This window comes from Nelumbo lutea, chromosome 1 (assembly GCF_056320005.1).
Source record: "Nelumbo lutea isolate HS-2025 chromosome 1, American lotus-T2T, whole genome shotgun sequence".
Lineage (NCBI taxonomy): Eukaryota > Viridiplantae > Streptophyta > Magnoliopsida > Proteales > Nelumbonaceae > Nelumbo > Nelumbo lutea.
In genome coordinates this window covers 58,662,830-58,734,918 of record NC_142684.1, presented here as the reverse complement: position 1 = coordinate 58,734,918, position 72,089 = coordinate 58,662,830, and the positions used below count along the sequence as shown (strand labels likewise).

At 37.7% G+C, this 72,089-nt stretch overlaps 1 protein-coding gene and 1 long non-coding RNA gene across 4 annotated transcripts; one reads left to right on the top strand and one right to left on the bottom strand.

Annotated features, from left to right (window-relative positions):
* Nucleotides 1–29,813: 29,813 nt before the first annotated feature.
* Nucleotides 29,814–46,490, bottom strand: LOC148874732 (uncharacterized). 2 transcript variants are annotated; one of them, XR_016104787.1, is made up of 2 exons: nucleotides 45,648–46,490; nucleotides 29,814–30,691 (listed from the first exon to the last, which is right to left on the bottom strand). It is a non-coding gene; the product is annotated as an uncharacterized LOC148874732 (long non-coding RNA). The 2 variants fall into 2 exon arrangements; XR_016104786.1 differs by lacking the exon at nucleotides 29,814–30,691 and adding an exon at nucleotides 31,852–32,207.
* A 2,548-nt stretch (nucleotides 46,491–49,038) lies between these two features.
* Nucleotides 49,039–51,837, top strand: LOC148874731 (small ribosomal subunit protein eS28). 2 transcript variants are annotated; one of them, XM_088963628.1, is made up of 2 exons: nucleotides 49,039–49,136; nucleotides 51,422–51,837. In XM_088963628.1, the coding sequence occupies exon 2, from the start codon at nucleotides 51,423–51,425 to the stop codon at nucleotides 51,618–51,620; it is 198 nt and encodes a 65-aa protein (XP_088819754.1). In that variant the 5' UTR covers nucleotides 49,039–49,136; nucleotide 51,422; the 3' UTR covers nucleotides 51,621–51,837. The 2 variants fall into 2 exon arrangements, with proteins under 2 accessions (XP_088819754.1, XP_088819753.1); XM_088963627.1 differs by having other exon boundaries at nucleotides 49,039–49,143.
* Nucleotides 51,838–72,089: the final 20,252 nt, after the last annotated feature.

Here is a 72,089-nt window from a genome sequence, read left to right as displayed (position 1 = left end):
TTATCAACCATAGATCTCCATCATCTCATCTTCATTTGACCAATTAGACCTTACAACGGTGTTCAAAAACCCAAAAAAAAACCCAATACATCAAATTTCATTACCTACTTCACTCGATTGATCATTAAAGTAGAAATATGCCATTTTAACACACCATATTAAATCACAATGTCATTTGTCCCACCTGAAACTTCCAAAGGTGTGATGTTTGATGTCAAATCATCCTTAACTTGTTCAAACACTTGGACCAATAGATTCAAAAAGCCCCAAAACCCAAAGATACTCCCACTTAAGACCAAGAAAAGACAAAATAGCATTTTTAAGTGAGTCAAATTTATATTTTATACCACTTACAACCCCAAATACGAGATTGTCATGACAAGCATGTCCTAAGTTCTCATTGGACGCACAAAACCTATGAAAGCCATCCCCAAATTAAAGAAACTTTTCATCAAGGAAGAAAGCTTGATTGGGGACCATTTTCTTTGACAAATCTTTTCCCAATGCAATCCCCATCTGTCCACCATGTTTCAAATCTGAAATTTGCACAAAATATCCAAACATTCAATCATTTCAAACCTCTATTGAGCCCATCCAACTACTCTTTTGATCAGTTTGATTGTTGGAATATCATTAACAGGGTTACATACGAGAGGTAAGTTTTTCATCCCATCTATAGTTCAAATTTGTATTTGATGGGTTGCTTGAAGTTCTAAAACCTTGGAAAACTTGCATTCTCAACTTTTTCTAAACTGAGAATAGTCAGAGAGGCGAGGGGCTTAGGGAAATTAGTACTTAAGGCCCAATAACATCACCTCAAAATCAGTCTCAAGAGAAGTTGAGAGCATGTTTCTCCATATTTCAAAAATTCCAATAACCATTTCTGTTGTCTTTTGTAAGAAGTAATTCCTAGATAACTCCTATATTGGGCTGCTATAGCAACTTGGAGAGAGGGTGCCTAATAAGCCCTCTCCCAATCATTAGGACCTAAATTCGCTCGATTGTGTGCCTTTTTTGGAGAACGGAGTCACTATCAAAGAAATAAATCAATTTTTTTAATCTGAAAATGAGTGCTCATTTCCTCTAAAAATGGGTGGTGACTCCATTTCTTTAGTTAGCCATGAGCTCCGTAAAGCTCAAAGTTGGCAACTCCACTAAGGACAGGTTGTTACCCCTATCGAGGGTCATCTAGGCTCAATTTCATGCCTTTTTGTGGCATGCTATTAAGACTAAGGTTGCTAGAATGTGATTTAAAATCGGATCTTAGAAAGGTTGGGCATGGTAGATTTGCCTTGGTCAATTTGAAATCGTGTTTTAGTGTTGCTTGGCTTGGTAGATCTCTCCCTCATACATTGAAATCGCACCTCTCTTTAGCTCCATCGCAACCTAAAACTTCAAAATTGCACCTCCATTCAACTTCATCGCAACCTAGAACGTCAAAATCGCACCTCCCTTAAACTCCATCACAACCCAAAATATCAAAATCACACCTCTCTATAGCTCCAACGCAACCCATAAGTCCAACACTGCACCTTAGAAAGCCTCCATCACACCTTAGAAAGCCTTGATTGCAACGTAGAAAGCTTTCATCACACCTTAGAATGCTTCCATCGCACCTTAGAAAACTTTCATTGCACCTCAGAACATGCTCGTTGCACCTTAAAAGCTCTCCATTCTAATTTGAAACCAATTATGAACAATAACATTTGAATTCAATTTGAAAACTGAGGGACATCAAATATTTAAGTTCGAATTCGATTTCGATTATCAAATCAAATATTCATTTCGATTCGAATTCGACCGATAACTTGACTTTTCGAATATGAATATGATTCAATTAACTGTTTTGCAACAAATAAATTTTACAATTTAGCTGGTTCTAAACTTCTAATTTTTCTCTAATACATGGTTCTAGTTTTCTTGTTTATTTATAAATATTAAAGAAAGATGTATGAATTTTGAAATTCGACCCCACTGACATATACATTACTTAATTAAACCCCACAAAATTCCTTAGAGCTTTCTCTCAACTTCCTGCTTATTTCTTATTTTCTATCAAAACAAACCCAACCATATAATCCTTTCTTTTCCTGTTTTTGAAAATATATACACCAAATCCTACTGAAAGAGAAATGATATCAAAAGCATTCAAGTTGTTTAGTTTTGCTAACTCTTGCTTTGCCTCAGTAGCAATATGACTTTTCTCAAAAGAATCAAAAGGTGCATCAGCATTTATAGGAGTTGATTCCTTGCTTGATGTTGATTTTGAGCTCAGCCCTTTCTTGAACCAAGAATTCTTCATAATCTTCATAATGGATATCCTAGTATATGGATTTGGGTCCAAGATCTTTGACAGCAGCCTTCGTATTTCAGATGAAAACCAAGATGGGCATTTGAACTCTTCTCTACCAATTTTCCTATACATCTCCATAAGCTTTGGATCATGGAATGGAAGATATCCGGCCAATAGAGCAAATAGGGTCACCCCACAAGACCAAATGTCAGCTTTTGGAAATGGGAATTTAGGAAAACCCGGAATTTTTCAAAAAAAAAAACAATTTTGCTTTCTTAGTGACTCATTTCCCAAAAGGGAGGAGATTCTTAGGGTTCAGGGATCAAGGTACGGTGTGGGAAGGTGTTAGGCACCCCGCACGCGCCCGATTAGACCGGCCTCTACTTGACCAATTTTCCGAGGAAAATTTTATAAGTTTTGAGCTTCAAGTAAAACACACAATGGGGCAAAGTAATGAAATTAAAATAACTAAACAATCAATTTCTTATGAAATGAACAAGAACTTTTATGGCTCCATTTGAAAGGAGTACAAATACAAATATGTAGAGCACAAAACCTTATATTCTTGTATGAATTTGTATTGTACATATTTGTATTTGTACTCTTTCCAAACTAAGTTTATGTGAAATTAATAAAAACATTAATAGAAAAAAACTAACCAGAGTTAAGCTAGATAATGAAATCACCTATTTATAATGACTACTATGCAATTTAATTAATGTATAACTTGATCACTCTTGGGATGAAATACTAGAAATTTCTAGTGTAGGAATTAAAGGAATAAAAGAAGATGTGCATAAAATTGGTAGTAGACAAAAGACCACGGGACAATGTCAAGAGGCCTTTTAAGAGACCTTTCAATTAAGAGGACTGAATCACCAATGAGAACCACCGAATTAATGAAGGTTGACCATTAAATGATGAAATTGGAAAGACAACATGGAACCACCGATCAACTAATTAAGTGGATGGCATATTTGAGAAATTGTGCTGTTAAATCACAAGATTTTGACATTCAAAGACTACGATGGAATCATGGAGCCCACTTCGAGGCTTAATTACTCTACTGCAATCTATCACAAAAACCTAACAAAACAAATTCAAAGCAACGATGATGCATGAAATAAAGAAATTTAAGACACCAATTGTTATATTTGTTGGGAAAGCAACTCATTGGAACGTTATGGAGAAATTCCTAATGAAATTCAGAAAAAATAAGAGCTAGATTTAAAAATTGACGACGAACTACAAAATAGCAATTCAATTAGCCAAATAAAAGAAACCTATCCACTAATTATACTCAATAAAAAAGAAAGAAAAATTCTGTAAAGAAATTTATCTTCGGATGGCAAGAAGGCCAATCCCACTCAACAACTTAAAAAGAAAAAAAAAATGAATAGAAATCATGCTCTATTGTTGCTAACGGGTGTATCTTTTGCAAGAATTTAGTATGTATTTGGTTATATTTACGTGGCACCATTAGGCATCACATCAGAAAAGGTGTCAATAAACGCTTATTGTTGGGGGAAGTTCCTAAATGAAGTTTCCTGAAATGGGAGAAGTGCACAGATACGTACGGATGCGCATAATAAGGCCTTTGCTGATGGAGTGCCTATGTGACAACATTTATTCAATAAACATAAACAGAACCAAAAACATACTTAACTAGCTGAAATTGCTGCTCCACTCATGACTGTAATTTTTCTTGATCATTCAAGGGCTGCTCTTGGGCTTGATATGTAACCCAAGTGTTGAGAAACATGTTGAATAATTGTAATTTTTCTGCTGCAACATATCGACTTCAAGAGTGCTTAATAACTTCTATATTGGATGAAAGAATGACCTAGGGGTTTCTTTGACTTCAGATTTATGTGGAAGGACTTTAAGGATGTGGGGAAGTGAATGTGAGAGCTATTGGATGTGAATGGGGTATTTCCAAGTTAATGGGGGTAGAGTTCTCTCCTTAGGTTAGATTTTCTTGAGTGTGAAAAGGAGGGTACTTATAGATTTTTTGAGAAGGGAATGGATGGCTGATAAAGGAGACAAGGGAAATCAATGGATGAGGTTTAAAGGATTTTTGGAGGAAAATTGATTGAGAGAATGGGCTGTCAAGACAGCTTTGGGAGATATCCTCTCAATCAATCAAGACAATGAGTGAAAATTTTCATTAATTTACCTAAATTGGATATTCCAAGTTTAGCTAATTGGATTGATTGGTCTGATGCTTCTATCTGGTCATATTTTGGATTTTAAGATGGGTCTAGAAGCTGTGGGAAGGTTTGTTCATAGAATGCCCTAAGTTTGAAGTTACTGTGAAAAGGATTCCAAAGGAAGGGCCCAAATTGAATCTAGCTCTAGGTCAAGATGGACAGGTAAACGGTGTCGGAATTGGATGATCTTCATATAGTTGGACTCATAATTTCAAGATATATCCATCTATAAGGTTGGATTTCAGATTTCATGTGTGATAGAGTTCAACATAAGAAATGATCTCGATCAGACGATCAAAATTGGTTCCAACTTTGGGTCTTGAGATGAATGAGTAAACAGTGTCAAATTTGGGTCATCTTGGTGTCATCGGATTTGGATTTTAGGTTTCTATGTACCTATGATTTTGGATTCCTGATTTGACATGAAATGATGTTCATGATCAAAATGACCCCGATCAGACGATCAGAATCGATTCCAGCTTTGGGTGTTAAGGTGAAGGGTAAACGGTGTCGGATTGGGGTGATCATGGTGTTGTTGGATTTGGATTTTGGGGCTCTACATATCTATGGTTTGGGATTTCTGATTTGACATAAAATGAGGTTTAGGATCAAACTGACCCCGATCGAAGGATCAAAATCGGTTTTGACTTCGGGTCCTAAGATAAAGGGGTAAATGGTGTTGGATTTTGGTGATCTTGGTGCCGTTGGATTTGGATTTTTGGACTCTATGTACCTATGGTATCAGATTTCTAATTTAATGTGAGATGAGGTTCAGGATCAAAATGACATCGATAAAACGATCGAAATCAATTTCGACTTCGGGTCTTAAGATGAAGGTGTAAATGATGTCAAATGTGGATGATCTTGGTGTCATCGGGTTTGGATTTTCGGTTTCTACGCACTTATGCTTTGGATTCCTGATTTGATGTGAAATGAGGTTCAGGATCAAAATAATTCCAATCAAAGGATCAGAATTGGTTCCGACTTTCGGCTTCAGGTGTCAAGATGAATGGATAAATGGATAAATGGATTCGGATTTTGGATGATCTTGGTGTCGCCAAATTCAGATTTTTTGGCTCTATGTACCTATGGTCCTGAATCCTTGAGGCCTCAACTTTTGTAAAATTCTAAAAATACCCTCAGGTCAGTTAAGAGATTAGCTTAAGCATGCTTGAAGCTTGGAGTGCTACTAAAAGATTATAAGACACAAAAGTGGGGTGTCTACAATAGGGAAGCGGTTTCATTGTGCATTCATATTACTTACATGCTTAAAGAAAATTTTGGTTTGTCCTTGGTGTAAAAGCTTTTCCCTCAATTTCAAACCAAAAGCCTACAAAAATTAAAACCTAATTAATAAAACTCCTACAAATCCATACTCTAAAAAAATAAACATAAAGATGTCAAAACTCAAAAGTATTACCTGTTCATCGCTTCCCTGTTAATCATAACATGAACTATTCAATGCTTCAACAAGAACAATCAATTAAACCACAAGACTTTGACATTCAAAGACTACGATGGAATCGTGGAACCCACTTCGAGGCTTAATTACTCTACTGCAATCTATCACAAAAACCTAAAAAAAAAACAAAACAAAAGCAACGATGATGCATGAAAAAAGAAAGTTAAAACACCAATTGTTATATTTGTTGGGAAAGCAACCCATTGGAACGTTATGGAGAAATTCCTAATGAAATTCCGAAAAAAAAAAAAAAGAAGAGCTAGATTTAAAAATTGACGACGAACTACAAAATAGCAATTCAATTGGCCAAATAAAAGAAACTAATTATACTCAATAAAAAAGAAAGAAATTTTCTGTAAAGAAATTTCATCTTCGGATGGCAAGAAGGCCAATCCCACTCAACTACTTAAAAAGAAAAAAAAAAATGAATAGAAATCATGCTCTAGTGTTGCTAACGGGTGTATCTTATGCAAGAATTTAGTATGTATTTGGTTCTGTTTACGTGCTACTAACCTGGCTGACACCTCCGAGGAGGCCTCCGAAGAGGCTCCGAGTAATGTTGACAAGCCTTAGGGTAGTTGCGTGCTCCTTGTATTCCGGGTTTGCGGGCTTAAATTTACTTTCTCTTTTTCTTGATTCTTTGTACTGGGGTTTCTGTAATGAAAGCACACTTATGTAATGAGAGTACATATTTTGTTAAGTGTCTGTGTAGTTCTCTTCTGCCGAAATGCCTGTCTTATCCGAGCTGTTGAGTTAGTGAATTTAGCTCTTGGGGTGGGTGACCCTTTACCACTATCACCTCAAACTGTTTTCTCGTACTTAGTAGGGGTGACCAAAAGTTTTTAGCAACGTACGCCGAGGTAGGCATAGTAAGGTGCGTGCCTGACCTGCCTACTTGGCCATTTAGGTTGGTGTTTACCCCTAGCAGCATATACTGAGGTAGGCTAAGAGTCGGAGAGTCCGTACTCTAGACTCCTTTAGTCCTTGGTATGCTAAGCCTATGCTGGTGAGGCGGTAAAGTTATGCACAGCGCCGAGGTCTTCAGTTAGCTTGGCGACTTGGTCCTTTGGCTCTAGGAGCGGCCCGTGGTCTACTCAATTTGGTACTTTATGGGTAATGTTGTCATAGTAAGACACAGTAAGGCAAAGTAAGGCATAGTAGTGCATATGCCCAAACCGTCTTTTGGTTGCATGCCGAGGTGAGCTAGTGCATAGCCCCTTAAATTTATCTGCGTCATAGAAGTGGTCCGCTCTTGGAGTTTTACTGTGTCGAGGGCTTTGTTAGCTCGACATTTTTGCCCTTTAGCTCTGAGAGTGACTCGTAGTCCATTTTCCTAAAGTTTGTCTCTACTGAGGGGGTGATTGGGGCTCGTGTTTCCGAGGTCATCGCTAGCTCGGCGAATTGACCCTTAGGCTCTAGGAGCGACTCGCAGTCTACCCAGTTCGGTGGTTTATGGGTAATATTGTCTTAGGTTGACAATATTCCATGCATGAGGTACTTGTTTCCCTTCTAGGGTTTTAAGTTCATAAGTTCCTTCCCCGAGTACTCGCTTTACTCGGTAGGGTCCTTCCCAGTTCGGACCGAGCTTGCCAATGACGGGCTCAGGCACCGTAATCTTGCGAAGAACCAGGTCACCGACGTGGAGAGTCCGCTTTTTTACCTTGGCGTTATAGTACCGAGCTATCCTTTGTTAGTAGGCCACGGTCCTGATGTATGTGAGGTCTCGTATTTCGTCTAGCAGGTCGAGTTTGGTACGTAGCTCGCCTTCATTTGCTCTGTCTTCATATGCTTCTAATCTCAGCGAGGGGACTTCAATCTCGACTGTGATGACTGCTTCTATGCCGTATGTAAAGTTAAAGGGGGTTTCTCCTGTGGTAGTCTTTTCCGTGGTACGGTAGGCCCATAGTACACTACGCAGCTCGTCTGTCCACAGTTCCTTAGCTCGGCCCAAGCGCGTTTTTAGTCCTCGAAGGATAACCCTGTTCGTAACTTCCATTTGGCCATTTGCTTGAGGGTGCACCACCGAGGGGAAGTTCTACTAAATTCCCATGTCTTGGCACCAGCTTTGGAACTTGATGTCTTCGAACTGCTTACCATTGCCAGAAATTAATACCCGAGGTAATCCGAAATGACACACTATGTTCTTCCAAAAGAAGTTTTGCACGTTCCAAGCCGTGATTGTTGTGAGAGATTCAGCTTCAACTCACGTTGTGAAATAGTCCACTGCCACCACTAGGAACCTTCTTTGTCCTGTTGCTGGCAGGAATGACCCGAGTAGGTCAATCCCCCATTGTGCAAATGGCCATGGGCTAGTGAGGTATTTCAGGTCGACGGCAGGCGGGTGGTGGATGTTAGCATGCTTCTAGCACTTGTCGCATTTTTTGACAAACTCGGCCGCATCTGCTTTCATTGTTTTCCAATAATACCCTTGTCGTAGTGCTTTCTGAGCGAGGGCCCTGCCCCTCAAGTGTCCACCGCACAGGCCTTCATGAGTGTCGCGGAGGATGAGCTCAGCTTCCAAGGGTCGCAGGCAGCGTAGGTAGGGGAGCGTGTAGGATCTTCGGTACAGCCGTCTATCTATCATGATGTACTTGGCTACCTAGCGCTCTACCCTCCTGGCGGCATTACAATCTGTGGGGAGGGCCCCGTGTGGCAAAAAGCTCGTAAGCGGATCAATCCAGCTCGGGTCTGCTTGAACGATGGGAGCGACCTCCTCTGCCCCCCTGAGAATGCAAGGCCGAGGTAAGTTTTCTATATACACAGTCCTCATGGTGTTATCTCCCGTGCTGGCTAACTGCGACAGGGCATCAGCCTCAGCATTCTCTGATCTCGGGATTTGCTGGATGAAGTGTGATCGGAAGTTGACCAGAGCCTCTCTTACTTTGGCTAAGTATGCTACCATAGTTGGTTCGCGAGCTTCGTACTCACCCAGAACCTGATTTACCACGAGTTGGGAGTCACTATAGACGACGATGTGCTTGGCTTTCACTTCCCTTGCGAGGTCCAGTCCGGCTAGCAATGCCTCATATTCTGCTTCGTTGTTGGATGTCGTGAACTCAAAGCGTAGCGCGTACTCCAGTTTCACACTGCTTGGTCCGTACAGAACGATCCCAGCTCCACTGCCCAGCCAATTTGACGAGCCATCAACGCAAAGGCTCTAGGGTTCTTCATCCCAGTTCGGGCTTGGCCTAACTAGGAGAGATGTCACGTTGGTTGCTACTTCACAGCGATCGAGTTCAACCAGCCCGGGAACTCCGAGCTCTCCCGTACTGGGGGCCTCGTGTTCTACCGACCTAGGGACTTCGGAGCTAAATGTGCATTTTGCAACGAAATCTACCAAGGCTTGGGCCTTGATAGCAGTTTGCGGTTTATATTGGAGTTCGTACTCGCTGAGCTCGATGGCCCACTTTGTCAACCTTCCCGAGACCTTGGGCTTAAGCAAAACTTGCCTCAGAGGTTTATTGGTAAGGGCAGCGATGGTGTGAGCTTGGAAGTATGGGCGGAGCTTTCGGGCTGCTATAACCAATGCATACGCTAACTTTTCTATCTCTAGGTACCTCGTCTCTGCTCCCTACAACACTTTACTAACATAATAAATGGGTCGTTGGACCCAATCTACTTCTCTTATTAGTACCGAGATGACCACCTCGTCACTTGCTGAGAGGTATAGCTCTAAAACATTTTCCACTTTGGGTCGGGTTAAGACTGTGATGTTGGCGAGGTGCTTTTTGATCTCGTCAAACGCGAGCAGGCACTCTTTGGTCCATTCAAAGCCTTTGCTTTTTATGGCCTTAAAGAAAGGCAGACAACGATCTGCTGACTTGGACAAAAAGCGACTTAAGGCGGCCAATCGGTTGTTCAGGTTCTGAACCTCCTTTAACTTTTGGGGTGGTCTCATTTCTAGGATGGCCTTGATTTTGTCCAGGTTGGCCTCAATGCCTTGCTGGTTAATGATGAACCCTAGGAATTTACCCGAGGTGACACCGAAGATGCACTTATTCGGATTTAACTTCATATTAAAACTACACAAGATTTCAAAGACTGAGTGTAAATCTTGTATTAGTTCATGTGAAAATTAGGTTTTGACGACCATGTCGTCTACATAACACTCTACTTTTGTGCTAACAAGTGGCTCAAACAATTTATTTACAAGTCTTCAAAAAGTAGCCCCAGCGTTCTTCAACCCGAAGGGCATGACCTTGTAGCAGTACAGGCCGAACTCGGTAATGAAGGCGGTTTTCTCCTCATCAGTTGGGTCCATTTAGATTTGGTTATAGCCCAAATAGGCATCCAAGAAGCTCAGCAACTTGTGCCCTAAGGTCGTGTCAACTAGACAGTCGATCCTGGGAAGTGGGAAGCAATCATTTGGGCAAGCTCGGTTCAGGTCGATGTAATCGACGCACATGCGCCACTTACCATTAGCCTTTTTCACCAGAACGGGGTTGGCCACCCAGCTCAGGTAATGGACTTCCCTGATAAAATTGGTTGCAAAGAGTTTCCCGACCTCCTCATCGACTACCCTCCATCGCTCTGGCTAGATTGCGTTTCTCCTATCTAATGGGCCTAACTATAGGATCAATATTAAGTCTGTGAGTGATAATGTTGGGGTCTATGTTGGGCATTTCTACCGTTGACCATGTAAAAACGTCTAAGTTTTTGAGTAAGAACCTTACCAGTTGAGATCGCAGGGGCTCCTCGATAGAAGCGATGATCTAAAGTACCCGAGTTGGATCATCTATCGAAGCCGGGATGGGGATAATCTCCTCAGTAGGCGTAGCTCGCTCCACGAGCTGCTCTGCAGGTCGTCCTAACTCGAGGTCGTCAGCTACTTTGGCCTTCCCTTTGAGGGCGGCAACGTAGCACTTGCAGGATTCGAGCTGATCACCTTGTGCCACTCCAACTCCAAAGTCTGTAGGGAACTTCATCGCCAGGTGGTAGGTGGAGACTACCGCTTGCAGGATGTGGGTGATGGGTCGTCCTACTATCGCATTGTATGGAGAGGGGGTCGCGACCACCAGGAACTCGTGATTGAATTTTACCACATTGGGCTAGGTACCTACCTCCACTGGCACAGTGACTTTCCCCAAAGGCATGACCTCCTCGCCGCTGAATCCCACCAGTGGAGTGCTTGCGGGCTTTATGTCACTTTCTAGGAGCTGAAGTTGATCGAAAGATGCCTTGAAGAGGATATCCGTCAAACTGCCCGAGTCTACTAGGACACGCTTGACTATAAAGTCGTCGGTCCTAATCTTGATGACGAGCACGTCATCGTGGGGGTAGTGGACCCCTCGTGCAACGTCTTCAGTGAAGAAGATTAGATCCTCCACCCTTGGCCGCTTTGGGGGGTTTAGTTCTTCTCTGGCAGCTTCGCGGGCCAATGACCGAGCTGCTGTCGATGTGCAGCCCGTGACAATCAATCCTCCGACGATTACGTGGATGGTTCCCCGGACTCGGGAGCTTCTCTGGAGGCTGCCTCTGCGGCTGCTCTACCTGTCTGCTGGACTCGGGGGCTTCTTTATTCTGCTCCCCGTGCCGACCTGCCTTATTATTATTATTGCTATGCTATACAAAATTCTTCAAATATCCGCGACGGATGAGCTCTTCTATCTCATCGTGGAGATTCTTACAACTTTCGGTACTATGATCATGATCTCTATGGAAACTACAATACAAGTTTTTGTTCCTAGCATTAGGATCGTCCTTGAGCCGAGGTGGCCACTTTACATACGGGGTGTCCTTGATCGCCATGAGGATCTCAGCCCGTTTTGTGTTGAGGGGCGTAAACGCCCTTTCTGCCGTTGGAGCTCGAAAAGGCTGGACTAGATTTGCCTCCCGACCTTGACTCTTCTTCTTCTTATAGTCACTTGGAGCCGGGGGTTTTGGCTCCCTTTCTCATTTTTCGGTGGCGTGCTTGCCCTTCTAGTTGATCTCCTCCTCTGTCCCTATGAACCGATCTGCGAGTTCGAGGAACTCGGTCACGGTTTTGGGTTGGTTGACCACGTGCCATTTAAACTCTTTGTGAGTGATGCCCCGTTTGGCCGCGGTGAGCCGAACTGCAGGGTCCAAGTCGGGTATCTGCAGTCAAACATCATTAAACCGTTTGATGTAGTTCCGGATGGACTCCCCGTCTCTCTGGACTATGCTGAGGAGGCTTTCTTGAGTCCTCGGGCATCTCTTACCGGTGACGAAGTGGAAGGTGAAGACCTTCACGAACTACGCCCATCTCCTTATTGAGCCCGGCGAGAGGTTTCGATACCAGGTGTGGGCCACTCCTTTGAATGTAGTGGAGAAGGCCACGCACATGCAAGATTCACTCGCCCTGGCTAGATGCATCTGGGATTGGAAGGCATCGACGTGGTCATTTGGGTCGAAGAACCCATTGTATTTGTCCAATGGTAAGAGCTTGAAGTCCCTGGACATGGGGACTAGGAGGAGCTCCGGAGACAGAGGAGAGGGGACTGAGAGAAGTGGTGTGGCTCTTACCTTTCCCGAGCTTATTTCTATTTTGCCCTTGAGCTCGGGTAGATTGTGGACGGTGGCAGTTCGGCGAGCCCGGCGGTGTTTCCGCTGCTTCTTGGTCGACTCGGCATTGGTGTTGCTGGCCTCATTGTTGCTGAGCTCGATGGGCCTAGGGGGAGGCAGGGATGGTTGTCAGTAGCTACAGACAGAAGGACCTTGCTCCAGGTCATCGGCTAGCACTTCAAACCTGTTCTCCGCAAGCAGAGGCTCGAACTACGAGTGCTGAGGTGACGCTGGCCTAATTGGCTGGGAAGCCCCCGACCTGACTGCAGGCCGTGTGGCGAGGGTAGGGAGTCTTCCCTTCCTTCCATGAGATGATGTTGAAGTCTCTCCCTGGTGGGAAGGGAGTTCACTACGGCGCTGAGGCTTAGTTGGCTATGCAACCAGATGCCGAGGAGGGAGTGAAGGGAATTGTTGCTAGTATTGGTAGTGGGATACTTGGTGTAGCACTTGCTGCTGGTGAAACTGGAGTTGTTGAAACTGCTGCATATGGGCCTGCATGGACCGCATGCACTGCATCAAGTCTTCAAGTTGGCATTGGCCGGCCATCGGAGGGAGAATGGTGGGTTCAGCGAAGGTCATCCAGACTACAGGGGCGGCGAAACAGATACGGGTGCCACCGTTGCAGGCGCGTTCAGGCTTGGATTCCCATCCGCAGAGGGGGCGATGGTGAATTGCCCAATGCAAATAGTGGGTAGTTGGAGTTACTCCTCTGGGGTGTTCCGGCGTTCAGAGTTGCTAGAAGAAGCCATGGATGTCAGTGGTGCTAGTGAGTAAAAGAGAGAGATGTTTCGTAGAGATCGGAGGGAGGCTTTTGGAAGCATTTTCCCACAGACGACGCCAAATGATGCTACACAATCTGGGCACTCCTAGCTGGCTATGACTTGGCTTCTGGCTGGAACCCACGGCACCTGAGAGGAAGGAGAAGGTGAAGGGTTCCCGGGGAGTTCTCCTGGTGGGAACACTCCGATGGCTAAGTTAGGACTGGAGAAATCTCAAAAAAATAATAGAGAGTAAGAGTGCAGAAAGTGCTTAAGCTTCAATACCTTTGCTTCGTGAGAGTTGGAGTTCTTTTATGTCGGAGCTCGGTCATACCTGGCATAACCGCCACTGCCCTGACCATTATTGCCAGGGTAGGAGTGACAGTCACAGGTTGCTGTTACAGAGTACTATCGCCAGGTAGGGACTTGACTAATGTGCCATGCTTTTTAGAGATGGCAAACAGAACGTTGCCTGGCAGGTGGAATGCCGCCTGGCAAGGGACTAGAGCCCTGCCACCGGGTCCGGTGGGTATGGATGTCAGGCAAGCCTCCCCACAGCCTTCCGAGCTACTGTACGCCGGACTACCTGGGGCAGGTTTGTCTTGGTACCGTGGTGCCGGGGTGCCTGCGTTGGAGGCAGTGCTACCCCGAGGTGCTTCTCCCTTAGGATACTTAGCCGAAAACCAGGGTGCTCCCTTCTTAGGAAGGGAGAGCTCAGAGCCCCTTAGGAAGAGCTCGGGCACTGGGAGGAGCTCGAGACCTCCCACACTTGATGAGAGTCAAGGTTAGTCAGGTGTTAGTCCTCGGTGAGTCGTTTAACCCGCCGAGTGGATAGCGTTGGACTCGGCGTGTCTCTCTCATCGAGTCGCGGTTATGCTGTCAGGATGAGTTGTTTATTGAGCCATGTCACGCACATGTGTCCCCGTGCTACGAGGTCGAGCCAAATCACCCTCCATCAATATCATTTAGGAATTAGGAAAAAAATTCAACATAACTGCTATCTACATGACTGTAAATCTGTAATCTAGCATCTCTAAAGTTGGAAAATCTAACTACAATATCATTTAGGGATTAGGATTAAGAAAAAAATCTGTAATCTAAGCATCTCTACAGCTGAAAAATCTAAGAGGTGCTTCTCATTTGTGACTAAGAATCAATAAACCAATAAACCATTTAGGAATGATATTATCTAGCTCATAACTAGAAACCAATAAACCATTATCTAGATCAAATGAAATTAGGATTAGGATAAAAAATATATAGCATGACCATAAACCAATAAACCCTTATCTAAATCAAATGATGTTAGGATTAGCATAAAAAAATCTGTAGCATACTAGCATAACCATAAACCATAAAATCACTATCTAAATCACTATCAATCTGTAATCTATTCTATAGGAAAATGAGCATTCTTCATCAGCATTCAAAAATCAATTTACCTTGAGAAAAGAGGTAGGGGATTGAGATGGAGATTGTAGACTCTATAGGCAGTGGGCCAAGTGTGGCAGTGGTTGTTGTGCACTCCACTGGTGCGAATGTTATGCCAGTGGTGGCCGGTGATGACGGATTATTGGCACAATGGCACTCTTGCAGTATTAGCTTTGGTAAAGGGCCTTAAGGCATTGAGCAGTGGCGAAGGAGATTAGTTAAAGTCTTAGAGATGAGAGAGAGAGAGAGAGAGAGAGAGAGGGATGAGATGAGAGGCAATAGTGGCCAATGACCACTGCTCGATCGTTGTCACTAATGTAGCCGTCAATGATGGTGGTTGCTTAGGCAGCGGTGACGCTGAGTCAAGACTCGAAACAGGAGGAATAGAGAAGATGAGAGACAAGAGAGAATTGAGGAGAGGTAGAGGATGAGGGGTAGTGGCCGGTGACCGGTACTTGATTACCGACTGTCGAGTCGTTGTGACCAATGATGTTGGTTGCTTAGGCAGTGACAACGAAGGGAGGGTTAGGGTTAGGGTTAGGGTTTGAAAGGAGATGAAGACTGGAGAGGATTGAATGTTCATATTGATTTGATTCAATGAGAATTGAGAAAGGAGATTTGAGAATCGAGAATCTCAATTTTTTATTTACTTTTATAACCTTCTATATATATATATATATATATATATATATATATATATATATATATATATATATATATATATATATATATATATATATATATCTGTTTGGATATTTACCGGATTGGATCAATGCATATCCGAATTCAATACAATAATTTAATTGGTAAAAAATTGATATTCAAGTTTGATCAAATATCTAATTCAAATTATCCGAATTTGATTTGATTATGTTGAATCTTGGATTTGAATTCAAATTTTAAAATACAGTTTATAGGCCTATCAACAACTCACCTCAAAATGCCTTCATAGCACCAAAAATCACACTCGTCTACCTTTCCCATACCCTATTATCAAATCACACTCTCCATCGTAGTGCATTGGGTCTTTATCACACTTAACCTTCAGTACCTCTTTTTTTTTTTGGCTTCTCCCCCTCTTTTCCTTTGGTGTCCTCTTGAAAAGAAAAATTGCAAATTTCTTTGTTTCTATATAATTGATTGTGCTTATCCTTATCTCTGAGTATTTGTAAGTGGTAGTTGTTTGTTTTTTGTTTTGTTTTCCTTCTGTGTTTAGTTTCCTTTGACAAGCATAAAAAGAACTCAGCTTCTCTTAGATCCCCCAAATGTGGCCACCGAGAAAATTGTAGGATTTCTTTAAAATTGAACACGTGGCTGCATTCTTCCCTTGTTCTTTGTTGCTTCTTATTTATCTCTATTGCATACTTGAACACTCACAACAACACACACTCTCATAAAAATAGAATTAGAATCATATTTTACCTATTAGAAAAAGAATAGTAAGTGTATACCTCTGGATTTTGGTCCTTAAAGGTTCCACCAAAATCTTAAATCTAGCCACAACCAAAGAAGCCCATTTGCCCATCGGTGGAGGTTTGAAGGCAAGCAACATTATGGGAACCTCTAAGTCTAGAACCCACCTAACAACCCCCTGCATTGCACCTAGAATGCCCATATATAGAAGCCTTAGAAGAAAATAAGATAAAGTAATTGTAGTGCATGTAATTAGAACTAGGACACTAAGAGTGTTGCACTATGTGATTGCCATCTCTAGAAGTAGGATAAAAAATAAATACAAACTCTCTTAACCCTTTAAAAAATTAGGACTTAATCTTCCATTAAAAGACATTAACACACCATAAAAATTGTCAAAGGTAACACCTAAGCTCAAATTTCCAATATCAAGCAAACTTTAGCATGTCAAAATCCTAAATGAAAGATAATAACAATAAGACAAGGTAAAAAAACTTTCAATTAAGAATAAAAAATCAAATTTATCCCCTTCATCTAAAATAAAACTCTAATAAAAGAAATCTCAATGTATGAATTAGGATCAAAATCAAACGTACAACTCTCAAAACTCGAAACCCCAACTAAAATGCTTGAAGAACCCATCTTCCTACTTAAGGCTATTGTTCCCCGCCTTGATTAAGTAGATTAATGACTATCAGTTCAGCTCTTTATAAGTAACATCAAAAGATTATTTTTTACCCCTTCTATTCCTTATCTTGTGTCTATCTCTTGGCTAAGTAGATGTGTGACTCTATGATCTTGCTCTTGAGAAGTAACATTAAAAGACCATTTTTGACCTTATTTATTCTTTATCTTATATCTGTCCCAAAGTTAAGCAAATGCATGACTTAATGAGTTCATCTCTTGAGAGAGAGCGTAAAAAAGGCCATCTTAACCCTCTTATTTTCCTAGAGTATCTAGTAGGTACATACATGGCAAGGGCCTAACCCTTCCCTTGATCAATATCGAAAGATACTTCATCCCCTGATTATTTAGTTAGATGCCCAAGGCCAAGTAGATGTCTGGCTTTATGAGTCATTCTTGAAAAACAGCTTGGACCTTAATACCTTCAAAGCCCTATGAAGTCCAATGGGTACACACATGGTGTAGGGATTAATACTCCCTTAGTATCACAAAGATATTCTCATGGCCCTTCCAACTCATATTTCTTTCTTGCTCTTCTCCAATCCAAACTGACTATATGCTTAACCCAATGGGTTTGCTCTTGGGGAGCAACATCAAAAGATTGTTGTTTTATCTATCTAAGGGTGTCTAGTAAATAGACATGGATAGGGGATTAGTCTTAACCTTTTTCTAAAACCTAAAAGCTTTTTTTCTCTAAAACTCAAAAGTCTTTTCTAAATCTGAACTTGATCCAAACTACACCACTAGTTGCTCAAGTCCCAAAATTAATAATAAAAAGGAAAGGAAGAGAAGAAAGGTACCAAATAACATCACATCCTAACACCTAACCCATAATAAAAATCTAATTCCAGAATGGTCCAATATGTAAATCTATCAAATCAACAAAAGCACAATAAAGATAAAGCACATCAAATGAAGTCAAATAAAATTGTCAAAGTCTAAGGTAGTAATAATTTCAAGTCATATATAGTCATTCGCAAAAATCAACCTTCCGTAAACTTTATTAAAAATCAAAATCTAGGAATACTCTTTCAAAACTGACAAAGTTAATAAATTTTGCTCAAACCACAATTTTGCAGGATAACCTTGGTTTCCAACTTCAAGTTCAACCTTGCTTTTCAATTTCTAAATGTTTTGCCCAATTTTTGTCAAAGGTGCACTAATTTAAGACATTCCCCTTGCTTAACTTAGTCTAGTTTCCCATAGATCTCTGCACATCCTTGCTTGGTTTTCTTGATCCACTCCAAGGAAAACCTATCCAATCACCTAAAAAGCTAGTCATTTTAGGACCCTTTCAATCAGTAGCCACATCCACCATAGGATCAGCACCTCCCTTTCGACCAACACCTATGTAGTCACTTCAACTCTAGCACTTTACCCCAAGTCCATTACCTCAACCTCATCCATGGCATCCTAAACCCTTGCCAACTCAAGTTTAATCTCAACACTCTCTTACCCAAAATCCAAGATCAAGTTCACCAATCCATAGTAACCTCGATAGCTCTAGGTACATACTAGGGCAAGCTGATTTTATCATGGTTTTTTTTTGTTTTTGCCTGAACTTCATCATTTGCATGATTATATTGCATGCCATCACATGTTTCATCACTAGAATCAATCCTTAGTCCACACTAATCTATTCCCATATGGTAGATGCCTACAACCTAGATTGATACCCTCATAGAACCATCAACATAGACCCTTGAGACAACTAACTTTTAGGCTAGCCTAACTCTGATAGAATAAAACAAAGCAGCATAACACCAATGAAATGTATTTAATGTAATAATAGTTCAAACTACTCTTAACTCAAAAGAACCCTTTCGGGATTGTAAAGGAACAAATCTCTCATCAACCTCCCACCGAGCAAGACTTGTCAATTATTCTCTACCAAGAAGAGTTATCCAAGATGAGGGAGGACATGAAGGATGTACAAGCATTCCAACCATGAGAGACAATTGAGTTTAGTACTTTGTGCCCAAATCCCAACCATTACCTTTCTAAAAAGTTATTTTACCAAGAACATAAAATAAGCCGCTTTGGATTGGTATACCCAACTCAACCTAGACGCCAGAAGGACGTTGAGCAATTTGGCAGAGCAATTTATCAGGAGCTTTATTTTTCACCCATCATCAACATGGGGTGATCTAGAACACCTTACTCAAGGATTGGATGAAAATTTCACCAAGTATTTGAAACAATGGAAGATTGTGTCTATAAAAGTGAAGAGGATGTTGTGATTAGGTTTTCATCAAGTCACTCAATGAACCTTTCTATTCATTAATGATAGGACGAGCTTTCCAAGACTTTCATCCATTGTAAGAGATTGGTGCATGCATCAAATGGGGAATTAAGCACAAAAAAATCCACCAACCATCCAAAAATCCACTAGTTGAGATCAAAGAACCTATCGTAGTTGCCACCATACATGAACATTCCTCTTCAACATAGAACGTCGAACTATAATTGATCCTTTCAAAAGAAGAGTCAAGAGAAGACTCACTCACTCCCTCTATAATCTCAATTGCTTCCTCAACTAATCAAGAGTGGATATCTAACATCTTTGTCACCAAAACTAATTCCTAATCCCCTACTGAAAAACTTCAAATTAGACGAGTAGTATGCTTATCTTCAAGGACTGGGGCACTCAATGAACAATTGTATAATTCTCAAAGTAAGCATCCAAAATCTCATCGACACTAGACAGAATTGCTAAAATATGTAGTTAAATCTGTAACTTTTTCAAGAGCTACAACTAGTCTGATTCCTCGCAAAGGGTACGTAAGCAGCCTCAACAATGGCATTTGGGTGTGAATCGAGTAATCAAATAAAAGTAAAACCTTAGGACTCTCAAACAAACACATTTTAGCATCATCTCCTAAAACCCTAGTGTTTCTACCCAGACACTCTCTAGGTACCAACCCATATAGTTTATCATTGCTTGCATCATCTTTACATTATATGCACACACATTATATATAAACATCACCAATATTCATTCCATGCATGTTTGCATCTCATTTGAAGTCCAATGCTCTTAACAGGAAAGATGACCACACCTACCAAAATTCATTTCAAAATCCAACAAGAGATCGAAGAACTTCGAAGAGTAGTGAACTTGTTAAGTTTTAAGGTTGATTGGATAATCTCTCGCATAGGGGCAACACAACTAGTTTTTGTCTCAAATCCTATGCCACCGCCTCAACTGTCCAAGAAAGAAATGAAGTTCAGCCCGTTACCTTACCAACCTTCTCAATTTTTTTCCATCTTGGTCGAAAAAAGATACCTTCATTTATTGTCTTGGAAACCTCTTATGGACCCAAATAATTTCAACCAGAAGGCTTATTAGGCTTACCATCAAGGACCAGGACATGCGACCAATGAATGTTGGCAATTGAAGTATGCTATCCAACGCCTCATTGATGATGTCTAATACAACCCTGAGCTCGAGCTTGTGGACATGTTGCCACCTAAAGCACCTTTGCGTTGAACCTTGTTTTGTTAGTTTTTTACTCCCAATAAAACAACAAACTCAACTGGGTCCAATTTATCCTTCTAGTAAATCTAAATTTGATGATCAAAAACTTACAACAAGTCTCATCGATATGTTCTTAAGAAAAGTTGGTTATCAAGTGGAAATTCAAAGAAATAAATATTCAAAAAATGGGATAGAGGTCAGGTAGCACAAACACTAAAGGCATAAGGGCAATTGAGTCAACTTTGTAATAACTACTCCTAAGTTAGCATAAATTAAAGGTATTGAAACCAATATCAATTATTGATCGATCAAAGAAAGAACCGGAGGCCATCAATGGCCAATTAATCCCTTTTGTCCCTTATCATTCATTCAGATGATAGTTAGCTCATTTGAGCCTTTCATCAAAACATTTCTTTAACAAAACCCACAAGTTTCCAAAGATGCATAAATTAGAAGCAAGAACTAGGGGCAAACTCACTAAAGGGCCCCAACATTTTTCAAAGAATAATAATTCTCCCTTTAGCAGTCAATTGGACACAAGCTTAACACATAATTCATTTCATGAGTCATGCATACAATCAAGAGGTGACAAGATGCCATATATTGTTCATTTTAGCCTGGTTTTGATCTACTAACCAACCCTTTGAGCCTCTTCTTTGACTAAATCCTTATCTAAAGAGACAAATGTCAAATGTTTGAATGACCTTATACCAAGTCAAAAAAAAAAGGAAATAATGCCAAAAGGAAAAACTAGGTCAACAAAATGCGATTTTGAAAAAAAGAAAGAAAAAAAAAACAAACAAACTAAGGTTGTTAAACTAGTAAGGCTAAACATCAATTCTCTTATTTCATTTTGCCCCCACCTCATTCTTCACCACAACATAAATTCCTCATGGATCAAGAAAAATGTATGACTCATGGCATTGAAAGAAATGGAAAGCATTTCTCATTCAAAGGGATTAAAAAACACAAAATGTGCTAAGTGCCCTCTTTGCCATCTGAAATCCAAGTCAAAAGAATATTTGTCTCTTATCTTTTGATTCTGAACCTTGTCATAAACCACGTTTTGTCCCATCTCATAAGACCTCCTTGATCTTTGAGAGATTAGCAAATTGACTTGGATAAACCTATTTTCTACTAACAATGAAGGAATCAATTACATGCACCCCAAAGGTTAAAAAAAATAGAAAAGAGAAAAAAGAAGAAAGAAGAAAAAATGAGGAAAAAAGAAGCCAAACTTGGAAACACTAAACTAGGGGTAAAAGATGCAAATAAAAAATAATAAAATAATAAAAAATAGATACATTCCAAATTTGGGGTGAGCATGTCATAACACATGAATTTCATTTCAACATTCAAACCATTTGCTTGGAGCAAGGAAAGGGAATACTTTTTTTAGGAAGTCATTAGGATTCAATCTTTACGTAGAAGGGGTAGCTACCTCTTGCTCGAATATTTCCTAAAATGACTTTCCAGATAGCATCCAATATTTCTAAGAAATATATCTCTAAAACCAACATTGCTTTTGTTGTCAAATCCCACACCCCATTAAGGGTAGGCAAGGGCTTTTGATTTTGAGTGTCATTGTTTATTCGGAAGTAAGCTCTAACCACCGAACTAATCCAAAATTCATCGAATTCTCTCACTTCGTGTGAGCATAATCCAAAATTCCTCAAAATCACTCGCTTTGTGAGATCTGCCTTCAAGCATAATCCAAAATTCATCGAATTCTCTTGCTACTTTTGGGCATAATACAAAATTCATCAAAATTCGTCAATTCTCTCGCTTCATGCGAGAATAATCCAAAATTAATTCTCTTGCTTCATGTGGGCATAATACAAAGTTCATCAGATTCTCTTGCTTCGTGCGAGTATAATCCAAAATTCATCGATTTTTCTCGCCTTGTACAGGAATAATCTAAAAATCATCGAATTCTCTCGCTTTATACAGGCATAATCCAAAATTGATTGAATTCTCTTGCTTCAAATGAACATAATACAAAATTCATTGAAATTCATCAAATTCTCTTGTTTCGTGCGAGCATAATCCAAAATTCATCAAATCCTCTTGCTTCATGTGGGCATAATCCAAAATTCATTGGCTTCTATCGTTTCGTGTGAGCATGATCCAAATTTCATCAAATTCTCTTGCTTCGTATGAGCATAATCCAAAATTCATTGAATTCTCTTGCTTCGTGTGGGCATAGTCCAAAATTCATCCAATTCTCTCGCTTTGTGCAGGCATAATCCAAAATTCATCAAATTCTCTCGCTTCGTGTGAGCATAGTCTAAAATTCATCAAAATATCTCACTTTATGCGATCTGCCTTCGGGCATAATCCAAAATTCATCGAATTCTCTCACTTTATGCGGGCATAATCCAAAATTCATCAAAATCTCACTTTTTGTAATCTACCTTCGGGCAAAATTCAAAATTCATCGAATTCTCTCGCTTCGTGCAGGCATAATCCAAACTTTATCGAAATTTCATCAAAATCTTTCACTTTATGCGATCTACCTTCGGGCATCATCCAAAATTCATTGAAATTAATAGAATTCTCTTTATTCGTTTAATCTACCTTCAGGCATAATAAAAAATCTACCGAAATTAATCAAAATATTTTGCTCCATGTGATCCACCTTCGGGCATAATCCAAAATTCATCAAAATATCTTACTTCATGCGACTCGCCTTTGGGCATAATCTTGAGATCAATCAAAAGTATTATCCTGCATGATACTAAAAAGCAAAGAAAAAGAAGAAGAAATGTAAAAATCAAAATTTAGAAAAATGTAAAAATCTTTTCACCCCGTGTAACCTACCTTCAGGTAAACCAACCAATAGCTTTCCCCCTAGTACATAATCATAAATAAGAAAAAATCTTTCAGTTCAGGAACATTTCTCAAATCAATTATAAAGTTCAAAAATCATTTCTTCTTAATGTGTGATAGTATGTCTAGAAGTTTACAAAGTTTGATAACTTGTAATCAGACCACCCCGTACTCAAACCACGCTCATGTAGTCCAAACCATTACTTGGGGCATTACACTTACTTCAACACCATACACTTTGCAACATACAGCTCTCATCGTCTGATTTATTGAAGTTTTAACGTGTAGGCTACTCTCATCTAAAGGACTTTGGAAATTATTAGAAAGACAATATGCGCTATAGCAATCATATGACATCTATTAAGTTTTCAAAATGGTTTTCTAAAATGTTTTCAAAATCAAGCATTAAAAATCAAAACCCGTAAAAACTCAAATCAAAAAATAAAAATCCATATTAACTTAGTAAACTTCCATCAAATAGTGAAATCAAATAACTAATTTGAACTTCAAAATGTCACCATCAAAATCTATAAACTTTCATTAAATAACAAATTCAAGTTTCAACATCAACTATCAAAATTGAAAATCCATATAAACTTAACAATCTTAGAGATCAAAATCAACAAGCCAAAAAAATCAAAACCCATATAAACTCAATAAGCTTAGTCAAAATCAAAATCCATAGGCTTTCATCAAATAACAAATTTGAGCATCATAACATCAACTATCAAAAATCAAAATCCATAAAAACTTATCACCAAATAACAAATTTGTAAATTCTATCAAATCCTTCAAATTGATAAATCAATCACTAATGCAAGTATTAATTAAAAATCAAAATAAAACACCCATAATACTAGCTATTTCTATGATGGAACCACTGTGTTTTTCTCATGTTTGTATGAATATCTGCATTTGCCTCCCAGGGCTTGGGATGGTACTACACCTTCCAAGCAAAGGCTTTGTTCAGCAACTTGCTACCTCCAACAAAGATGGACAGCTGTCAATACCCAATTTTTGCTCTATTCCTTTACCCTACCTCTTTGTACCCTACTTTTAAGCCCCAAAACTTGGGAACATGACTAAATCAAATTAAGAGTTTACAAAGTCAAAATTCCCTCCTTTGACACAATACACAAGACAAATGAAAACATTGAGATCAACTTCAATGTCTAATCAAATATGGCCTACAAATTTAGGAAACTATAAAGCACACATTCACCATTTATCATGTCGACTTCCTTTCTAACGGTCCCAATTTATCCAAATTCTAACTCCCCAAATCAAATTCAACACATTCACTGCCTCAAGATCACTAGGATACAATCAAGTAACAAATCCCATCATAAATTTATGATAATCAACCATAAAAACACTAAGGTCCCATTTTGATGGCCCTAAACAATTACCAAGATCAACCATTTCTTTATCAAATCAGAACCATCCACTTGACTCCTCACCTTAACTTGTTTCTACCCACAAATTTTCAGCTCAAAATTCGCATGTTTGACCCGCCGTCAAGCCTAGATCCTATTTCAGCAAATCTCATTGATTAGAGCATATCATCCATCATCCCAACTTCATTTTACCAATCAAACCTCACTACTTTGTTTAGAAACCAAAAAAACCCAAGCACATCAAATTTTACAATCAAATTCCTCCATTTGATTGTTGAAAAAGTGATATTCCATTTTGGGCCCTCTTGTTGATCTAAATCTATTAATCCACTCCTCTAGTCGAAGATCCATTGCTTCCACCAAATTTAGGACGTCCAAAAGTACAAATTGGGGTTGAAAAAGTGATATCCCATTTTTTTGGCACAATCCCAACCCATACAAAATCTTGGATTGGATCAGGTTGGACTTGAATTGGACCCGCCCAAGTTACCCCTAGGTCTACTCAATAGGAATTTGTCAATTTGTGAAATCAACTACATAGGTCTTCACCAACCAAGCAATAATAATAATAATAATAATAATAATAATAATAATAATAATAATAATAATAATAATAATCATAATCATAACCATAATCATAATCATAATCATAATAATAATAATCATAATCATAATCATAATCATAATCATAATCATAACCATAATGAGAAGAAGAAGAATAAGTGTTGGGCAACTCAATTTGAATTGGATTGTTGAAATGTTTATATTGAAAATTAACAAATATTGGGATGCTCAACAATGTAAATGGTAAATCGAACACAAGTACCACATTAATAAAATACATTCTTTCTAAGTTAGGTTGGTTTGAGGTCAATCCTAATCCAAACTCTCAATCCTAGCTAAACATAACATTGGGTTGAGTTCAAATTGGCCCTGTTTTTTTTTTTTTTCAAATGTTCCCATCTATTTGGGATTATCCAATTTTGTTAAACTTAAACTTATTAATACATATATAATAATATTTATATATACAATTTTGTTAAACCAATTTTTAAGGGTCATTTATTAAGACAACCACTTTAGTTTGCACCATCTTAGTTAATACTATTTTTCTTTAATGGAAAACTAGTGGGTAGCCCGTGCAAGCATGGGCTTTTGATAGAAAGGAATCATATAACAATTTTAAGAGAGTTATCCACTTGTATCGTGCCCAACTATGACACTGCCATGATTGGCAAAACCACAAAAAAAAAAAGTAATAGTGAGAAACAATTCACCTCATTTTGAATTAACTTCAAATCGCTTCAAGGGTTTTTGCCATAGTGGTTTTTTAGTGTTGCTGCTTCTCTCTGGTTTTGGGGCATTGTGGTTTCTCTCTTTACGATTTGTTTTGGGTTTTCTCTAGCTTCAAATCGCCTCAAGGATTTTGCATGGGCTATTTCTGATTTGTGGTGTGCAGAGACTGGTGGTGGTATTTCTTTTCTTAGTTGTATTTGTGATTTTGTAGAGAATATCTTTACCTTTGATCGGAGTTCTTTACAATGGTTGATCATCATTTGTTGGGAATGGAGATGGAAGGCTGGTTTGTGGTTTTTCTTTCAGGTCGGGTTTGATTGGATATCTATTGTACCCAGCCAAGATGGGTGTTTGCACATGCAGTTTGGTGTTTCTGTTTTTTTTTTTTTTTTTTTTTTTTTTCCGATAAGGATTGGAAACTATGAAGGCAAGAAATGAAAAGAGAACAAAATGCCCTATTTCCGCCTCTAGTATGCATGCCAAGGAAAACATGAAGAAGCTACCGAAGTAACAAATGGAAAACCCAACTGAGGGGTGGTTACCCAACTGAGGGGTGATTAACCATTTGTGTCTATCGAATCCAATGAACCACTCCCCTACTTTTGACTGTCTCCTTAACCCCTTTGGCAATGCTGCCTCCACCATCATAAACATAAAATAGTGACGTCAAGGGAAGCCAAAAATGGCAACCCATTAACTCCAAGTATCCAACCATAAAATTAGTTCCTGGAACAAATCATTCATAGAGGCATACTCACTTTCCATTGAGTAATAACAATAGAGTTGCCTTAAATCTATTGAGAACTTTTCCTACCACTCGTTTACTAGAGAAGTGGAAGGCTTAGGTAGAACTATGGTCCTATTAATAGTCGCAACTTGTTATACTAAATTGCTAAAAGGTCTAAGCAAGGATCCCCCATTGCACTCCCTCAAAGTGGCCATCAGTATTCAAGACTTCTTAAAACATCTCATTAACCATCGATAGAGTAGTGAAAGCCATGCCAATGCGAATCTCATAGAGTTGGAGCTATAATGACATTAGTGGAAATCCAAGTTGTCACGAGGATAGTCGACGAGGCATTATGTATTACTTGAAAGAGTCGAGTAAGCCTGTGGAAGAAAGAAATAACACATGAAAGGCAGCAAAGAAGATACATAAATTAGTAAAAAATAAACTTTATATTGCATTGAAAATATAATTATAGATACACAGTTTATGTGTTAGGGGCCCTCAAAAAGAGGATGTTAAGCTTTTCGGGTGCTGATAGAAGAATACATCAAAATGATGAAAAATCATACTGATGATTACAATAATACAATTAACAATCCCCAACATACAAAATACATACATTGCCCCTCTCAAGACACATAAGATGGCACAAAGATGGCATGCTAGTAGTGTGGTCAATGATTTTAATTGTGATAGTCTCCCCCATTCAATTTGATCTCGTCTTCGAAGATTTGACTTTGACTTGATCACTAGTTCTACTAATGAGAGAGGAGGATTCTTCAGTTGCTCCACAAACAAGCACTTTCCCAAGGCTTGGGTTGAGGCATAGGTGGCTGGTTTGAAAGTTCTTAATATGTTGGGGTTCCCTATGGCTATGGTTTGAATTAAATCCTTTGCTAGTAGCTTCAAGGTAGTTCATGTGTGGCCCAAGTTGGTTCGAGGTGCCAGCTAGGGTAGTTTTGGCATCAGTAGGCAAGTTTGGATTTTGAGGGCTTAAGTTCTTGTTTAATGTTCCCCAAGGTTGACTCCTCACAAGTCTACTATAGGTGTTGGGTTGAGGACATGTAGGGGTGTGATCCGTAATTGGAGTGGGTGGTACTCACTCTTCTCAAATAACATGGTAGTAGGTTGGGTTGCTGTTGGAAACAACCTTAGGTTTTCTCTTCTGCTCTTTAGTCGATGATAGGCAAGTCTTCTACTGCTTTTGTGATAGCGGTGGGGATGGCTTCTTATAAATGGCATCTTGATCACTCTTGGATGTTGTTATCACTCCTACAAGAGCGGTCTTCAAAACTATGTCCCAAATTGGCCTTGGACTTGTTGTTGTGGCAATGTAAGTAGGGGTCTTCTCTACTACACACTTGTTATAGTCTTCAAACATGGATTCACCTTCATAGAGTTACAATGCTCATATTTGCTTTCCATTAACCTTAGCGGAGGTCATAATTGGTACCACAAAAGGGGAACACTTGTACAAAATGCCTAGTGAGTGAATGTATGGCATGAGGGCTGCTTTTGTCTGCATTAAGAAATCCATCCCCTAGACAACTTGGAAATCGTCTAAGGTATAACATATAGGTAAATCTTTATTGTCCAAAGCCCAACTTGGAGATTTACCTCAATGGTCATGCCTTCAATAGTTTTAACACCAAAGTTTATGGCCTTGGGACACCCTATTCCATTAGAAATGGGTATATTGAGTTACCTTGCCTCAGTAACCAAAATGAAGTTGTGCAAGGTAACCTATGGTCAAATGCATATTTCAGCCCCCTATGGGCTTTATTGGGTCGTCTAGGTGTGGCCTCTTTCTTTACCATTGCATTAAACAATTGTAGGGCACCCACTCTTGGCATCTATGTAGGTTTCTCCTCATTATTTTCTTCATCATCATTCATCATTAAGCCCAGAAATGAAGGCATTCAATTTCTTTCTTGCAAGGCAATCTATGGTCATATGCATCTCCCTACATCTGAAGCAAGGTTGTGGAGGGGCATTGGGCCTCTTGTTATACTTGTAGTTGTAGGAGCTCGTATTTCCTTGTGGCTTCTTTCTTCTTTGATATTTAGCTAGCTTGTTGTGGTAAGGTTGTTTTCCCCACTCAAGCATGAAGCATGCGAGCTTGAAGGTTTGCTTGCCTCATCACCCAACAATCTCATCTCGGTGAGCTATTTGACGGCAACCATGGTCATAGTGAGATCTTGATGAATACCTCATTGTTTGAAAAGTAAATCTTTTTTAACATGTTAGAGATTTCAAGAGTTCGGATAAAAAACTCCATCACATACTTATGGAGTGAACTGCTGTGTCAAATCCATTTTCATTGGATGGAATTGTTTTTTTTTTTTTTGTCCAATGATTGAACTCAGCTTAGGTGTTGATAACACACATACCCCGTTCAATGTCTAAGGATCACATATGCTACCACAAAACAAACATTAGTTAAATACATGGTTGTAGTACATATTTGGGTCTTTTCATTGTCAAGGTTCACTACAAAAAAGTATCGTTCCATTTGCCACAAGAAATTATCAAGCTCTTTGTCATCATGAATGCCTGAAAATGGAGTAGGTTCACAAATCTTGATGCACGGAAGTGGCAAAGTGGCGGAGGTACCAGTAAGGCTAGCCATTGTTTTCTTCACGAGTGCCATTTCCCCTCTCATGTCATCAAGTTGTGTTTGGATGTTGTAGGTAGTCACTATGGTAGCCTTCATGGCCAACCACTCCTCTTTGATCTCATATAGTTATGCTTGAGTGGTAACAATGATGTTAATTGGATTGGATTTGGTCCAACCTGATCCAATCCAATGTGAGTCCACTTACAAATGGACTAGACCCAATCCAATACAAACCAAATCCAATCCAATCTATTAAAATGTAAATGGATTGGATTTGATCTCATTCAAACTGAATGAAATATCAAAAATTATATAAAAAATAAACACATAAAAAATCACAAAAATATATTAAATTTGAAAATTACAAAAATATACCCTCTCAACATTGAAAAAGTGCTTTTGTAAAAGTACTTTCGTAGAAGTGCTTTTGTAAAAGTTCTTTTGTAGAAGTGCTTTCATAAAAGTGCTTTTATAAAAGTACTTCCATAAAAGTGCTTTTATAAAAGTACTCTCATAAAAGTGCTTTCATGTAAAAGTACTTTTGTAAAAGTGTTTTTATAAAAGAACTTTTGTAAAAGTGTTTTTATAAAAATACTTTTGTAAAAGTGCTTTCGTAAAAGTGCTTTGATAAAACTACTTCTATAAAAGTGCTTTCATAAAAGTACTTTTATAAAAGTGCTTTTGTAAAAGTGATTTTATGCTAACTCCAATTCTAATCAGTTTCAAATTGGACAAGAGTTTGGCCTCATGATTGGATTATTAGAAATTTGATTTAGGTCCGATTCAAACCAATAAGAATATGGACCAATTTATTTTGGATTGGCCCAATCCAATAATTATAACGAACCATCCAAATCTGATTTGATAATGTTTGGATCGGATTGGATCCAATCACCAAAACTGGTCAATTGACACCCCTAAATGGTAGTGGATGTGGGCATGGCTCTACTCCATGTTGCCTACTCAGCTTTCAGTTTATCAACTTGGTCTTGCATGGTAGATTGTGAGAAGCTCCCTTCTTACCAAGAAACAACCCCAAGAACTTCCTTGAAGGTGTCATTCAAGATGTCTTGGACCTTATTTATGACTCCATTAAAGCGGTTTTCCATTTCCACTATCACACTTTCAATGGATTCGATGTTGAGGTGGATTTCTTCTACTCGATCATGAGTTTTACTAATTGTGACCTCACATTGGAGGATGTGAGCATTGAAGGCTACTAGCTTGTCAACTGTTTTGTTGCACCTGCTAGATTTAGATATTCGGCCTTTGGGGCTTTGTCTTTAAGGGTTTCATCGTCAAGTGCCTCATCAATCTCATGGCCATGGAAAAGCTTAAGTTGTATCTCTTTGGCGATATTTCGATTACTCTTCATTATGCTACAAGCATTGTTACTACTTGAGGGTCGGAATGTGTCAATGAGCTCTTGGCTCCGATACCAGCTATAATAGTAGTTGGCTAATGTGCTTTGATACCAACTTATGAAACTAGTTGGCTAATGGGCTTTGATACCAACTATCACAAGACTAGTCATTGATGCCTCATGTGGCACTTGGAAGGGTTGAGTAAGCCTACAAAAGAAAGCAACAACATACGAAAGACAATAAAGAAGGCACACAAATTAGTAAAAAGGCACTTTATGTTGCATTAACAAGGTAAGTATAGGCACACAATTTATATGTCAAGGGGATCTCTTGTTTAACCTTTACACCTTAGTTCCCTTCTAACTACTCACCTCCCCCCTAAAGAGGATGCTAAGATTTTGGGTTTTTAACAAATGGATACATCAAAATGGTGAAAAAATCAAATTATAATTACAATAATACCATTGACAATCCCCAACATACAAAATATATGCATTGCCCCACCCAACACATATAAGACGGCATGCTAGCGGTGTAGCCTATTAATTCAATTGTGACAAAGTAGCAGGTGCATCATTTTTAGTGTTAATGAATTGTTAATTATCATGTGGGTGATAAATGCTTAGACAAATATCAATTCCACAATCCATGTGACATTGATAGTACCATGCAACAACCAAGGGAGTTGATGATGAGAGATTTTCTAAAGCTAGAATCCAATGAACAACATTTAAAAAATGAAGTTGGGAGGCCAAGTTTGGGATTGCTTATTCAATAAGTGCTTGTTTTGGGATTGCTCAAATAAGCACTTATTTTGGGTCGTGCCCACACCAATAAGTGCTTATAGGTGTTTGGAAAATAAGCTTGAATAAGTGCTTAATCGAGTAGCCCAAAATTTAGGCGTATTTAATAAGTGCATATTTGATTTTTGGGTTCCAAAATAGCCCCTAAAGTTTTTTAAAAGTCAAGATTACTCTCTATTCCTAGAAGATAAGGCTTTCTTATATTCGGGGATGTGTCTTCTATTCTCTTCTTCTCACTTCATAAACTCCATAGCAGCGGTGACACCACTCTAGAATCAAACTAAAAGCTCGTGCATTCCTGGTTTGTTTTCTTCGCCCTTCCTCTTTTTTCTTTGTTTTCTCATCTTCAACTTCTCTATATTGACCTTATATGTTTTAACAACTCATTGAGAGTGCTAGTAGTGTAATTAAGTGTGCAATCTTTAATAAGCCTTTCTATGCCAAGAACGTATTAAAGTTAAAATGCTACCAAAGATGAAGTGAAAACTTTGTTAAGTTGGTTATTGCTTATGCTTTAAACATGTCTACCCATCACAACATCTCTCCAAATGAGAAACCTCCAAGTAATTCAAGGATATTGAAGAATTTAAATATTTTTAGAGTTGTTCTAAGGAAACTACTACAACATCTCACTGAGGAGAATACAACATCAAACTATACTCAAATTGTATTTATCATTTAGGATATTGATATAATTAGTTGCATGATGTACTCTCAAGATGCTCAATAAGACTGAACCTAATATAATCATTCTTAGAAACCATCAACTAGAATAGATGTGGTTCTAAGGCTTTCTTGAGCTTAAACAAGAGATTATAAGCAAAAAATACATTATGAAAGCCAATAGAAAGGATCTCAAACCTTTGGATTAGAATTTCCATTGTTTCCAAGTGTTGGGATGTTTGTTAAGCAACATTAGCCTAATCATGAAACATAGTTAGCTACCTCAAATAGCATAGTCGATTAACCGTAATAGCCAAGGCATAAAATGCTAGGACTGTGAATTATAATCGACTACCTCTAAAAGTTTAGTTGACTAATTGAGGCATGAAATACAACTTGCGTGAGAAGACTATTAGATAGTGTATGCCCTTAGCTCCAATCAAATTGATGTACAGATCCATTTATTGTAAATGAGTGAAAGTACATAATTGGTTCATGTTATATTTGGTATGTTTCTATTAATTACCATTAAATTGGACATTTATGAAACTCTTGTTAGTTTAGAATGTTCACAGTCGTTGGATAAACCTGTGGAGGTTTATCCTACCAAGGCTGACACTGATGTGCTGCCAAGTCGGTTGGGGTATCTTGTCTCAGCTGCCTGGGTGGGACTTGAAGCACATATAGTGTGTGTTTACTTGAAACACTAAACCCGGACAATTTTCCAGTTATGCCCTAGACCTTGGAGACTAGTAAGCAAAACTGGAAAATTACACCTAACCCCTAGACTCGATTATGGTGTTGTACTAAGTGTTGGATTGGGTTATCTTTGTAATGCCAATTAGTGAGATCCTTAGTAGGGGTCAAAACTTGAGTATGTTGGGGCAATCTGAGAATTCACTCGAGTGGGTGATCATAGTGACAGGATCAGCCCCTTTATCGAACAAATTGAATGATCAGGGGTTGCACTCTCTCTGATGGAAACCAAAACTGTCGGCAGTCAATTTCAACTGTGTTTGATATTTGTTTTTGTAAAATATATTTATATGAATATATATATATATATATATATATATATATATATATATATATATATATATATATTATATTGTGTTTTATGAAAAGGTTTGCAAAAGGTTTTAATTCTCGAGATCCATCCGAGCAAAGAGTGCAACATTGTACCTTGCAACCGAGGGAGAGGTCCTCTCTTGTCAAACAGTGTTTGATCATTATGGGCTGAGAGGTTAAGTGTAAGATCATTTAGGGATTTTATACCTGATGGGTTAATCTTACTTAAGAACCATAATCCTTGGGCCTTCATAAGGTGGGTGGACTCAAGAATCATTTAGTGTAAATGTTGGGCCCATTAAGAGCCAATATTGATGGACTCAGGGGTTCACTGTGCACAATAGTGAATTCGAACAAACCTTATAACAGAGGCTAGGCTGAACCCATATGGATTTTGTGAGATCAATGTTAGGATCCCATGCCATACAAAGAGAGCCAAGTTAGCCAGCAAATATAAAGGGACGTGAGCTACCTCCTTAATGGGCCTAAAGCGCAAAGATTAATTGGATTGATATGGATATGGGTTTGGATAAGCAGATAAGGATAAGATGATAAGTCTTATCCACTTAAAGAGTCCAGATCCAAATAAAGATTTGGATTAGGAAACTCCTAATCAGATTAGAAGATCAGTTCTTTAAGCTATTTAAGTAGGAGAGGGCGAACTGGTCCAAGTTTACACACTGATCTTAGTTCTCCCTCTCCTTCTACTCTCGCCACCATATACCCTATTCAATCTCCATTCTTGAACTGATAAAGATCAATTCTTGATTCAGATTTTGCAAGAATAATCAGATCTGAATTCGTGCTCACCTCCCTTGCCTGATCCAAGTCGTTGTATTGTAGTTCCTGTTGAAGGACTACATTGTTGAACCTGCTTCATCTCAAGCTACGCCATTTTTAGTGGAAGCGGGTTTTGGTACTCTCTTTTTGGAAGCTACACATGTGGATTTCGTACCAGGTATTGCTCTCACTTTCTTTTGGTTTCAGATCTGATCCTGTTTGGATCAAGAACAATCTTTAAAAAATGCAATTTTTCTAAAACTGAGAATACGATTCCCGAAAGGGAAAAATGACATTTTTGAAATTTTACCCAGCCACCTTGCATGGTTCGGCCATCTATATGATGGATCTCCCTTCCATTCAAAGACTAGTTAACTACTTAGAAAAGCAAAGTCAACTAACCTAGACAAATTGAGTTCAAGTGATACTAGTTGATTGATATGGAGGAACCAGTTAATCAAGAAAGAAAAAAGATTCCTCCCTTATTCAAGTAGCCGACTGACAAAATTGGCAATCGACTACTTTGAAGTTGAAGGCTCTAATGACTAATACCTTATGTGGAAACTCTTTTAATATGATGGGGAAATTTTAATCATTTCTAAAGAAGGAAAATCCCTTCAATGGCTAAAAAATGATCAATTGATCTCAAATCCTCTATAAATGGAGGAGTTCCACTTGGTTCAAAATAAGAAGCAATAAGTTGAATCAAGGCTTGTGAAAAACATGAATTTTCTTTGTGCATAATATATCTAGTTGTTTTTTTAGAGAGCAAACTAGCTATATTTATTTTTGTAGAAGAGATCCTTAAACTTCAATAGTGTTAAATGTAAGCAAAGCTAAGAAATTTTGAGCTTATACAGTCTCACCCTTCTATTGGGAGTCTCTTCACTAAGGTGAGCATATGAGAAACTCTAAAAATTAAGTTAGTTTGAGCTTGTATTGACATATTTAGCTACCGAGAGGCTGCTCTTGCTTGTAAATCTACTCCTGAGCTAAAGAAAGAGACGTCCTTGAGTAGGTGGGTGTTCAATCATCAAGGTCTTGTTGGCACTTCTATTAAGCTTAACTATAAGGTTTTGTAGGCACTTGTAAAGTCCCAATTGGTTTTAGGTATTGCAGGTACCCATGAAGTCTTGTTGGTTGTAAAGGCTTGGCTAGCGTCCGGAAAATCCAGCCTATTAGCGAAAATCCTTAGTGGTGATCTGAGGTAGAAGGCGTAGGTAGGGTTAGATAAGCTTCTATAAAAATCTTGTGTCTTTTGTCTGTTTATTTATTTCCTCTCAAGTTGTGCAATTTTCTTTATTTGCTAAGTTTATCTCATAACTATACCAACTTGAGCTCTTAAGATCTTGCAAACATTTGTTTTGTTTTTTCTTCATTTGAACATACAAGATACGAGACAATTTAGTTCCTCCTTAATCAGGAGGAAATCGTCGCCACTCACTGGTTTCGTTCGAACAAGGGAGAGAAGAGGAATTGTCGAAGGAAGGAAAACAATGAAGAGTGTCTCCTCCTGAATTAGGAAGTCAACTCTCTATTTATGTTAGGGCTAATGGCAATTTCATAATTTTAGGGACTCTAAATGGTATCTTTAAAATTTTAGAAAAGCCTAGTCAAACCGGGTCAAAGGTGATCAAACCGGGGTTCTAGATGGAGAGATGAAATTTGGGGTCAAAAATGGAGGGTTGAAATGGGTCTGACCACAGAGGGGGGGTTTGCAAGTGTGGACCAGTAGGATTGATTGAAATGGAATCTTTTTCATATGAAAGGGTAAATGTGGATATTTTTTGTTAAAATTTGGAAAGGTGGGGTTTTCGGGGTTTCTGGGTTAGTTAGTGTGGTTAGATTGGCCCAAATGGGCTCGGATCAAGTAGATCTAAAAAAGGCTTGGTACGGTTAATCTAGAACCTCAGAATGAAATCTATATTCGATGAAGGGGTAAACAAAGGTAGTTTCGAGTGAAATTTCACAAGGTAGAGTTTTGGTAGTCTGATGTGATTAGTAAGGTTAAATTAGGTCAACTAGGCTCGAATCGGGCGGATTTGAATTCGTTCAATTTAGAGCCTTATAATAGAATCTTGGTGCGATGGAGAGATAAGCAAAGGTGTTTTGGGGTGAAATTTTACAGGTGGGAATTTGGAGGTGTTTGGGATCTGATGATGAGGTTTGATCAATCTTAGAGGGTCAAGATCGTAGGAATTTGGGTCAATGGGATGTTTCAGAGTGGAATCTTGGTTTGATGAAGGGATCTAGGACTGAAACTTCATGGGCATGTGTTTTAGTGTGTCCAAAGTCTAAAGGTGTGGTCTGATCAGTTCGGGTGTGTCAAGATCAAGGTAATCTGGGTTTGGAGTGTTTAGGCTAATGAGGGAGATCGAAATGGAATCTTTTCTTGATGTGGGGGTAAACAGGGGAATCTTGAGTTGAAATTTTACGGGTACGTGTTTTGAGAGATACTGGGTCTGATTGTTGTGTCAGATCTAGTGGTTAAGGTGTAAGTAGGGGTTGATTGGGACCATTGGATTGGTATCGGATAGGTTTAACAGTGGATCGGAAGGCTATCAGGGTGAATTTTGGGTTTTTGGGTGTTTTAGAGAGGTCAAAAGGGTCTAATCGGGTGTTTGGGGTGAATTAGAGGTTCAGGCGGTGAACCGAGCAAAAATCGGGTGTTGACAGCTTCCCATCTTTGTTGTGAGGTAGGAAACTACGAAACAACGAAGACCAAAAGAAGCACACTGAGATTTTTGCGAAGGGCAGCTTGGAAAATGGGCAAAACAAGGAAGGAAGAATGAGACAAAAAGGAATTCCCATGCAGTATCGTTTCATCAAGTTCAGGACATTTTATTCTTAGCAAAGTGACACTTCCTAGGTATTAAGAACCTTTGGAATCAAGGTACATTTGCTTAAAGAAAAGCATTAAAAACAAGTAGAAAATAGTGATATAAGAAACTCAATGTATGAAATCTATTTAATTTTGGTAGTAGCTAACTTTCCAACAAGTGATGGATGATCTTGTGGAGTGAGGTTAATTATTTGCCGTGAGGTAAGAAACATAAAATTAAAAACCATAATGTGCCATGTAGCGATGAAAACAATGATAAAGCCTTGATCAAAATTGTGGTATGCTAGTGTAGTAGAAAAAATTTGTGCTATAAAGTGAAGAAATCGGTGATTTATGATGTGCCAAGGTGTTGATAAGATAATTGTGCTATGCAACGGAACTTGTGTGCTATGAAGTAAGAAAATCGGTGATTTATGATGTGCTAGAGGGCGGAAAATCTGATTTACGATGTCCTAGAAGCAAAACTTATGTGCTATGTAGTGAAAAAATTCTAATTCATGATGTGCTAGATGCGAAAAACTCATATGCTATGTAGCGGAAAATTCTCATACGTAATGTGCCAAAGGTGGAAAACTCGTGTTATGCAGCGGAAAATCTGATTTATAATGTGCTAAATGGCAAAAAAACTAAAGTGGAAATGTACCAAAAGACAAAAATTCATGTGCTGTTTAGCAAAAAACTTGATTTATGATGTGCCAAAGTGGCAGAAAATACATGTGCGATAAAGCGAAAAATTAATGGTTTATGATGTGCCAAAGTGGCAAAAATGCTCATATGCTATAAAGCAGTAAAGCATATGCCATAGTGCAGAGAAACATGTGCTATAAAACGGAAAATATGATTTAGGATGTGCCAGATGGCGGAAAATCTATGTGCTATAAAGCGGAAAATCAGTAATTTATAATGTGCCAAAGTGGCAGAAAAACTTATGTGCTATGTAGCAGAAAATCTATGTGCTATGCAATGGAAATCATTATGTGCCAGAGGGGTGGATACCCTATGTGCTATGTAATAAGAAACTTGGATTTCTAATGTGTCAAATGGTGGAATGTTCATGTGTTGTTCTACAAAAAAACTCATGTGCTATGAAGCAAAGAAACATGTGCTAAAAAGTAAAAACACCTTATATGTGATGTGCCAAAGGTGAAAAACTCATGTGCTATAAAGTGGAGAAACTTGTGGTAAAAAACGGAAGAACATGTGTTAAAAAGCAGAAATTTCTTATTTATTTTGTGCTAGAGGCAGAATACTCATGTGCAATAGCGGAAAGCTTATGTGCTATAAAGCGAAGAAACATGTGCTAAAAAGTGAAAAATTCTGATTTGTAATGTACAAAAGGGCGGAATGTTCATGTGCTATGCAGTAGAAAATCTGATTTATTCTATGTTGGAGGCGGAAAACTCATGTGCAATAGTGAAAATTCTTGATTTGAAATGCGCCAAAAGGCAAAAAGTCTGTGTGTTATGTGCTATGCAGCGGAAAAACCTCATTTGTTATGTGCTAAAGGCGGAAAACTCATGTGCTATGCAACGGAAAAACTCTTGTACAATGGCAGAAAATTTATTGTTCAATTGTGTAAAAGTGTGCAATGGTGGAAAAACTCCTATGCAATGGCGGAAAATTTATTGTGCTATGGCAGAAAAATTCATGTGCAAAATGATGAAAATGATGACAAGACTAAAAATTCAAAAATGCCAATAACATACCAGATGCAAAGTGCAATAAAAATTCAAGAAGTGTCATCTCAACAGATTCGATTTAGCTTAATTGTCATTTCTTACTTGATCATTCTCCTTGTTGGGAATCATTTCTCTTTACATTTTTACCACACTTTGCATTTTTCTTTTTCTTACTTATGTTTTATTTTATTTTATTATTTTTATTTTTCTGATTTTGTTTTGTGCACAATGAACAACTGAGTTCCTTTTTAAAAGACTTTCGCAATGATGTGGCCTAAGCTTCTTTGAAACATATCTGTGCTCAATTTGGGTGTCAAAAGCCATTGATGCCCTCATTTTATCTCTCTTCTTTTCTTTTTCTTCTTTCTTTTTTTTTTTTTTTACTTTTCCTTTGTAACTTCCAAAGTAGAAAGATAATGCATCTCAAACATAAAGGAGAAGGGAATTTTTATCTTCTTTTTTACTGTACACTTTTTTTGGGAGTTATGAAACTGAAACAGGAGATGACAGAACAACTATGTCCAAAGGGACCCATGTCATGACCTAGCAAGAGATTAAAATTTTTGCCCCTCTTCAAAAGAACTGATCGAAACCTTAATAATTATAAAGTCATGTGCATAAAAAATGCAAAGGAGACAATCATGTATTCGCTTTGAAAAACACCCAAGTTTTATGGGAAACTGCCCCAGTTCTTGATTAACAGGAAGATTTGTGATGAGAAATGATGGATTGAAGAATGTTCAAAACAAAGTCCTTTATCGCTAGCCAACTAGGTCTATCCTGTGTTAAATTACCAATTTTTAAAAGATCAAGGAGGACTTAGTGAATGGGACAAAACGTGGTCTAGGACAAGGGATCTGAAATGAAGGGTGAAAGGCTCAAAAACTTATTTACAATGGAAAACCACATGCTTGACCCTTATGCAGGGCTGCTATTTCTCTTCACCCTCATTTTTGTTCATCTTTTCTTCTTACTTTTTCTCCTTTTTTCCTTTTTTTCCTTTTTTTTTTACATACTCTTCACATCATCAACTATGAATCATGTTACTTCATCGATCATGGTCGACTTCAAATGTCAAAGAATTGACAGACAAATACTCAAGCCAACTGATTCTAAAATGATTGAAACATATACCCCTTCATCATTCCTTTTCACTTTCATTTGCCTTAGATTCCCTACTTTGAATTTCTTTGTCTTTTATTTCCTCAAAGCTTTCCAATTTTTCAAACTTCCTTGATCAATCCTCCACTCTAAGTTAAACCGATTTCTTCTTCATTGCTCATTCCTCTTTCTTCTCTTTTTTTTCCTTTTTTATTTCTTTTCTCTCTCTTTTTTTTTGGCTCTGCAAAGGTGCATCGGAAATTTAACAAGTTCACCAAGGAAAAGGCATTTATGCATTGGATCAATCGAGCTGACTAACGGATTTTAAGAAAGAATATGGTCATATGAGAATAAAAAAATGGCCAAAGGCGGCCTCCAGTCCTTTCTTTTATCAATTGGTGAAGCGCTAGGTCATAATGATATCCTTACTTTGTGTTGGCTTTGGAGAAATTGGTAGAGGATACAATTTTAAATTGTCAAAAATGCCCCAGTTTAAGATATTTGGGCGCTCATGGAAAAAGATTGGGATATAAGCTTAGGGTTATTTGGAATGTTCAATGAGGTGGGTAGGGGTAGGATCAGTACTTTTATTCATTGGAGATTCATTGTAAATCCTCGATTTTTTTAGGCTTTAATTAGGCAACTTTCTTAGAAAGGGGAATTTCCATATTTTCCTAAAGGTAATAGGACCCAATGGGGTTTATTGTTTCATCATGAATAAGTGATTCAGGAAAAAGCAAATGATAGAAAATGATTGGGGAAAACTGGTAATTTATTGAAGGAAGAGGTCGGACCCATGAGATGGGCTGCCCTACGAAAAGATGCTCTTGATAAATGTGGAAGTAAGGTAGAGAGCATTGTCTCCCTACTCAAAAGTTACATCCAAATTGACAAAAGTGCCCCAGTATCAAAGACAACATTTGAAATAGCAAAGCAAATAGAAAAATTATTCTCAGCTCTTAGAAAAACATTCGAATCGATCACAGAAATGTCTTTCTTAGGTAAGCTCTCCATTGCACAATCTACAGTCTGCCCAAAGGTCAAGTCCTCGATTATCGATGATGGCTCAAAATTAGAATTAGTGACTTTGCTCAATTGAGGCTGCAACGACATCAAAATTTTCTCCTTATAGTGACTACTTCCTCTGAAAGTTGGTAGAGAATTTATAGCATGCTTGGGTCGAAGCCAAGAGGTCCTACTAGATGATGACTTGACTCTAAAAGAATGGGCCATTGGTAAGGGATTCTAACGGGAGTGATAAGAATGCTAGGATCTGAAAAAGCCTTTCCTTCACCCAAGAAATTGACAAAAGTGTCAAATTTTTTCCCTGAATCGAGTAGTAGGTTCTGGAGAACTTCTGTAAAATGTTGCATTTGCACGAGGTCCTGGTAAGTGAGAATGTTTCCATCAATCAAATCTTGAATTGCAAACTTCAACCGCCAACAATGATCGGTGATGTAACCAGGTCCTTGATGATAATCACAATGAGCATTCTCGTCATAATTTCTAGGTTTGGGCTCTCGTGGAGGCCTCCATGTAAGCAACCGCAAAAATCCACCTTGCACTAAAGCAGGGAGCAGTTGAGAATGAGCACATGGCAAAGGGGAAAGTTTTCTTCTTTCTTTTTGAGGAGATTGATGAGTAATTGGGGTTATAGGAGGCAGATAATATGTTTGTGCTTGTGCAAGTGAGGGATAATATGTCTGCTCAAGTACAATCCAACTGGTCTGAAAAGATCTGAAATAAGTTGCAACTTTGAAACTCTTGGGATAATGGGCTTGAGGTACCTGAGACTCAAAAGCAGAAATAGCTTGAACTTTATTCCCTTCATTATATTTTAGAGAGGACTTCCCAACTGATGGCAAATTTTTGGGGATCATCACCGGGTTGATTCGACCCTGCCTAAGAGCCTCTTCAATTTTGACAGCTCCCTTCACATCACTAAAATCCTCCAAAGGTTATGCAATCAACAATGTATGATATGGATCCTCCAATGTCTTGATAAATAATCATATCATCTCTTCCTTCAGCATTGTGTGTCGTAATTTAGCTGCCATTTCACACCATCAATATGCATAATCCAAGAAACTTTCTCCTGACTTCTAAGACATAAACTCAAGTTCAGCTCGATCAGGTGCTAACTCCATGTAGTAAGGAAACTGGTCCAAGAATGCTTCTGAAACACCTTTCCAAGTCCTCTTCTTTTCATCTACCAAATTTGCAAACCAAGTTCTAGCACTCCCTGTAAGGCTCTTCTAAAACATCTGAATGAATAACTTCTCGTTTGAGCCATATTGAAACATGTCATCGCAAAAGATCTTCAGATGGGTTTGTGGGCATCCCTTTAGGCAGTGTTTGGTTTGAAGGAAAAGGTAGGGAAATTGCCTTTCCCTTCCTTTCCTTACCTTTTCCTTCAAACCAAACATAGCCTTAGCCTCTTTTGCTCATCTTTCATCTGCTCTATTTCAATCTTGAGGGAATCTTGGAATGGTAATTGGTTGGCAATAATATTCAAATTCTTTTCCCCTAAGAATGCAGCAATGGGTGGAAGCATGGTTGAATTCTCAAAGTTGTGGGTGGGAAATGTCCTTGACTGATGAGTTGGTTCTAGGATGAAGACGATGCAAAGGCATGGGAGATGACCAATATGTTGCTTTTGGCATGGGACCATGGTTCTAGGATGAAGATGATGCAAAGGCATAGGATGTGGGAGGGAGAGATGGTTGTGTTTCCATTGCGGGAGTAGATTGAGCAGTTTAAGATTTATCGGCTTCCAATTTGGTCAACTTGATAGACATCTCATTCAATGTTTCTTGGAGATGGAGGTAGTCACCTTAACAGACATGAGTCGGCACAGTTGTCTCTATTTTTTGTGGGACTGCCACTTGAGGGATGCAATCAGTCTTAGGAGGAACTTCAGACATGGTAAAGATTTTGGGTTGAACCGCACTGCTTTTTGAATTTGGGATCTTCGAGAATAACCTCTTCTAAAAAAAGACATCAATTAGATCATAGTGCACCATTATCTCATATTTTGCTTACTCACCTTTGTATATATCTTCTTCTTTTCCTTTTTTTTTCTTCTTTTTTTCTGTGATTGTCTCGTCATTTGTATCATTTTTTGTTTTTTTTTGTTTGGTAATACATTTATTACATTTCCCAAAACTTTGGTTAATTAAAACAAATTCAAAGAAATTTGGATCATCCTCATCCTCTTTTTTTCTTTTTTGGATTTTACATTTTTTCCTTTTTTGCATTTTTTTATTTTGGAGTTTTCGTTTTTTTTTGGTATTTTGTGTTTTGGATTTTTTTTTTACTTTTAATATGTTCTCATTTTTTTTATTATTTTGAACTTTTATCTTATTTTTATTTTATTTAGTTTTTTGAATTTTGATACTATTATAACTTTTTTATTTTTTTCTTTCTTTTATTTTTAATTTCATGTTATTGCTTTGCACAAATCCCACATTTTACCATCTATTTATCTATTATTATTTTTTTGTGGCTCCTTTATAGATCCAAGGTGATTTTTTTGTATTTTTTTAATTTCTAGTTTTGAATTTTTATTTTTTTTGTTTTTGAAAATCTTTGTTTTTGTTTTTTATTTTTTTTCTTCTCTTTAGATCTTTAATTCTTGTTTTTTTATTTTTTTTTATTTTTTTTATATATTTGTGCTATAATTAACTTTCTTAATTGTCCTAAAGAAATATTCAGGATTTCACTTATTTAAATGGTCTTGCTTTTTTTTGTTTTTTTCCTTATTTCTTTTTCTTCCTTCATTTTTACATTTTTTCTTTTTTTTTTGTTCCTTATTCCTTTTTTGTATTTCTATTTTTACTAATTTTTTAAATTTTTATTTGATTTTTTTTGTTTTTCCATTTATTTTTAATATTTTATTTCTTTTTTTGACACATCACTTTAATTTTGTATTATTCAGAAATTTATTTTTCTATGTTTTTTTTTTCTTTACATTTTTTCTGTTTCTTTTTCATTTTTTTTTTAAGATTTCACCTTTAATTTTTCTATTTTTTATTTTTTGGATTTATTATTATCTTTTTATGTTTTTCAATTTTTTAATAGGAAGATTTTTTTATTTAATTTTTTCTCTTTTACCCCTCTTTTATTTTGATTGTATTTTTATTTTTTTCTGAATTTTTGAATTCGTTATTTCATTATTATCTTGATTTTTCATATATTCATATGTTCAAAAAGTTTTCATTTTTAATTATTTATTTTTTTAATAGTTTATTTTGGATTTCAAGAAGTTTGTTATTTTACTCCTTTTTTTATTTTTTTTTATATTATCTCTTTTTCTTTTTTTTTTTCTTTTTCCTCCTAAAAAAATCTTGCCCTTTAATTTTTCTCTCTTTCAATTTTTTTATTTGATTTATTGTTATATATTTCTTTACTCTTTTATTATTTGATTTTTTAATGGGAATCTTGTTTATTTTAATAATTTTCTTTTTATTTTACCTCTTTTTCTTTTTTTCTATTTCAATTTTTTTGAAGATTTTGGATTTTTTTAATTTGTTTGCTTGTTTTTTTTTCTTTTATGTGTGCTTGGGCTTAACTAAACCTTACTCCCCCTTTTTTATTTCAATCAATTTTTCTTTTACTTTTTTTTTGCTTTACCCTTTTTTTATCCTCTCTTCTCTTTTTTTTTCTTTTTCTACTTTTCTTTATTTTCTTCTTTTTCTTTAAACTTGCCCTTTATGCTTATTTTTTATATTTTTTTTCTCTGTTGTTTTTTTATTTATGGTTTTATATTGTTTTTTGACTTTTATTTATTATTATATTTTTTGGATATTTTGATTGTTTTACATAATTTATGTTTAATTTTTTCTTTCTTTTTTCTTTTTCTTTTCTCTTTTTTATTTTTTTAATTTTCTTATAGGTATACTTGTATCTAACCTTTCTACTCTTTTTGAATTTTTTCTTATATAATTTTTTTAACTTTTGATTTTATTATTTATTTTTTCAGTTTTTTATCTGCATATATTTTATCCTATTATTCTATTCCTATTTTACTTTTATTGGACTCTTGACATTTTATCTATTTTTTGTTTTCTGTTTATATATTTTTTTTTATTTTGATGTGGACCCCACAAGGGGTATGCAAGCAAACAAACTAGGTGACTAACATCCTAAATGACTAGGTTGACACATGGAGTATGGTGCATGAGGGAAGGGTTGACACCTAGACTCAAGGCTCCAACAAAGTTGTCGGTCTTCAAATCTCCACCCATTGGACAAATGGGCTTCTTTGGTTAGTAACCGGTTTGGGCATTCGGTGCGACTATTGGGACCAAGGCCCCAATGACCTACCAAGTAGGACCCATCTGAATAGGACATGGGATGCTAAAACTAATGCAAAATGGTGTGTGCAGAGTGTAAATAAGCATATAAGCAATAATAGACATAAAGCAGTAAACAAATATTTAATAATATCAGAAAAATGAACAGTTATTACTAAAATAAAAAGAGATGGCACATAAGCACACATGTATACAAGAAAAGGCAATCAAGCCAAATGGGCCCCATGTGGGCCCCACCTATGGTCCAAGAAGTCCCCAACGGAGTCGTCAATATGTGATGACCGAAAATGGCTCACTTACCATTTGGGCTGAAAATGGAATCGCCACCCATCAAATTAAGGAAATGGAGGTGAGGGGACCTCCAAGAATGGCATCAAAATCATTTTGGTTCAGTAGCGACTCCAATAGCCTGAGGCACTGACTAACCAACCTGGATAAGACTTGGATGGGAGTGGAAAGGGAGTAGACACCCCTCTCCCAAGTCCAATAGGTAGGGCCCATATGGTGATCTTAAACAGGTACAATTAATTATTTACTAAAACTAACACCAACAAAGCATACTATAAAAACGTACCATAACAGAAGTAGAAAGCGTTTTCAAATGAAAAAACAAAATCATCAGCCCTAACTCCTAAGTGTCTAAATTAATAACATGCATTCTTCGTAATAAATATTCAAAATATCCATAGAGAATCAAGAAATAAGTGAGCTAATTACAGGAACAGAAAAAACGGGAGAACACACCCTCTAATCCTAAGGAAAACGCAAATATTATGAAGGAAGGAAATAAAGAAAAAACATTGCAAATCCGGGATGATACCTAGAGGTACTAGAGCTGGAACAACCCATTCCCCCACTACGGACCAAGTCAATTATTCAAGTTCGTACATACAGAATGGGGGAGAGCGTTACCTGAGAGGAATATTGCCTGAGAATGATCTCGGCACAGAGTAATCAGACGGTCTTCGCAATCTGAAGAGCTTCGGTTCTATTCGAGATTTCGGCCGGTGACAGGAACTCCGATGATGACTAGGGAGACCATGCTCTGATAATACTTATCTGGAATACAGATTGAATGGGATTTTAGTCCCCTAGCCACCGATGGAGTACAAACGATGACTGCTACGGCCAGATCTGTTCCGCCAGGCGAATGAGAACCAGGGAGGAATCCAACGCTGCAACTCCCGAGTCAGATTGGGATTTCGGCCTGGCAATGATCGATGAATAGGGGGGAGCCAACCTGCTACGGTTTTGGATTGTTCGTCCTTCAATAGTGATGTCCTAGGCTGAAGTTTAGCCTGAGATTTTGGATGCTGCAAGGGATTGAACAAACGATCCAGAATGATAGTAAAGGCGATGAAGTGAGGGGAGAGAAAGAGAACGATGGACTGAAACGATGGTCTATCAGATTTGACTGGAGATACAGGGGATCTCTGCCGTTGGAAAACAAGCGAAACAGAATACGGTGGGAAGAAGAAGAGGAAAGGGAGAGGGATTTCGAAAAGTGTAAGAAGAAGAAGGAAGGGAAGGAGAGAGAGAGAGAGAAAGAGTGATGGAGATGACGGAACAGAAGGAAAGAGAAAAATGGCATGAAGGAGAAGAAGAAGAAGAGGGAAGAAAGAAGAAGGAAGAGAGAGAGAGAGGGAGAGAGAGAAAGGCAGGAGGTTTGGTAGGAGATCGCCGCTTGCTGGTTTCGTTCGAACAGGGGAGAGAAGAGGAATCGTCGATGGGAGGAAGAGAGTGAATAGTGTCTCCTCCTTAATTAGGAAGTTAAGTCTATTTATGTTAGGGATAATGGCATTTTCGTAATTTTAGGGACTCCGAATGGCATTTTTGTAATTTTGGAAAAGCTTGGTCAAACCGGGTCAAAGAGTGGTCAAACTGGGGCTCTGTATAGAGGGATGAAATTTTGGGTAAAAAATGGAGGGTTGAGATGGGTTTGAACACAGAGGGGGTTTGCTAGTGTGGACCAATCGGATTAATCGAAATGGAATCTTTTCATATGAAAGGATAAATGCAGGTATTTTTGGTTAAAATTTGGCAAGGTGGGGTTTTGGGGGATTCTGGGTTGGTTAATGGAGTTAGATTGGCCCAACTGGGCCCGGATCAGGCAGATCTGAAAAAGGCTTGGTTCAGCTAATCTGGAGCCTCGGAATGAAATCTATGCTCGATGAAGGGGTAAACGAAAGTAGTTTCGAGTGAAATTTTACAGGGTAGGGTTTTTGGGCAGTCTGATGTGATTGGTAAGGTTAAATTGGGTCAACTTAGAATGAATCAGGCGGATTTAGAATCTGGTAAATCTGATGCCTTAAAATAGAATCTTTGTGCGATGGAGGGAAGTGGGTATTTGGAGGTATCTGGGATCTGATTATGAGGTATGGTTTGTCTCAGAGGGTCAAGATTGTAGGAATTTGGGTCAATGGAATGTTTTGAAGTGGAATCTTGGTTTAATAGATGGAAAAATGAGGGAATCTAAGGCTGAAACTTCATGAGTAGGTGCTTTGGTGTGTGCATAGTCTAGAGATGTAGTCTGATCAGTTCGGGTGCGTCAAGATCAATGTAATCTGAGTTTTAAGTGTTTAGGCTAATGAGGAAGGTCGAAATGGAATCTTCATTTGATAAGGGAGTAAACAGGGGAATCTTGAGTTGAAATTTTACAGGTAGGTGTTTTGAGAGATCCTAGGTCTGATGGTTATGTCAGATCTAATGGTTGAGGTGTAAGCGGGGGTCGATTAGGGCCATCGGATTGGTATCGGACAGGTTTAGCGATGGATCTGAGAGCTCTCGAGGTGAATTTTGGGTTTTTAGGTATTTTACAAAAGCGTCTGATCGGGTGTTTGGGTTGAGTTGGAGGTTCAAGTGGCGGACCGAGCAAAATCGGGTGTTGACACTACACTTTGCTCTCTCCAAAACATAGTGTCTTTAAATTTGTTTTTTGTTTTTTTTTTTGTAAATCTTTATTCTTTACATTTTTTTGGATTTTGAGATGGGGAAGGGTGGTCCCATTGACCAAGGTACACATATTCATTTTTTTAGTTTTATGTGGTTTCTGTAGAAAATTTATTTTCTCTAGTTATTATGGGTAAGTAACTTTCCCACTTGGGCCTTGTTAGTTTATTGCTATCTTGCTTACCTGGGTAAATTCACTCACCCAAGTAAATTTATTTACCCAAGTTCTTTCTGTTGAATTTTACCTAGGTAAATGCGACACTCCAACTTACCCATATTCTTTTGTCTCACCAACTTTTTTGGATAAGAGGCTCATTTTTTACACTATTACCAACATTACCCTTTGTCTCTCCTCAATTATCTTTGTTGATTGTGTAGAAGAGAGAGAGAGAGAGAGAGAGAGAGAGAGAGAGAGAGAGAGAGAGAGGGAGGGAGGGAGGGAGGGAGGAGGCCTGGGAAGAATGGAGGTGTGTGATGCTTCAGCAAGTGAATCTCTGCTGCTGGGAGGAGGAGGAGGAGAGATGGTAGAAGGGATGGTGGATTATAAAGGTCGTTAGGTTAGCAGATCCAAGAGCGACAGTTGGAGATCTGCATTGTTCATCATATGTGAGTTCTTTTCTTAATTAATTTTCTCTTTTGGTTTGCTTAACTGTTAGTAGGGGTATTTTTGACTAACAAAATCACATGGCAATGATAAAGTAACTTATCCACGTCTAGGTGGATAAGATTTTCCCATGTAAATGGCCAAAATACTTATCTAGGGGAATCTGTATTTTCTATGGGCCCTACATGTATTTGCAGAAGAATATGGGAAAATTGGTCAATTTTTCCATTGACCAACTTTTCACCCTAATATAACAGTAAATGAATGGGGTTTTGGGGGAAAGTTGCTAACACTTGAATGGGATAAAATTACCCTTTTCAATCATGAGTTTTTTATTAATTAAATGGTCATTTTCTTATTTCCCAAAAATTAAAAGAACATTGATGGATGCAATTACCCGAATAAATGTCTTCCGAACAGCAAACAGCCCTTAAGAGTGGGTGGTACTTTTATTTTTTCCATTAGACTCTTTACTTGAGCACTATCTCCACATTAGCTGCCATGTTCTTGTAAAATAATCTTTCCGTCTTTAGGGTAGTATATGCATATTGTTTGGGACGGGGTGGGTATGAGCGGTTCGGGTTCGGATTGATCCATGTCCCTACCGAACACTCTGAATTCCTGCAACCCTAATACTAAAATGACCATCATGCCCTTTCAGGATGGACGTATAAACAAAATTGGTGGATGCGATCGTCATTTCATGCGAAACCGAACAAGGTTAAAAACCCTCTTAACCGATCAATTGCTAGGGTTTCTTCTCATTCTTTGTTCGTTGCGCGTTAGCTTTGAGCGAGCGGCCTTCAACTTCTTCTCTTTGAACTTTGCGTTCTCCAATCCGAGCACAGGTGCGAAGTTAGTTCTTTCCTTTCTTTCCTGCTTTCTCACTAGCGCTATACTTCGAAGCATGATTAGATCTTCTAGTTCAATTTTTTTATCGCTTGGAAGCTTTGTGTTGTATCTCAGAGTGGTGCTCGACACAGAATACGATGTTGTGTTGTGTGTGGATTAGATAGACAATGGTGGATCTGGTGTTCTTTTCTGAATCAAATGTTTAGACTTGGCAAGGGGATCTGATTCGTGTGGTTTTTAATATGCTATCTTTCATGTATTTTCTCATAAGGTCCAAGGGGTTGCAGGGGCAAAGATGACGAGTAGCATGTGAATCACCTAGGCTGCTTTTATCTGTTAGTTCTCCAACAGAAAGGGGTCCCGGTAGGGGTTATTGTCAATGGATATCAGACAAGGTTATCGAATCTTGATAGCTTTTTACCAGTAAATAGTTATAATGGTTTGCATCTAATGTCTCTAGGTACTGGAGTGCAAACAAACCATTTCTGAATACTTTTGGGTACTTAAGATCGAAAATATACTTTAATCTTCATCATATCATAATGAGAAATGCATCCTGCTTAGTTGATTATTTATCTGAAGGGTAATAAAGCCACAAGATATTGATGATATATATTTTTTGTTTGGTACCAAGCATGATCGACAAGTTTTTACCAATTACATTATGGGCGTCATTGTCTTTGTTGATATATATGAAGATTGGGCCAATGGATTTTAATTGTCTGTGTTGGACCCTCTACTCTTCAGGGCTCTACTCAACACGGCTCCGCTTGCTTTTTTTTTCTCTCTCAAGTGAACAATCAATCTAAATGTCGTTTTCCTATAGAGTGTTGCTTAACAAAAGTAAACTTCTAGATCTTTTATCTATTGGTACATGATTTCAGAATTCAAAACAACAGAATAATATCGATAGTATTAAAATTTTTAGTATGTATGAATCCATTTTTTCATATGTAGACTCTAGTATTCTTGTAAGATTCTGAATTTTCTCCATGCGCATGCAGCACTACCTATCTGTGTCACAAGACATATTAAGACTATATGTTCTAGCCATTCTATATATGGACACCATGCTGAAACTTGCTTGTTGGCAACCAGGCGTGATGCCTATCTGATAGTGTTTAGCAACTTTTTTATAGGAGGTTTAGCACGTGGTACTCTTAGACAATGACTCTGGCAAATTGCACCACATAAGTTATCGAGATATTCATATTCTAACATTTTATTGGATGCTCCGTGTCTTCCATCATAGAAGGGGTGGAATTTTTTATGTGTTCCATCATAGAAGGGGTGGAATTTTTTAATGAGTATTTTTTGGTTTGATGAATGGACTGCTTGTCAATACTAAATAGCAGTAAGACTAGAAAATTCTATTTGGTGTTTCGTGGTTGCAAGGAAGTTGATGAGAGATTGAGAAACGAGTGGTATTTCAAGTCCTGTTTCAATGCCCCAGGAATCCTTATTTGATTTATGCTTGGAAAGTGCCATTTGTGAATTGATTCATCCTTTGGAATAAAGTTCTTCATACTATGGGGTTGTTTATCTTTGTATGGTTCATGGTTGTCTCCTGGCAGCCCTTTCTGATTAATACCGCCTTGCCACTTCCTTGATTTTTTGATAATTGCACTGCAAATTGCTAATCTTTTACCAGACTGAGTTCAGCGAAGCTTATCAGTCTTAGTTTCTTGTTAATGCTGTGGTTGCTATGTTGTTATTTGTTTAATTGGGTTGACTTTGGTTGATTTGTCAACTTATTTCAGAATCATCTGTGACCTGACAGTAGTCATCAGCAGGTGTTCTCAAAAGTTGTTTACCACACTGATCCTAGGCATCCTGGAATATATGAATTAACACAATAATTTTCCTTCTACCCTTGTGGTTATCTTCCAGCACACCTAGTAACAGAGATTGGTGGTTATTGGTTAATTTCAATTCAGGCTGCTGCGGTAGATCTATTATAACTTAAATTATTTCTGGTAAACAAAGGTTGTTTACCACACTGACCATAGGGACCCTGGAATATATATAACATAATAATTTTTCTGTTACCCTTGTTATTTTCCAGTACCCCTAGTAACAGAGATTAGTGGTTAATGATCCAGCATTTTATATTTGAGACTACCTGACCTCGTGATTTCTGTTCATTTCCCTGATGTGCATGCTGCTGTTTTTGTGAGTTGGGCTGATGGTACCTTGCTAAGCTATTTAATTGTAGGTTCGAACTTGCCTTGTCCGGCTGCTTTTCAAGTAACTGTACTTCACTTTTGTGACTTCCTTGCAGGATGGATTCTCAGGTGAAGCTTGCAGTCGTGGTGAAGGTAATGGGACGAACTGGGTCAAGGGGACAGGTGACTCAGGTCAGGGTCAAATTTCTGGATGACCAGAACAGGCTTATTATGAGGAACGTGAAGGGACCTGTCAGGGAGGGTGATATCCTCACCTTGCTCGAGTCTGAAAGGGAGGCCAGGAGATTGCGCTGAGGGCCTGTTACATTTTCAAAGGTTTTTTTCTGTTAGGTTTTATCTTTTTTTATGTTTTAATGGGAATCCTCTATTGAAGTCATACAGCTAATACCTAGTTTCAAAATGGATTGGGTTTTGATGAATTCCTAAATTTTGCTTGTGTTTGTGATCTGGAAACAAGGATTTTGTTTAGGAAGGTTATTATCTTTTATCTACGTTGCCTTTAATTCTTCAATGCTAGTTTAGTAACTTACATTTGTTACATACCAATTTTTTTTGTCTTTTCATTTTTTTTTTGATATAGCTATTCCTTTGTTGTAACATACAGAGTTGGTTGATGCTGGCCCCGCCTTAGGGTTATTACTGATTGGGAAATTTAGGATTTTAGACTATTATTAAACGTCTATTGGCTTTGTTTTGTTAAACGACTCATTGCATGTTGTGGTTGCTGAAGATAGCCTTGGTTCAGCTGCATAAATGACACAAGATAAGCTTCGGAGAAATGACATGGCTTTCGGTTCTCAGGGTTGGAATTGGAAGCAGAATCCAAATTCATTGGAATCGAATTGTAATGGTCTGTTCCTCTTATCTAATGGAATCGAATTGGAGTGATCTGTTCCTCCTATCTAATGGGGGAATGCCATTTCACAGGAATGGGATTATTGAATTTAAATTCTATCCAATTATTTGAATTGATGTGGATCAGTCCAAAACTCCAAATCTAACGGAATCGAATTGGAGTGATCTGTTCCTCCTATCTAATGGAGGAATGCCATTTCACCAGGAATGGGAATATTGAATTTAAATTCTATCTAATTATTTGAATTGATGTGGATCAGTCCAGAACTTCAAATTTAGATCCTATCCAGAGGTTAATTAGAATAAATCCATCTGTAATTAAATTAAAAAAATTCATTCCAGCAAATTCATGAGTAATGTTGAAATTAAAGAAAATTAAAAGAAGGGGTTGAATCAAGGTTTTTAGGGTTTGGCTCCCTGAAATGGATTTTGAATCAGAATCGAAAATCATTGGAATCGAATGGGAATATCCTTTTCTTCCTATCTGTTTGGTTCGAATCGGAATCAAATTGAATGGGCTCACTCCCAAGGAGGTGTTGGGATTTGCCATTAATTGAAAACCGGTTGAAACCAAACTAGTTGCTGTTTGAGAGGGCTAAGTGAAGTGGAGTGTCTCGTAAGGTCTAACTTTTCCGGGGCTTTACAGTCTACATTTTTTAATGCCAGGGTCCAAATTGTTTAGTTGGGACCCGTGTGATGTATGGGTTTTATTAATAAAATTTGAGGAAAGAGTTTTAATGACATTTCCAATTGAAGTGTTTATTTGGTTGAGTATTGACATTTCCAATTGATTAGGTCAAAATCCGTTCAACCTAGGTAGTTGAATCATTGACCCATTTGATGATTGGGTCATGGGTTACAAGTTATCGTAAATCTTTAGAGGATTTAATTTTGTGCTCAATTGTCTGAGTAGCGTGTTCATTTTTTTTGATAAATTTTCATAATCTTTGCAATCCTATTATACAAAAAAAAAGCTCATTTTTGTGGTATTAAATTCCAATTCTTGTCTCTTTTATTTATAAAAGTTAAAAACTAAAATAAAAGTATAAATTGAACCTAAAATAATATATACACACACAAAATGTAATTATACATATACATATGGATGATGTGTTAATGGTTTGATTTATCCAGCTTGGACAATTGAATTGTTAACCCTTGACCTAGAGGCAAAAACTATTTGGCCACCTTAGTTATTTTGTTCAATTTTAAAATAAGAAAATTAAAAAAAAAAACAAAAAAAAAAGATAAGTACTAAAAATTAACTAGAAAAAGATAAATGTTTCCTAAAAATAACCAGAAATCAGGAAAGTGTCAACTTGACACATTCCATTTTAATATATAGATATAGATTGGGTTTTGGTTTTAGCATCTTTAGAAAGCTTATTTTGAGCTCTTCGAAGTTTGAAGCAGTTGAACCAGTTTAGTTGAAAGTTCAGCTCAACCCTCCTAATTAGGGGTGGATTCGGGCCGAGCCGAGCCTAATAGTACCAGGCTCGAGCTTGGCTCAAGACAGTTCTACAAGGCTTGAGCTCGGTTTGAGCCAAAACCTTGAGCTCAAGCACTGTTCGAGTAAAAAATTCATAAGCTCGAGCTCAATTTTGAGAAAAAATATTTTATAAAAATAAAAAATTATATAGAAAAATAATTTTATTTGATATTTAAAAAATTAAAAATTATAATAATTAATAATTATAATATTTTTTATTATATATATTATTTTCTATAATTATATATATATACATATTTGAATCGGCTCGTGAGGCTCACGAGCCGAGCTCTAGTAGGCTTGAGCTCGACTCGTTTAATAATCGGGAAGTGAATTGAGCTCGAGCTCGAGCTTGAGCTCGGTTGAAACCAAGCCGAGCCGAGCTTTTCACAGACGAGCTTGAACAGCTCGTGAAAAGGTCAACTCGTTGCCACCCCTACTCCTAATTAGGCCTATATTTTATAGCATGTCTGTACAAGCTGCACACTGGATCTACTGGCCACACATCATGAGCATCTCTAATATTTTATGTTATAATTCATGGGGAGATATTCATAATGTGTGGCTGTCATTATGGTTTGGATCAGCAGATTCGAACTCCTGCACTTCAGCCCTACTAAATAGGCACTACAATTTTCTCCATCAGTCTTGCAATTTGGTGTTGGTTGGATTCAACCATCTTGTATGCTTCAGCTTTAGGAATTGGCAGTTTGGGACTAAATGTCTATTTGGAAGGGTTTTTGTGCTTTGCAAGATGGGCCCGACACAGCAGATCGTGGTTATTGGACCAGGATCCCTAGAGCATGTTCTGATTTGTTGATCGCAAGACATTGCCCACAAGACATTTCATAGGAATGGCAATGAGGTGGGGTGGGGTCGGGTTTTGCCTACCCTATCCCTGACCCCGAACTCAAGTGCTTCGCCCTATCCCCACCCTGAACCTCATTGAGGCTAGAAATCCTAACCCCATCCCCATCCCTATGGGAATGGGGATCCCTGAATTTGCCCTACCCCACCTTAGTCATTCCTGCTTGTATATTTACAAATTTATTTATTTTTTATCTTTTTAAACCTACCTAAAACCATTTTATATTATATAATATAATATAGTATAGGGTATATTGCTGAAACCTCCCTTGAACTTTTGACATAGTTGCAATAGACTCTTTCCCTTAAAACCCTATAAGAAGAGGCATGAAAATGTCCAAAATACCCATCCAGTTACTTTGACCAAAATGTTTATTTTTCAACTTTTCTCTACATATGAATCGCTACCCTAGATTCTTCAAATCTCTTTTTTTTTTTTTTTAAATTGCTTTATTTTCCAAATTTGGCCTCCATATCAATCACTCAAAGGTAAAGATGCAACTTTAAATTCCCTTTTCTATTTTAATAAAGTTTGTATTATATTTTTCTGTAGAACTTGCCTCAATAGTAATTGTATGGGCATTTTAGACATTTTCATGCCTCTTTTTAGAAGATTCTAATAGAGGGGTCTACTTGCAGTTGTGTAAGAAGGGGAGATGATTGCAATTATCAAACTTTAGGTTTGGTTTTAACTAGGAATGGCAATAGGGTGGGGTGACACGGGGAGCCTCTCCCCATCCCCGTCCCCACTAACAGGGATAAGGTTATCCCCATCCCCCATTTCTGCGAGGATCCCCATCCTCATAGGGATCCCCATTCCCCGTGATTTTTTATAACGTTAATCATATTGTTTTTGTTTTTTTTTTTATAAAATTTACAATCCTATTAGAAAAGATTCAACCATATTTTTAAAAATATTAATATATAGATGTCTATGTACATATATACATATATAACGTATGCATACATATACATATATATATTAGTGGGGATCCCACGGGGCAGGGAGTGCTCTCCCATCCCCGCTAACTGGGATGAAAATTTCCCCATCCCCGTCCCCGCAGGGGAAAATCATTCCATCCCTGCCCCATTTGGAGCGGATCCCTATAGGGATCGGGGAAATGGGGAAAATTGCCATCCCTAATTTTAACAACCTTACAAAACTTCAGGGGAGGTTTAAGCAATTTACCCTATATTATATTATAATATAACATATATTAATAGTTTTATGTATATTATGTTACATAATATAGTCAGGCGGGTGGACAAATACCATCCCTGCCCCCGTCCCAGATCCTCAGAGTTTTGGGTTTCTCCAAACCCACCTTGAACCCCGACTGAGATGGGACCCCACGGGAACGGGTCAAATTGCCATCTCTAATCGATAGTATCTTTCGGGAGATATTCCCGATGTGTGGCTATAATGTCATATGGCCAATGTCTCGTGGTCAGCAGATCCGAACTTAAAAGTATCATAAGAAAAGGCATGAATAGCGGTAATGTGACTGGTATAATAAAAATTCTTATGACTGACTTTTGTTTTTCGTTTTAAATTCTCTAGGATTGATCATGGATTAATTTTTTAAAGATTGTTTGGCTGGATCAGGCCTCTAACTTGATGGACCATTTATTAAATTGGGTGGGGCTGTCCTATGTGCATTCCCTCGTTATCTTATATCACAATGGGAATCTTTGCTGAATTGATTTTTAAACATAAAGGAAGAATTTTGATTCATTCTTGCAATAATATCGTTAATTTTTCTGGGGTTTCTTCATCTTCCGAACCAATTCAAACAAATACCATTTCAAAATGAAATAATGTTCATGGTGGTCTAACTCCTATTGGGTTGGTAAACAAGTTTCACCAAAGTTTTTATTGCTGAACTACTTTCTGAGAATGTTGTGTGTTTTTACCTTTCTTTTTCAATATAAAATAATAGGTTTTGACAATTAACCAATTATTGCAGCCAAAAACATCACAACATTATTATTATGCTATGTAATGTTGCATTTTAATGATTTTAGGTGGTAGGTTTGAATAATAAGCCCCAGGTGAATTTTAAATTATTAAGTTTTTTTTTTTTTTCTGGAATTTATGTCTTTCCGGTATTATAGTTGAATCCATATCTTAATTCTAAGAAAACTAGTATAACTTGTGCTGAAGCAATTCGTATGATGCGTGAAAGGTAAGATACCAGAAGAACTTGGATCAATCAGAATAAGCCCATGAATTTTAGGTGTACAAATGGACCAGATGAATTTAAATCTGGTTCTATTTTATTGGATTCGGATATTTCCCTGTTGTATTTTTGGATCAGATCTGATCCAATAAAAAATCAGATTGAATTTGGATCACTCCTTATTTGTTGAAGGAATCTAATTTAATCCTTTCTCTCTCTTTATATATATATATTATGTTTTTGTAATTTTTTATATTATTCATTTTTTTTTTTATAAAAAGACATGTATATATATGACGAAAATTATATTTTCTGTTTTTCTTTATATGGGTTATTGTGTTTTTTAATATTTTGTTAAATTTTACAGAAATTGAATCGGATCGGATTCAAATTTTATATTATTGGATCAGATTCAGATATAGTTTGATTCGAATCCGGTCTGATCCATTTGCATCCCTAATGAATAATGAACGTCATTGATTAGTTACAGATTTTATGTTATTGGTTAACTGAATTTAGTGAAAGAATGGTAGGATCCATCTAATGGATGCCATGAAGGGTGCGGAATGGGTGGGCGTATTTCAAAATTTCCTACCTTCTTCCAACTGGGAATCATATTCCCTAAATTTAGAATATAATATTCAAGGATTTTACTTGAACCATAATCAAACAAGATCTGAACCAAAATGAAACAGGAAGAATTATACCTGATCCGGAAAAACAATATCTCCCAAAGTTGGTGTTCACACCCAAAGAAAAAACCAAGATCCACTCCTACTGAAAATGACACAGCTGTGGATGGAATGGAACCAACAGGGTGCGTCGTACACACTGGATTCTTCGCAAGAATCCTTTGGAAACCTTGAACACTGAACCTTTTTGGTCTTTCTTGCAAGACTGTTGTCAAGAACTGATTTCTTGACTTCCTAATGCTGCAACGATCCAATCTTGCAAACAGGGAATGGCGGCTGTTGGAGAAGGAGAAATCCAGGGACAAAGAGGGCTGAACTGTGTCTCTTCTCTCTAGAGTCTGTGAGAGATCAAATCTCAATTCGCAAGAGGTATCTCTTGCATACAAACCCTAGTTCGAAATCTGATATTTCTGATAGGGTTTTCTCCTCTTTCTTTTTGATTAAGAAACCTCCTAATTTTTGGGAGTTATCCCAATCCAAATTAGTAATTGGATAGGGGATAATCTTAATCCTATCTGCATATTAAGTTAGCTGACTCCTGATCTTATCAGGAGGTTACCATATTCAAATCTTTGAATTTGGTCTTTTAGAGTGGATAAGTTTAAAGGCCCAATCCTTTTACTAACATTAATCTCAGATTCGCCCCATGAATAGGTGATCATATTAGCCCAATTCGAAATGGGCTTTTGGCCCATTAAGGGTTCAGTGTTTAACTAGTTTCCAATCTGCTGCCCAGTTGGGCTTCTTTATATGGTGTGGGACCCAAACATTGATCTACACACCATCCACATGGGTTCGGCCCAGCCTTTATTATAAGGCCCAGCCGAATTCACTGAAAGACTCAGTGACCCCCTTGAGCCCATCACATGGACCCTATGGGCCAAACACTTACATTAAGTGGTCCTTGGGCCAAGCCATCTTATAAAAACCCAGGAACTGTGGGCAGGTGCAAGATTAGCCCATTAGGTATTATCCTAAATGGTCTTACACTTAACATCTCAACCCTTAATGATCAAACACTGCCCGACAAGAAAAAACCTCTCCCTCGGCTACAAGGAACAATGCCGCACTTTCTACTCACATGGATCACGGGAATTAAAACATTTTGCAAATCTTTTGAAAACCGTACACACACACACACACACACACACACACACACACACACACACACACATATATATATATATATATATATATATATATATATATATATATATATATATATATATATATATATATATTAATTTTGCAAAACAAAATTCCAACTATTGAAATCAACCGCCAGTAGTTTGGTTTTCATCAGAGAGAGTGCATTCCCGATCATTACCGTTGTCCAACAAAGGGGCTGATCCTGTCACTATGATCACTCACTCAGATGAATTCTTAGACTGCCCCAACATGTCCAGGTTTTGACCCCCCACTAAGGATCTCACTGTTTGACACATCAAAGACAACCCGATCCAACACCTAGTGATGTGTCATAATCGAGTCTAGGGGTCAGGTGTAACTTTCCAGTTTTGCCTATTTATCTCCAAGGTCTAGGTCAATACTGAAAATCTGGTCCGGTTCAAGGTTCAAGCAATCCCATACTGCATGTGCCTTGGGTCTTACCCTGATGGCCGAAACAAACCATCCCAACACATGGTGGCACATCAGTATCAGCTTTGGCAGGATAAATCTCCCTAAACTTATCCAATGACTGTGAACATTTAAACTAACACAAGTTTCTATAAGTGTCCAGTTTTAGTATTTTACACAGAATTATACCAAACAACATAAATCAAACATGTACTTTATTAATTTACACTAAATGTCAAAAGTACATCAAAATGGATTGAAGCTAAGAGCATACAAAACTGTCTAATATTTAGTTTTTTAGGTATTATGCTTTTTCAGTATCATAGTTAGGCTTTATTTCGATAGTTGTAAATAGGGTAAATTTCTTAAAGTATCCCTATTGTTCACGGAATTGACAAATTGTATACCCTTATTGTTTAGATATTGTCTTGCGGTAACCTTAAGTTTTCTGACAATTGATATACGTTAAGCACTACTAAGAGAAAAAATGAAATGTCAAATTTAGCTTTCACCATTCATCAAATTTTCAAAATAAAACCCATCTAACTATGTAGACCGGTTCATTGCTCTTCGTGGGAGGTTGCCACCCGAACCAGCTACCCACGCTTACTTCAATCCAATCACTCTTGCTTCAGGATGAGGCTGACCGGTTCTTAGAGGAGGTGGAACTCTGAGCGCTCTCTCTCTTCTTGGATCTTCTTGTGGAACTCAGAGAAGCGGAACTCAGAGTTCTTTCCATTGGATTTGTTTGTTGCAACCTCTCCCCAATGTTTCTTATTTGCAGCTTTCTTTCTGGGCGTTGAAGAAAAAGTTGCCACCGGAACCAGCTACCTGCGCTAACTTCAATCCAGACCGAAGTTGAATATAGCCGGACATATTTTTTAGCTACGACGATCAATTCATATGGGGCAGTAGGGGAAACAAACCTAATAAGTTGTAGAACTACCAACAATGGTGGGACCATTCAAAACACAACGGTTATTCTGGGTTCCGTGGTTCTGCAACTTAGAACAGTAAAAGTTGCAGAGCTACCAACACAAACCTTGCATAAAAAAATGATTTTTAGCTTCACCAAAACCGGGGAGAGTGATGAATGGGATCTAGGGAGACTTGAAAGGAAAATGAAAAGAATAAAAGAGGAAAAATGTTCGATAGAGCTCATCAACGAAAGGGAAAAAGAGAATAAACAAAAGGTTGAAGGTGTATTGGTCAATGTGTCGCAAAATGAGTGAACGTTCAACTTGAATGAGAAAGTACTTGGATCCAATTTTAAGTAAAGCACCGTACTTTCATCTGTCAAGTACGGTGTTCTTCTATCTTTTACAGGCACAAATGCAATTGAGTATTCTTTTACAGGCACAAATCGTCTTCAGTTCTGGGTTGCGATGCAGATGCCTTGTTCTAAGTGATGTGATGGCCATTCGGATATTTCTTGTGATTGCTCGTTTTCTATAAATTCTTTTTGGTTAATGGTATTTGATTTGAGTAGGGAGTCAGCCAGTGTTATCTTCATAATAGAGAAGTGATTTGGGTGATGAGCGGAGAATTAGACACATCAAGGTGGTTGTGGTGTTCCGTCATCTGGGAGGTGGCCGTGGTATTCTGTGGTCACTACAATTGCCATCGGTGACGGTGTTCTAATAGCGGCAGTGAACAATAAGAGTATTTTAGAAAATTTAAAATAATTAATACTCACGTGATGTCACATGTGAATGGAATGTAACGAAAAATTAACGGTAAGGGAGGTGTTAGACAATTGTCAAAAAATTTAGAAGTACTGCAATACAATATCTAAACAATAAGGATACAGTTTGTAAATTTTGTGAATAATAGGGATAATTTAAGAGATTTACCCTTATAAATATATAAATTTTAAGAATCATCTTCTAACATTTATTTATAGACATCTACCGATAAGAGAAAATGTTTGAAAGTTATGATTTAGGGTTCTTGGAACATGTAATTGGAGCATGGCATGGTGGTAGATTTATTAATTTTTAACTTAAACCCAAAACCCAACTAGGGTTGTCATTGTGTTGAACTCAGCCCAGATCCAACCATATCAGAATTTGATCCTATTGTTGAAACCTCAAATTTGAATCCGATCCAAAATCCCATATATTACATTTGGATTTAATAGGAATCTGTTTAAGAAAGGAAAATTAAAAAAGTTATTAATTAATTACTTTTAACCAATGTTTACAAAATTTAACTGGATTGAACGGTTGGATCAGAAAAATTGGGAACTGGTCACCTGATCGGTTCTGTTTCACCCCAAAACCGCTTTTGGCCAAAATCCATTGATTTGGTCAATGAACCACTGACTCAGGCGGTTGAACCATCAACCTGGACAATAGTTTTTGGACATTTTTTTAATTCTTTTTAATTTTTTGCCAAAATGGGTTATTTGTTCTAACCAGATGGTCGAACTGTTCAACCTAGGAGCCGGACCCCAAAACGATTCCTTGTCCAGTCTGGTTTTAAAAACCTTGCTTATAACTTATACATATATAATACATTTTAATCAACCTTGGATTTTATTCTAATTGGATGTTGGATTGGGTTTCTAACTTTTGGAGCCCATTGAATCTATGCTCAGGTTCAAATATTCTTACAATTTTTTTTGGGTGCAAAAGAATGCTTTTCAAATATTCTTACAATTGCATACGCATTGATTGTAATCTTTCTCTCCCTTTCTTTGATATTGTTGGGTATATTTTAAATTTCAATGTTGTTAGGTATTTTAGAACTAAGGCTGAGTTTGGAAAGAGTACAAATGCAAATATATACAGTGCAAATACATACAAAATACAAACTTTTGCACTCTACATATTTATATTTATACTCCTTCCAAACTCAGTCTAAGGTTCAAATAAAAAAAGAGTTTCAAATGCAATTTTAAGAGACCCATTACCTATTCTCTTTTGGGTATTAAATTGCGGTGGAATGATTAATTAACACAACTGTGGATATAACTGGAAAAACACATAAATCTTACAAATAGGTAACCCAAATTCTATGTCGCAAATTATTAGCTATATGTATACCAATACCATATATAGCACTTAGGCCCTAAAGGTTAAATAGGAACACCATCTATGATATAATACTTATTTGCTTATTTGCACACATGCATAGTATGTGCTTTTACACTAGGTATAAATGAATTCAGTACATGCATGTAAGAAATGAATTACATAAATTTTCATTATTAAAAGGGGCAATTTTGTCCCATAATGTTTTGATAATTTTCCCTATGTAGGAAAGTTACTTGCCCATAGGGGTGGTTATCTATAGGATAGACATGAATGGAGATTTTCATGAGATATATGAACTTGACTTGTGAAAAGCTCGATTAGGCTCAATCTGAATGGAGCTTTGAGATATTGAGCTCGAGCCTAATATATAGGCTCATTTACTAATTGAGCTTATATTATATATATATATATATATATAACATTTATAATTTTATATAATCCTTTAAATGTATAATATTTTTTTATATAAAGCTTGGCTAATTGCTGAATTCAAGCCGAGCCAAGCTCGAACATATTAGTTTTCAGTTGAGCCAAATTGAAGTTCGTGTTTTTAGCTTAAATCAAGCTTGAGCCCTATTTTTTCTACTATTAAGTCTAGGTCAAATAACCAAATATTTTGTTCAGCTCAGCTCAAATTCACCCCTACTTATTCACCTAGATACCTATGGGAAAAACATCATAAGACCCACAATAACCAAAGTGAACATAGAATTGTTGGTTCCCCTTCCATTTACCCAAAAAATGAACAAGGCCAAACTTTAAACTTATTATATGTATAAATATCCCTGCCATCATCATCTAGTCTGATCCGAACCAATGTTTTCAACCTGTTGGCCCAAACAGCCCAACCCATCATTAAGTCCTGATTTCAGACCTAGTTTTCCTTAAACCTGAGATTTGATAAAAAAAAAAAAAAAAAAAACTGTTGACTTGATCAAAACCCATTTGACCCGATTGTTGTGTCACAGGATACACACTATATGTATATACAAACTTCCAAAGGCTATAACTTTAGGTTCGATCTTTTGATTGGGGTGATCTTTATATCAATTTTGGGTGACTTTTCATGATTTCCATGCCCAAAGGAGTCAAAGGTGCTTTGCCGCATGATTTTTGGCCCCAAATCCCAAATTTTAACATTTTTATCAATACAAATTTAAAAATTGAAATAAGAGATATAAATTGAACATAAAATATTACATATATATATATATATATATATATATATATATATATATATATATATATATATATATATTATGTGGTGTGTGTATATGCATTTATGTATATATATATTTTTTTGAGGACAATTTATCCCTCTATATCTAAATTTATTGATAAAAAACGAGGGCAAATAGGGTAATCGGTTACCGATATTAAATGAATTGAAAAGAAGTAATTTTAAGATATTCAAGCATTCAATTCCCTCTCTTTAAATCCAACGTTTAAGTTATTATCTTGCATTTATGTTCATTGAATCATATATTTAAGTCATTTTTGTTTCTTCTCATCATAAAGTTCAACTAATTAAATCCATACTTAATAAATTAATAATTTCAATAACATAAAAGCTTATACTTTTAAAGTCTACCTACAAAATCGTGTTTTCATCTAGGTGGTGGTAAGAATTTAAACCATTTTGGCTCAAATGGGTCAATCCATGTTGCCACGATTAAATAACAAAATTCAAAAATAGATAAAATGAAAAGCATTAGAAATAAAAAAAATGAAACATTTTTAACATACATATTAAATAATAATAAGTATGATAAATAATAAATGTTTTTATTAATGATGGAAATGAAATGTAAAATTTAAAACCAATTAGAAATAAAAATATTTTCATATTCTCTCTCATTAAATCCTATATTTAAGATATATTTTTCTCATCATTAAATTCTTGTAATTAAATCCACGATATTAATTTTAATAGTATAAAAATAAATATTTTGAAAAGTAATTTGAAAATAAAAACATTTTCTTCCCTTTCGGTGGTGGACAAGCAATTTGACCATTTGGGGTTAAATGAAATGATGTCATAGTAAAATAATAAAATTTTAAAAAATAGAAAATACAAAGAATCACAAAAATAAAAAAAAAAAACAAGGAAAACTTGGGTGCATATCTAATGTTATATATATTTATAAAAAATAAAATATTGGACACATCTCTAATATTGTGCATTCATTATATTGGACAAAAATAAGTATTATATATAAGAAATATTTTTATCAATGATGGAAATGTAATACAAAATTTAATGTCTACCTAGAAATCAAACTATTTTTCTTTTTAGATAGTGGTTAGTGGTTTGGGTCAAATGATATCATAGACAATGTACATGAAATATATAGTTTAAAGGGAAAATTATAATGAAATCCAATTTGTATATTTAAAATTAGGTTGTAGGATGACCCAAAAACCAACAAAACCCTAAAAATCAATTCTGCATTTTAAATTATAAAAACCCCACCATGTCATTGAAGGCTTATGTGGTTGTTGCCAATATGTGACTCTTAATCCATGTTGGATACAACAAAAAGCCTATACCGAAAATAGGTTTTCAATTTCTCTCCTGCTCCCTCTGTCTTTTGATCTCCTTCCCTTCTCTCTCACTCTCACAGTCATGTCTCGATCTGCCACTCCCTTTGTCTTTCCCACTCTTTCAGCTTTGGTCTATAGCCAAATCAAAACCTCAGTTTCTTTTCACCCCCTCCTCTCTTTCTTTCTCTCTCTCTCTCTCTCTCACACACACTCTTCCTTTTGATCAATATCTCCTCCCTCAATCTCTATCGTTCTTCCATAGTCTTTCTCCCGCTCCTTCTCTCGTTCTTTCCTTTCTATTTTTCTTACAAACTTATACAATATTAATAAGGTCGTATAAAAGAACTAAAGGGACCAACCACTTGTACAATCAAATTATAAATTTTTATCAAGTTGGTGTAAATTTCACAGTCAAGAGTTTCTTGTGAATTTTTATCAAATTGGTAAATGATACCAAATTGATAAAAAATGGAAATAATCATCTTTTTTTTTTTATTTTTCTTACACACTTATACCACTTGTACTATCAAGCTATTTTCAAAGAAACCCATGATGTCATAATTGAATAATAAATATTTAAAAAAAGCACTAAAAATGAAAATGTACAAAATTTTGTTGAAAACATTTGAGAGCGTTTCTAATGTTATATATTCATCATATTAAATAAAAAATTGTTAAAATAAAAGCTATTTTTATTTATGATAGAAATGAAGTACACATTTTAATAATAATAATAATTGTTATTTGCTACAAGCATTTAACTTTATTTTTAATCATATTGTTACTTTTTTTAATTTTTAATTTCTATCTTAACTATGATATATCTAAAACTCAATTAATTAATATGAAGAAAAAATTTCAAGTATCATTGATAGGCCATTCTGCTTGGCTAGACTCATCTTTTTTGTAGTGTTTTATCTTTTTGGTGTATCTTTTTTTGGTTCATTTATAAAAAAATATGTAAGATTTAAACATATGGAACTGAATAAGGTGAAAAGTAATAGTTCAATTTATAATTTAAACCTTACAATTAAATAGGGACTAAATTCAAAAATGAGTATTTTAGTCAATGTTTTAAAAACCGGACCAGATCGAACGACCGAACTGTTTGGCCTAGAAACTGGTCAGGTCATTAGTTCCATTTTGGCATTGAACCGCTATTTTACAAAAAACCGTAGAAATGGCCAAAGAACCACTGACTTGGATGGTTTAATCATTAAAATGTTTGACCATGTTAACAGTTTGAATTGCTTTCAAACTAATTCCAAATTGAGAAAAAAACTTAATTTCATATTGTCATAATCTTGTTCGATTATTCCCAATGGCCAAAATTAGTTAAGCTTTTAGTTTTTTCATTTCGATTTTGAGTTTTCTCATTTCTATGATTCTTTTTAAATTATAACAACGAAAAAATTGCAACTCCAATGAAGAAATTTAAAAATTGATGCAAGATATGAGAGATTAAACATCGATCTTATATTAAAAGTTGAGATACACCAATGAAGCAAGCCATCTGGGATTTGAGAGAGATTTATAGAGATACAAGAAGATGGCAAACGGTGTTGTAGAGGCAGTGATGATGAACATGGAGATAACCACCGACGGTGGTTCCGTCTTCTTTTTCTTCTTCTCAGGGCAAAACGGTTCTACAACAACAAACGGTGAACATGGTGACAACCACTTTCAACAACGCTTCCTTCTCTTCTTCTTCTTCTTCTTCTTTATTCTCAATTTTCAACTTTAACCAACCACCTCCTTCTCAAAGCCTCACACTCCCCTCTCATAATAATGTATATATGCGGTGGACTTTAACATAATCGTAATCTAACGGTCAAAATAAAAAGTTACATTATATTTTGCATCTTACTAGAAACCGAAAGCCAAAGTAGTTCCATTTTTGGATCGATTTTTAAAACCTTGATTTTAGTTAAAAGAAAGTTCCATAATATTATTCATATTTTTAATAGTAGTGTAAATGTAAAATTATAGATGTGTTCAATTTTTTCTATATATTTTTTTTTGTAATTTTGTGTGTAAAAATAATTTTGATATATCATACTTACTTTTTGTTTGAGTACATGATATTATACATGTGCCCGAATGCTTTTTTTTTCTTACAAAATTTATGTTTTTTGTTCATTTTTGTTTTTTTACATTTTATTAATTATTATTATTTATTTATGACATTAAAGGTTGACACATTTAACCCAAAAGTTGAACAATTTATTAATAATTTTTATATTTCATTTTTGTTAGTTTTAAATTATTTATTTCATTTTCATTATCAATAAAAATAATTCTAGTTTATTACACTTGTTTTTTTTTTAATTTGATTAATAAAAATATCATAAATGTGTCTAATTTTTCTACATTTTATTGTAACTTTCTATATTTATTTCTATTTTAAAATTTTCATTACCTAACTATGACTTCATAGGTTGATTAAATTTATTCAAATTGTTGAATTGCTTAGCCACCAATTGGATAAAGAATGGTTTTGTTTTTGAGTTATTTTTAAAATATATGTGTTTATATTTTAAAAAAATATTAACATAGATCTAATTAGTAGCATTTATTAGAGAAAAATAACTTAAAAATATAGAATTTAATAAGAGAAAATGTGATTTAATACCTTATGTATAAGACTTAATGAGGGGGAATTAAATGAGGTGGAAAATAATAATTGAACTTACATTTTCAACCCTTACAATTAGAAATGGATTAAATACACAAATATGACCATTATAATAGTCATTAAAGTTGACACTAAAGCTATAATAAAATGACTTTTATACCCTTTCTCAAAAAAAGAAATAGAAGGTAATTTTAGTCCAAAAAAGTTTCACATTGCATTCATATATATAGATATATACAAGTAAACATGCACGTGATAATTTTAGATGGTGATAATGATAGTAATAATATATTCAAAATTTTCTATAAACTTTTATGTATTTTTTTTGTTTTTATATTTTATACTTTTTATTATTAATCGGATGTCGATTACACAATCCAAATTTGATTATAAAAACGCCTCATCCAAATATGTGATAATTAGATTGAGTTGTAAAGTTTTAAGTATCCTTGACAATCCTACCTGCTTTGTAGAGATGCAAATAGATTGGATTGGATTCAAATCAGGGTATATTCTAATTTGATCCAATACTATTAACAATAGATTCGGTTGCATCTCATAAACATGGGTTTAAAAATGAATTCGATGAGGAAGCTAGCTATTTGGATCTAATTCGTTCCAATTTAATTAAAAAATAACAAAATATTAAAAAAAATTAAAATATAACAATTGATGTGACGCAATCCAGTCACTCCTAGCTGACACTCACGTGGCTCCTGGAAGGTACCTGAGATGAAGGAAAAGAAGAAGGATTCTCGGGTTTTGCCCGACGGGAATACTCCGATGCTTAAGTTAGTACTTTGTAGGAGAAGCAAAGAGAGGGCGAAGGCTAAGAGTAAAGATAACGTGTTCTCACTATACTCGAGAGATTAGAAGTCTCAAGAAGAAGTTTCTCTTCTGCCCTAAGGGCTTTTTAACGGAGTGCTCATGCTAGGTCAGGCATAACCACCACTGAGCTCCTGCCACAGCTGTTACCCGCCAGGGCTGCGTAGGTGGCCGTTGTGACGTACTTCTCGCCTGGGTGAGTGACATGTCTCCAAAGTGGCAGGCACGCCTTTGCCTGCTGAGAAACGTGGATGCAGACTATCGAAAGGACGGGGACTGCGCCGTCAATAAGGGATATGGCGCAGTCCGATCGATACGGCTCGTTAGACAGAAGCTTCTTGAGGAGCGCTCATGCGGCTCATTCCCGAGCTACTTTGTAGCGGGCTCGGGACACTTCAAGGTTACCCTTAATAGAATTGGTCCTTGGGATAACTTGTCTGCTTGGGAGCTCGGGCGAGCTAATAAGTTCAGCTCATGAGCTAAAGTTGCCTCGGAGTATCTCTTCAGAGGTAGCTCGGGGGACCCGGAGCTCGCGTTGTGGCGAGCTCCTCCTTTTGTGAGCTACTTTGTAGCGAGCTACTTTATGGGCCCGTCACTTGGTCGCACCAGGCTACAACACTGAGCTGTCGCTTGAACTGAGTCAGTGTCCATGTGTCACCATTTCATAGGTTAGGTCAAATCGTCCTCCATCAATTGCCCCCTACTCCTCGGGCTGAGAGCACTGTCTTAGCGCGAGGAGTTCATGAAGTGTGATGGACTGATTTGACCGAAATTCAAACTTGATTGACTACTCACATTAAATGCAATTGCCGCCAATCACCTTCAGTTTTCGGAAGGCGTACAGTTAGTGCGCCCGCGAGCCGTTGGATCTGCTTTGATCTGGGCTGTCAATTTGGAGGAGTGGAGACTATAAATAGGGGGGCCTTCTGGGCCTCATTTTCTCCCACGCTATCTTTCTGTCTTCGAATTCTCAGGTCATGCATTCATCTAGTTTACTCGAATTCCTCAGTTTGCTTCGTTCCGTTTCTTCTGGTGAGTCCCAATCGCTGTCAGCCATGTCTAGGTACCCATACCACACCTACCACCGGGGCGATAACCAGGACGACGATGCTCCCTTGAGCTTGGGGGGAGCCTGGGAGTAGGTCCCGGAGGCTCGGGAGGCCTCCGATGATGTAGCATCTACTTCTAGGGGGAGGGAGCCTGACACTTTTGGCCCTTCCTCCATGACAGCAGAGAGACTCAGGTTTCTAATCTGCTACTTTCGCCTCCTTGGGGACCTGGCCTACAGCCTTCCTACTGGCAACTTCCCTTGGGAGCATGGTCCCAATGACATAGTAATCTTCTAGGAACAGCTCGAGGCTGGCTTGCGTCTTCCCCTGCACCCCTTGATAGTGGAGGTGCTAAATCATTTTAACATCACCATTGATCAACTTCAACCCAACGCCATTCGAAACATGGTTGGGACTATATCTTTGTGTTACGAGTATTGTCTTCCTTTGAACCTTGACATTTTTGCCTCTATTCTTTGTATAAAAAATGCCGCTCCTGGGGTCCCTTCGGAGAGGCGCTTTTGCTACCTCTCTCCCCGCCGCAGCTATAATCTCCTGTACGAGCTACCAAATAAGGTTCCCGCCTGGAAGCAGGATTACTTTGTGGTCCGCAACCCCGAGGGGTGGCCCTTCCCAACTTCTTGGAGGGGTGCCATCCAGGACCCCGGGGTCAAACTAGACCCCGATACTCGGAAAACGATGCTGTCTTGGGCATCGGTAGGCTTCCTTTGTTCATACTACTTGGCTGAGGAGAAGCTTGTGCAGACCGGCCTGAGCTCGGGTAGATTGTCTTTTTAGGTCGCGTGGTTTCTGTAATGACATCGTGCTCACATTTGCATGCATATATTTCATTCTTACTGAACTAACACTGATGTCTTCTTGGCAGCCATCATGTCTAGTATTGATTTGTGCCGCCTTCTCTCAAGCAACCAGAGGCTCCAAGCGAAGAGGACGCGCCCCGATCGGACTCCCCCCTCGGGAGGTACTGAGTTCGGGTCTGCCAAGCCGGTTTTATCCTCCCCTCCGCTTGAGATCCCGAGATCCCCATTCGAGGGAACTAGTGAGGTTGGTTTCGGAGGGGATGAGCTCCCTCAGCAGGGGGCGGCTCCCTATAACCCCCTCCAGCCGTGCCCTTACCCCCCGTTCCCAGTGGGGAACTTGGAAGGGGTGAACAACTACCTCATGGATCGCCGAAGGAGCCGGAAGGCGATTAGTAACAACGAGGTCGCTCATTGGGGGAATATAGAGCCCGGGGACCTCGCCGCGTTCGCCTCCGCCCACTGCATGGTGGTAAGTGATTCCTTTCCTTTTTCTTCTCTCATTTTGCTCGTTTTCACTGTCCTCTGGTCTTATCTTCTGTTGGCAGGTGAATTCCGCCATCAATGCCATGGCTCTCCAGACGCGCGTCCACCGCGGTGACGCCCTCGACCAGCAGGCTACTAATAAGAAGCTCCAGGGTGAGCTCCATCACACTCGCAAGGGAAGCGAGTCTTAAGAGTTGCTCGTCCACGACTAGGAGTCTCAAATTGCCTGGCTTTCTGAAGAGAGCACGCATTACAGGGAGGAGTCATCGAGGGTGACGGCGAAGAGGGAACTCCTCAAGCAGCAGGTGCGGGACTTGGAGTCCACTCTTCTAGATCGGACTCGAAACTTTGATCAGATGGTGGAGGCTGAACGAGAGAAAGCGATCTGGGATTTTAGAGACTCCTAGGAATACCACGACCTCTAGGTGGAATATGGTTCAAGTTCATACCGCTTTGGGTTTAAGCTCTGCCGGTGGCTGGTTTGGAAAAAGTTCTCCGGGCTCAACCTCGACGGCATCACTATGAAGGGTCTATCTCCTAAGATGGCAGACCAAGCAGAGGAAGAGGAGCCTGATTCCCCAGAGGATGAGGATGAGAAGGCGGATCCCTGAGGTGCCATAAACCCGGTCTTTCAAAGGTCTTCTGGTTGGGCGGTTGTGCCTTGTTACTATCAACTTTCCCAAACCATTTAGCTCAGTTATCGCATTGTCTTTTCTTCCTCTTTTTGTTTTTTTTTTGTTTGAAATGGTAATGAAAGTTTTCCTTTTTTCCTCCAAGTATGATATGCTCTCTCTAACTTTGCTAAGGCAATCTCAACACCTAAGCTATTAGAGCTACATACCCAAAGTGGGACTCCTCGATAATCGTTATTTTGAACTGTTCCTTGAATCGCTTGAGGCATCTCTATAGTGTACGGCAAAGTGATTACCACGTGTGCCCGAACTATATGCTTACCAATCATTCTCTAGTTCGATCATCGTACTAGAACGTGCTATGCTTGGTGGGGTTTAAGCCCGAGCTGCTTACACTCCTCACTTGAAGTTCGCCCAGGTCATGGAGACGACTGGGTCTGATTGCGCCGAGATCGTGTTAGCTCGGCATTTTGGCCCTTAGGCTCTGTGAGTGACTTATAGTCCACTTTTGAAGTTCGCCCGTGCCTCAAAGGCGACCGGGTCTTATTGTGCCGAGATCGTGTTAGCTCGGCATTTGGCCCTTAGACTTTGGGAGTGGCTCGTGGCCTTCTCAATTGTTACAGATAGTATTGTCTTAAGTTGACAATATTCCTTGCCCGAGGTATTTGTTTCCTTCGAGGGTCTCGAGCTCGTATGTTCATTCCCCGAGTACTCGTTTCACTAGGTAAGGTCCTTCCCAGTTAGACCCAAGCTTGCCAACGCCGGGCTCAGGTACCATAACCTTACGAAGAACCAGGTCGCCAACGCGGAGGTTTCGCTTCTTGACCCTGGCATTATAGTACCGAGCTACTCTCTGCCGGTAGGCTGCAGTCCTGATGTACGTGAGGTCCCTTACTTCGTCGAGTAGATCGAGGTTGGTACGGAGCTCATCTTCATTCGTCTGATCATTGTATGCTTCTAGTCGCAGCGTAGGGACTTCGATCTCTATGGGGTTAATTGCTTTGGTGTCGTAGGTGAGGTTGAAGGGTGTTTCTCCCGTGGCGGTCTTCTCCGTGGTCTGGTAGGCTCATAGGAC

Bases quoted from the DNA above. Each gene is read 5' to 3' on its own strand.
- LOC148874731 (XM_088963628.1), top strand. From the start codon at position 51,423: ATGGATTCTCAGGTGAAGCTTGCAGTCGTGGTGAAGGTAATGGGACGA.